This window comes from Diuraphis noxia, unplaced genomic scaffold (genome assembly GCF_037042655.1).
Source record: "Diuraphis noxia isolate RWA-SAM2 unplaced genomic scaffold, SU_Dnox_SAM2 contig0003, whole genome shotgun sequence".
Lineage (NCBI taxonomy): Eukaryota > Metazoa > Arthropoda > Insecta > Hemiptera > Aphididae > Diuraphis > Diuraphis noxia.
Genome location: NW_028301713.1, coordinates 42133049 through 42187200, shown reverse-complemented (window position 1 = coordinate 42187200; position 54152 = coordinate 42133049). Strand labels below are relative to the sequence as shown.

The following is a 54152-nucleotide window of genomic DNA, read 5'->3' as shown; positions in this document are numbered from 1 at the left end:
ATTCTATTAATATAACTTCTAAAATAAATGGTTGATCATATTAGTTTCAAATTACATAAGTACTTTTAGGTTTTTAAAATATAATATGTGAAATATTACTGAACTCCTATAAATCAATATATAAATATTATATTTGCTTATAATTGATTTTTAGGTAATAAATGGCAATTATCATTAAAAAATTATTTTAATTAAATGATAAGTTGGCACATTGTCAAAGCAAAGTGGATAAACATTATTTATGAATTACAGTTTTTATTAACTTAATATAGTACATTTATGTGAAATAGGTTGTGAAAAATCTATTTGAATAATTTTAAAATAATTTATTTTTCATTTATGTTAGGTAGCTAAAGATTCTTGATAACTTAACTCAGTTTGTTTGTAAAATGTCTTTGCTACAACGTTTCACGTTATCTATATTACGTAGACTTTAAAATTAAAAAGTTAAAGGAACTAAAATGTATAAAGTCCTTATAATGTATTATACTATATAATGAAGTACAAATATTAAACAGTGAACAATTGCAGTAGTTCTTAAACTTGAACTTAAAGTGCGTGGACATGGACCTCAGATGATGAAAAATCTTTTCAAACCACAAACCGTCTTCATATTTTTCTTTCAAATAATTTTATTTTTATAATACATTTTACAATAAATCTCATGTTCATAAAGATTAAATTATGTCAGTGTCAGATTTATCAAAGGTGATGAAATGCAATCGACCACTGTCCACTAGAAGGGCCTCAAGACTATGTTTGTTTTAGGGGACTCGGGACGATGTCTTAGATAAATTATTAAAAATATTAAATAATGGTCAAGTAAAAGATTAGTTATTTGAATAAATTTCTCGTAACTGTTGATTTAGGACTGTTATGGATACAGTTTTGGTAGGTGTGACCCTATTCAAAGAAACAGCCATGAGGTCCTACCTACCTGATTAAAATGTTTTCATTTTTCAATCCATCTTCACTTTTATCAGATATCGAAAAATATACAATTAATCATTAATGCGTCATATTTTCATATGTCTTATAAATAACTTTTTTTATATATAGACCTCTAACATGTAGTTGCACCTAGGCCATTTGAGATTTAAATCTGGAACTGGTAGATCAACACGAGAAAAAAAGTTTCAATAACTGTAGACCTTATAAAATAATAATATATACTTTCAAAAGTTACCAACAAATTGTATTATTTAACAGGTTGCTATGTCATAATCCAAATGTCACAAACTGTTCCATTTTGTGCAGCACCAATACCACAACGGAGCCCGGTAAGGGTTATGAACCACAGTTTAAGATTTAAGAACCACTACAAAAATTGTAAACTGTATAGGTACTGTATAAGATGTTATGGTCGGTTCAAAAACTGGCAAATGAGCTAACCAATAAAGCCATAACTCATAATCCACGGGCTATTAGCATAGTCTTTCGTATTTTAGAACATTTGAACTAAATAGGCATATAGCCGTAAGCTATAAGTATATTATACAGGGTGATTCATCAAACATTCTCATTGTTCACTACCTATTTTTCGTTCAATAATAAATTTGTTGAATATTTAAATACAAAATTAAACAATATTTTCAAACTTTAGATTTCTTAAAAAGAATCCTGTGGTAATACAAACTACAGTTTTTTTCAAATGAGAATCCCCCTTCTTTACTGTAAATTATTTAGTGGATAATTTGTTTGAAATTTTTGATTTATCTAGTTCAAAATTCAAAAGAATAGTTTCATAGTTATTAAAATGTAAATTGATAATAGACCTTAAAAATGGTTTTACAAAAATATAAAATAGATGTAATAATATTGGAACAAGTATTTATTGTACCTTGGTCATTTTTACAAATTATTTATGTTGATAGATTAATATTAAATATTAGTGAATACAATTTTTGAATCACCATAACCATATATTTCATGAATCCATTATCATGGGGTTTTTACCCCTAGAACACAAGGTAAAATAACTCAAAAATCACTCGAATGAATTTCAATTCTAATACGTCTGATATCCACTGAATAATTTACAGGTGAAAAGGTGGTCTTAAACTGAAAAAAACAGAAGATCGTGTCTCCGCAGTACACTTCTTAACATTAAGTAGTATAAAAAATATTAAGAATTAAAAAATATGGTCCTTAAGTATATTTCAAAATTCAAAAAATCAGGTTTTTAATAAAATAAGGGGGTAAGCATGCTTGGTGAATCGTACCCTGTATAGTGTATAAGAAAATCACTAAGGGTTATATATTTCTATGAGTCATAAATCATAGTGTATACTCTAATGTGTTGTGCATGTATATAAATCACTTCATAATACCAATGTTTTACTAAACGGTGATAAGCTACTAGCCAACCACAGAAATAAAAATATTAAAAAATAATAAACATGTAGAATGTAGGAGACATATACAACGCTACTTCAGTCTGTAGTTCATACGATAATATGAGATTGACAAGTAAACACCTTAGTGGTGAAGTGCTTGTTTATGTATTTTAAATTGCTTTTGGAGGTATCATTTAATATGTTATAAAGTGACTTAAACAACTCATTGATATTCGTTATATATACAGAGTGTAACGAAAAGACCTGAAAAAAAAAATTATGCCAATTCATCGCATGACAATTTTTTTAAATATTATATGATAAATAAATAATTTAAGAAATATACTCATGTCAGCAAATTCTCAAAAATCATATTTTTAAAAAGTTATTGCGTTTCAAATTAATTTAACCAACAAAATATTGAATTAAAAAAAAAAAATTTAAAATAAACTACTTGACTTATATAAATAATTTTAGTATAAAAATTGTTTTTATAATCAGATTTACAAAAAGGCTATTTTGAATTTATCCAAAATTTTTTTTTCTTTTCAGTACTAAAAATAAAAATAAATAATATTAATGTGAAAAAAGTTAGTCCTAAAGTCATTTCTATCTGTTACACCTATTGTTTATGAAATAAGATTCCTACCTATATTTGTCGACCATATAGGTAGTATATTTATAATATCATATTCTAAATTATCGTAAATTGTTGAAAATCACAAATGGTATTCTTATTCAACTTAAGTCGATCAACGCACATTGTGTGAAATTAAACATATTATCTGAGTTTTTAATTTTCAGTTTCGAAATTGGTCGTCTATAAATTGACAACTTTAATATTAAAACTTAAAGATTCAGCAGATTTAAACTTCTGAGTAAATTGACATATTATATAATCACTTGGGCTATCAAAATCGATATCATTAATTAAAGATATTGTTGACTACATACCTATTTGTTAAAAATACAATTACACTCAAAAAATAAAAATAAATTTTTATTAATTTTTTGGTCTAGTTTTTTACTCTTTAGTTTTAGGATTAGATTTAAGAAATAAAAAAAAAATACAAAAAATTACAATCTATAAACATATTATTTATTTTTATTGTAATTATTCGAATGTTTGATTATTATATTATATAATATTGTTATAGTAATTAACACTTAGATTTAGTAACTACACAAATATGTAATTAATTATTTTCTTTTTAAGTCCAATGACCTATATTGCCGAGAGTATAATAATTAATAGGTATGCCCAAATAAAAAATAAAAAAGATTGAAAGCTAAAAAACAATGTATACAATTAAATAATTTACATTTTTATTTATTACTTACTTAATTTATGTATATCTATGAGTTATTTAAGAATTATACCTAGTTAATAATTATTATAAAATAATCATTTACGTCATTCTCCTTTTATATGGGTTTTGTAGGTATGCCTTTTTTTTCTAAAAGTATTTGAAATTTATTTAAAATACAAAACACTATTAGGATAAATTTAGATTTAAATACTTAAAATAATAAAATGTATGGTTAAATTGTTTTAAAAATAACAGGTGTTAAAAATATATGAATTTTCTCATATTGTCGTCGTAATTGTCTCTGCCAATACTTTTTCTAGTAAAATGTTATCAGATATTTTTTTTAAATTCCAATTAAATAACAAGTTTTGTGAGAAATTATTTTATTTCGTTTAAGAATACCTATAATTAGAGAAAGGAGATCGGTGACAATGCCCTTTTTGGACTACTATTATACAGATCAAAGTGTTAGGCGATGAGAATATCTCCCGCAAAATTTTCAGTACCTATACTCGTATTTCGTACATATGTCTATATAGGACTAGAATAGATCTAAAAATCTTAAAGAAAAATATAATATTGTAGAATTAGAGGTTCCTAAATCCAATCTAGTTGTTTTATTTTTATAGGATGTGTATAAGAAAGGTTATTTCAATATATGGATCAATTTAATACAATTGCAATTTCAATTCATGATTCAATTATACACGTTTCCTTAATTTAATATAGTTTTTTTAAACAATACATACTATAAATTTAATTTTAAGGAAACGGAAAATGATTTCAGATTTGTACACATTTAGTTTTAAATTGAAAAAAGTCAAGGATATTTATAGCATGATATTCAACAAACATATAAATTATATATACTAAATATTTATTTATTTTATTTCGAAGTATTTCTTATTTTTAGAGTATTTATGTTTACTATTCACATAGATTAGATATAAAGGTAGTATATAATAGTGAATTGTCATATATACATATTAATCATTACCCAAAGTCGCTAGGTGTGTCTTCTTTTGAACAATAAAATGTTAACTCCTTTATTTTAATAGCAGTTAAATAAAATTCAAGGAAGTTACTTTTCTGTAGGTATAGAAGGTTTTGAGTGCACCTATAGTCAACTCAATATTAAAACATTTAAATTTAATATAAACAATGATTCTAAGAGGAGACTGTGTGTCTGCTTTGATTTCTAAAATTAGGTTATTATAGTTAAATATATGACTATATATTATATTAGCCATTAGAGAGGAGAGGTAGGTAATATTTTTTTTCTATTATAAGTAATACGGAACTTCAGTGGGTTGAATGAAAGATTTTTAAAAAGTATCGCATATTTTAAACTATAACAGTGATTATAATGTGATATACTATTATATTAATATGCTAACTTTAAATAAACATTAACCTGTACCTGAATACCCGACGATCTAGGTACAAGGTATCTTTACAAATTACAATTTCATAGATTTGACGTTTAAATACTACCAGTGATGGATTTACAGGGACACCGATTTATATATTTAAAAATATTACAGTCAATACTTGTTAAAAATAACAAAATAATAATAACTTTGAAATACATTTTATTTTTTATTTTTAAGGACCTCCCTCCCCCCCCTGAAAAATGTCGAAAATCTACCATTGTATAAACGTCAGACACATTTATTATTTTAGTAGGTAATAAGTCGATGTATAATCAGTTACTGAGAACGAATAAATCATTTTGTTAAATGTACAAATATTAGCACGAAGTAGATACCTACCGACTAATCATAAAAAATACGCGATAATATCGTTTACATCATGTGTTTCGTGTTTTATTATCAATATTACTATTCTTACGAAATCTGCAATAACTTATATCACCCTAACTTGGCTAACTTAGTAATTTCAATGCATTATTTTCAAAAAGTTTTTAAAAGAATGATCAAGTAAATAACTAGGTATATTAAAAATGTAAACAACTTAATTGTAAAAATAATTTTTGAATTTTTGAAACAATAAAATTTAATCTTAATATCTTTTGCTCTTCAATTACAATTTCCATATTTATTAGTTATTACTTATAAGAAAATCACGTTTAAATGTATTGATTTGCCATCAACTTTTGGAATATATACTCTACACAGTAATATTATTATGTACATAGGTACGGTTTGTCTATATCTATATGACTAAATCTAAAACAAGCTGGATAGTGTGTTACCCCATGCTGTTCAATGAAACAATTTGATGAATCTAGATACCGAAGATACCGTGAACGACAAGAACATCATTATGGTACGTTGATAGAGGCAGTTTCGGAGGTGGCAGAGGCGTGACAAAAATAGTGATCGTAGCTCATACGGGAAGGGAAGTCAATTTCCGTCCTTGCCACACTATATATTATGTACTATTTTGGTATTTTTAAAATGCCTTTGGTACATTATACTAAAAACAATTTACAAGTTTTGAGATTCTGAAAAACTTTTCCTATTTGAATTACAACAAAATAACAAGATTGATATTGTCAAAAAATAGTGTTTTTCTACTGTTTTTTTTTTTTTTTTTGAGTGCATTCCGATTTCTGATCATTTTTTAAAAGTGTAGATCAAAATTTTCGATCTTCAATACTCCAAATTACTAACTATATTCAATTCGCTACCAGCTAGAAATCAGCACACTTAAAGTAGAAAATTGAAGTATTTTTTAATTTCTGAAGTTAGTTTTAAGACTGTATTATAGGATTGGTAGATTCTACTAATATTACTAAGTATATTACTACTAATATTAAAATTATTAAAAATTATTTTTATAATTAAGATGAATGAATATAAACTAATATGCTGTATATCATATATTTTTCACACACAGTAAGTTATTAATTATTATCATTGATTTATCTAGATCAACGGTTCCCAAACTTTTTTAGTTCACGTATCTCTAAAAATAAAAATAAATAATTGTACCTTCCACGAATAAATAAATTACAGTATACATAAATTTCATATAATTTAAATATTTAAATATTTTTAATTTTACGACAAAAATATTTAAATATTTTTAATTTTACGACAAAAATACAACAATAAATATTATTTAGTATAAAAAAAATTACTCCCAAATAGCATTTGTGAAAATTGATCACGGTTTTTCAGTAGATGGGTCATTAATCCAATTATATTTTTTGGATTTAGTTGGAAAATATTTCACAAAATGACTTTTAAGAGTTATCAGATGATCTGAATTACAATTATTGTTATTGAATTCATAAAATTTTTAAAAGTTGAAAACAAGTGGTTTTTTCATTTTTTCGGTCAGTTTCTTTTGCCATTAAGTCGATTTTTTTTTAATAAAAGCAATATTTTTATCATTTAATGGCAGAATATGAGTTGGTTTGTGTTGAACAAATAAAATTTTATAAAAATATTACATAAATAATCTAGTTTAATTATCACTATCAACAAGTAGGTTGGAATAATTATGATGTTCTTCACTTAAATAAGAGTTAAGTTCTTGTCTAAATTAAAATACTCGTACTAGCTAGTACGTTATATCTTTTGAATTTTGATAGTCATCTAGAATTAAAATAAAATAGTAATGCAGTATAGGCTCTGCTCTTTTTTTTTCTCAAAACTTTTTAACTCTATACGGCCTATATGTTGAGCTACCACAGAATAAATTATATGTAGCTATACAACTAACTCGTGTATTGAGTTATGTTGAAAAAAGAAAAGTGAACCTACTACAACTTAGCATTAATGACCATAGAATCATAGTGTCGACACTTAATATTTATTTCCAACCCGTAATATAAGTATGATGATTAAATAATATATAAAAACTATCGACAGTTTTTATCAACCTTATAACCAACGAGGTACAGCGGTTATACACCGTATGACAAAAACATATTTTAATATTTAATATTTTCTAATATGGATTTTTTATTTACTTTTTTTATGACATTGAAATTAAAATACTTAGTTGTGTCTGGGTCGGCCCATAATAGTGTCGGACCTGAGGACCCCCCCTCTACCCCTCTTAGTACAGACCTAAGCACCTATACTCGTATTGTCAATAGGACATACGCAATCCGATTATCTACGACTATTTCAGAAAAAAAATCCAGAAACCTCACTTTCGCGGTATATATAGTAGGCAACAGGCATTATGCAATATACACTTCAATTTAAAATACAATTAAAATTTTTTTTAGGTATTTGGGTAATTTAAAATATTATTCCTCCATAATATTGTATACTAATTCGATTTTAATTTGTAAAGAAGTACTGTACTTATAGCTTATAGTTTATTAGTACATAAAGTGGCTTATTTACAAGGAGAGGGTAAAGAGGTACTGGGTCCCCCTCAGAGCCAAAAAATACAAATTATTTAAATGTTCGTTTGGCGAGGTTAGCAATAGTATAGAAATTCTATACATTGGCATATCATTATGACGACGGTAAAGTGAGATAAAGGCAAGATACCTACCCGTATATTTTTGTAAAGATTTTATCGTCTTTATCGTACGGAAAAACCAATTATGGATGGATTATAATGTATAGCAAACTATAGGTTTAGGTATATAAAATCTAATTGTGTTCCAGATAATACATATTTCGTATTCGTTAGTTTCATATTGCTTCAAGAGTAATAGGTACTGCTATTATAGTGCTATGTATATACTACCGTATTTTAAACCACAGAAACCCACTCATACAAGATAATATCTCTTCCTCGACTATCTCTGGAAATCCTCCCAAACGGCTAAAGCGCAAGTGGCGTAGAAATCTACTGACAAACTAATTCAGTTTTAATATTCATGTTTTTTTTTATAGTATCTCCATTGGGAGTCATCTACACTCTGTTATCTTTATCTATTTAAAAAAAAAAAATTATTACCATCAATTATTGTTCTTATATTTTCAAATTGAATAAAACATTGTAAAATAAAAAATAAATATAGGTACCTATACATTTTATACCAGAAAAAGTCAACTACAGTGATCGCGTGTTTTTGTCAATATTAAGTAAGCATACAATAATTTACTTTTACTATATAGCCAAGCATACTTCACAATATCTGAGGTAATATAATATAATAAAATAAAGACATTTAAATTACAAAATTAATGTTAATGGCTCTTTTATTTTAGAAAAGACTAAATGGATTGACGATTTTAAACATTCACAGAGAAGTTGATGAAGTGATTGATGAGTTATAAAAAAATAGCGAGACAACTAGAATTTATTTTATAAAATCGACTTTTGAAATACACCGAAATATAATACACATATAATATAACATAATGTCTTAGCACTCTTAGCTATCATATACATAATATATTATATTTTAATTTATTCTGCAGAAAAATGTCTAGGTAATATGGATTATAAACTAAGGACTCCACTCCCCCCCCCCAAAAAAAAAATAAAAAAAAAAAAAAAAAAAAATTTGAAAATACGCCACTGGTTTATACCAAATATACCAATAGTATACTAACTACAATAGACCATTATAATTTACAGTTCAATAGTAGCATAAATCATAAATGTACAATAGGTACTTAACTTGTACAATATAATCTTCTTATTTTAGGCATTTAGGCAGGTACACTAGGTAGTATCGTCATTCGTCGTAACCTGTGGCCTACCGTGGGTGGAGGCACTTACGAGTTATTACGATTGTACGTAAGAAAGAAAACCCGTCACCCGGTGCGTGGTCACACTGCGGTCGCTGATTTTTCGTCGCTGGTGGTGGGAGCAAAACAGTGGCGCGCGTCCAGCTGTCACGGAGTGGGAGTCGGTTACAGGATGATCGCGGGACGGGCGCAGGGGACGAACGAGAACGTCGAGAACGCATCTGCGGCGCGTCAACAAAACAACACCGTTCGCTTCGATGTATATACGCGTAACCGGCGGTCGTTAGTGCAGTTTTTTTTATAGTTTTAACTTATATATATATATATATATATATATAAAAGTAATAATATACGCACGCTAAAGTATAAATAAATATATATATATATATATATATATATATACAGCCAATGTTTTAACTTTAAAATACCGATCTACCGTCGCTAAGAATCATAAATTTTTTTTTCATTTTAAAATTATTCAGTACATTTTTCTATGGTGCACCGCCTGTCAGTTGTAGTACCATCGAGATAACACTTTGAAAATCGAACTCCTAATTTATTCGTCGACGGTCGTCGCGAAGGAATAAAACTACCGCAGTGCTGTTCCCAAATGATCACCATGAACAGCCATTCGAACGACATCGACTACAGTAACGGGTACATGGAACCGGAAGAAGAATGGGAACGGGAAGGGCTGTTGGACCCAGCGTGGGAAAAACAACAGAAAAAGGTAAACGTTTGTAATTTTCAAGATCATCCGCTGACTTGAGTGCTATAAATTATGAGTAGTGTTAAATCGAAGACAGCGGTTGACTTAACCGCGCTTAGATGATCCACTGTAGTCGCGAAATGCGAATGATCGGTCACATAATTTGTCTTGCAAATCGAAATTTTTTTGAAAAGTAGTTCCTATACAAAACATACAAAAGATAGATAAGCGATAACTACCTTCTTCAAGGTTCGGGTTTTTTTTCCCATCATCAAAACAGACTTGTGATTTAATTTGATTATCTATTAAAGTTTACACAGTGATAACAGTATCTGGTTTCTGTAGCTTAAGAGTTTCAACAGCTCAAGTTACATATTATATTATGACTTCTGTATTAAATGTAATTTTAGTTGTATTAATACATTTTGCTGGTAGATACATACTTGTTGAGTTATTTTTGAAAAAAAAAATTTAAACATATTTTGTTAAAAGAATAGTAGGTTCAGTACACTATAAGAATATTTTTTTGGTTATTTTCTATTTAAGCAGAAATGAAGAGGCTTAGGCTTGTACTAGAGTACTTTAACTTTCAATTGTTATCCAAAATGTTATCACATAAATTTGACAATTATTTTGGATTCTTTTGCCTGCTTGGAGATTTTTATGCTATAATTTAATATTGATTATCATGTATAACTAATCTGTTAAAATAAATGTAACCAAATTAATTCAGAAGTTAATTTTATTTTAAGTATTATATTATTGTATAGGTATCTGGTATGTGTATTACGGTGTATTATAATTGTGATATTTATAACAAATAATCTTAATGTTGTTATAAGAGAAGTACCTATAGAGAAAAAAAATCCAACAGCTAATCTTGGTATCTGTTAAAACTCTTTTTATTAGGCTAGTTATTAGATTAAATGTTGAAAAAAGTTTCATAAGATACTAGATTTTACCAAAATGTTGGCCTATATGTTGGCTTACTTTCAATTTCTGCATTGAGTTAATTATGAATTTATCCAATACTAATTAGTCTGGTATATTTGTTTAATTTCACAAATTAGTTAGGCACCTATTTAATATACCCACTGAAGTTTGTAGATATAACTACCTTTTATAAATTGTAAATTATTTATGAAATAATGCAATGAACATTCATATTGACCTGATATGAATTAAAAATTAAAATAGGTCCATACCTTTTCCATAATAGTATAATAATGTTCTTGTAAACTGAAGTATTTTCAAAATAATTTTTATAGGTAGGCACTTGTCATTTGTTATTGTAGACTTGGCTCACAAAAGTTCTAATCCTACACACTACCTATATTTAGTTTTGAAGTGTTGGCAGCTTTTCCAGGATCAAATAGGATCAACCTAAAGTCTCATTTAAAGTTGACTGTTTTAAATTATTTTAACATTTATTACCCATATTTCTTTACTAACCTATTCATCAATGCTAATTAAATTTATTTTACATACATAATTTAATTAATGTTTACAACTGTTACCTGATAGGTAATTTGTGTTAGTGATAGTACCTATGTCCTTTAATATTATTGAAAGTAGGGAAAGGTAATACCTAATACTTTATTATCATTATTATTTTAAAGGATTCCTACCTATGAAATTTATTAAATTTTTGTTTAACATTTTTTTAGACTGCTGACTGACTGTTGGTATTATTTTTATTTATTTTAGGACAAGCTAGATGATATTATTGTTAGATAACTCATATGAAGTACTAATTAGATATTTATTTTTTTTAATTTTCTAAACTAGGTTTATATTTTTATTAGGTTAAAATATTTAAATATTTTACTGTACCTATAGAATAGTATTTATTGATATTTTAATTAACATTAAGAAAATAAATAACAGAAGAGATTAGTAAAACACTAAATTAATCTTAAATGTGATCATTTTATAGAAAATTAACTATTTATCAAAAATTCTCCAACCTAAGTACTAAAATTAGTTTATATAACAATTTAACTAGGTATTCAATTTTGGAAGATTTCAAATTTAACTAAATTATTGAAAATTGATTCTAAACTGAAATATATTAATTTATATCTTATTTAATTTTCTGTTTAAGATCTTATATTGTTGTTTCTGTACCTACTATATAGTCTAGTTTAACTGATCGAATATAGTGCCAACTGAACTGTGACCATTCTCCTAAGGTTTTTTCATGCGTGAAAATCGAGGCCACTACAATGGTCAGTCCAATCTTCATGGTGCTAACCTCTAATATTTTTTCTCTATTAAGGATTTATTATTATTTATTGTGTTGCTGTGTAATTGTATACATATTCATAAATATATTCATTGTCAAACTGTACATAATAATATATGATGTAGGTATGTGGTAGATCAGAACACTAGGTCAATTCATTCATATTCTATTCATAATAAATAATAATATTATGTAGTTTTAGTTTTTCAGTTGGGTCAACTTATTAATGTAGTATTAAATATTAATAGGTACCTAATGTTGAAGATGTAAATACTTAGTTGTTACTAGAGCAGTAGAGCAATTATACTAATGACTTGAAAGGTTATCAGAGATGTAGGTAGTAAATAAATTAACTGTGTTTAGATTATGCAGTATTTTTTTTAAATTTTTCTCGTATATTAATTATGAACATATAATTTTTTTGACCTTTGACATTTATGTTGATTGAAGATCTAAAAAGTTCATCGTATTTATTCAATCAGGTAGTCGTTAAAAAATATATAGACTAATAAACTGTTGACCTAGTACAACATTTTTTTCTAGTACTTACTATCTTATCAAAAAGATTGATATTTATTAAAATGTTAATAGACTGTTAAGCCGGCAAGGAAATATTAATAGAAGTTTCTATCTTAGTGTACAGATTTATTAGGTATTATTGTATAAATTATTTTTTGTATCTTATATCGGTATTAATTGTTTTATTAGATTTATTGGTGATTGATAATTTATATTGATTTGGTTATATTATGTTATGTAAAATTTGGGTTTTAAAAATGAGGAAGGAAGTAGGTGTATTTTATTTACGTACAAAAAGTTATTTTTAGGTCTGTATAATTACAATTTTTGATTTGAGTAACTGATAAGTTATTGAAACAGTTTTTAGATTTTACAGAATATTCATATTTCATAAGTACTACAAATTACGATACATAATAATGAGGTCGACGACGTCAACTTGACGTTATACTAAACCATTAATCTGATAATCGTCAGTCAAATGGTACTTATTTCAGTAGTTCTCAACCATTTTATATCCCAGTAGATAAATCTTATACGTCCTTCTTAGTTGAAAAAAAATATTTTATACCACTTCAAAGAAAATACCTTTAAAACACAGTTGTTGGAGGGCTCTTATTAAAAACTAAATTAATGTGTAAAATTTAATTAATTACCTACCTATAGTATTATTCTTATTATATCGAACGTCGATTTTTTCGTAATTTCAGAATTCGAACTCAATCCCCTTGAAAAATTACCATTACCATAAAACTCGATATTTCGAACTTTTTCTGTTTCTCGTGAGTCATGAATATAGTTTTTTGTATCAATAATAGTTCTAATTTTTTTACTTAATTATTTTCTTTGCATACCACTTCTGAGATGTAGACTGATTTAGAATCACTGGCTTATATGATTTTTGTAGGAGTATTCTATTTAGTATGTTTTATTATAATTTTATTTTTACATCTAATATGCAGTTCTAAATGAGCCTTTACACTACATCGAGTGATCGAGCTTAAATGAATGCAACTATAGCCTATAGGTAATAGCCAATAATGTTAGCTTTTAGTTGTTGCTACCAAACAATTAAATCAAAGAGACTATTTTTAAGTTTTTAACCTAATTTAAGGCATCTTAATGTTAATTGCTTATTGTTTACTACGTAGTAGTTGTACTGTGATAAGGTTATTAATACTGCTTCTAATATTATGATGTTTAGTATTATATTTGTTAAGTACTTCGTGACCCCGAAAATAAAGAAAGCATAATATTTAAATTAAAAATGCGAGAATCCTGTTTTACATTTTTATTCGGATTTCAGATTCTTCAATAATCTTACATGAGTGGTCCAATCGTTCTGAACTCGTATTTTTAATTTTCGTGTTGGTTTTTATTCGACTCAAAATTTCAATTAGTTAGCTGATTTTTAACCTTTTAATATTAACAAAATTGTATATTTTACTTATTGTTAATAATAATCGGAATAATAATTTATACGTGAATGCACTATATAATATGAATGTATACAATAATAGTCATATCTACAATACTGTGTATGGAATATTGTGAGAAAATGGAGCACTCCATAATTATTCCATAATTTAGTTATACAAAATACGTACCTATACCTACAATTGTGTAGTATTAAAGATAATTTAACTGTTGACCACCCACTGGTAGTATGATAGATCAAACTTCAAATTATAGAAATAAAATCAATCTGGACTTTAAATGGTAGTATAGGAGGAAGTATATACTATGTAGCTAATAGCGATTGACTATTAATACTGATAAAAATTGCATTATAATTTATAATGTAAATTGATATTTAATATGTAGAAATATGAGTAACATAATTCTATTGTATTTTAAATAATTTAATTACCTATTAAGTACCATATTCTTATTAGATTTTAATTTTGTTCGTTCCAAATTACATTTACACCAATATATTTTGAAAAATTTACGGGTTGGAATAAATTTTCTAAAATGATTTACTTAATTAAGTTTAAAAATGTTTAGTAGTGTATACGGATAAAATATTAGTCAATATGTAATATAGACATATTTCTGCATAATTTACGCAACTGTTACCTGTCGTACGCTTATTTGTGTAATTGGTACTTATTCATGTGTATTGTGCTGTCTATACTCTAGTAATCCGGTGTATATGAAAAAAATCAGTGATAGGCAGATTACATTTTGGAAAATTTAACGTTGGTAGTTATCGTGTATTGTGAAGATGAAAACAGAATGATAATTGATGAGTTTAACCAAATGAATATAATTAGGTATATCAAAAACTGCAGGCCTTAATAAAATAATATGGTACTCGCCACAAGGTGTCTCGAAACGTTTTATTTCCGCGATACGCTCACCGCCTCTCGTTTCACTCCATCGGTTATCTGTTGTTACGCCGCGGCAGCAATGCAGCATTGACGGCTATGTACAGCGTACAAGAAACGGTGTTTGTAGTCGGAAGCGGACGGATTCCTTTTGGTGCGCTTCTCCCCTTCCCCTCACCCTAACCATTCGATCCGATGACATTGAATGCGTATTTGATTTTTCCTTTTTTTATTAATTCCAAAAACGCCTCCGCTTGTTACCTGTGCGATCGTTTCCGTTGGGTGTCGAGGGCCTCCGCGATGATCATCTACGCTATTACAACAATATTTTATTATTATTATACATTACATATTGTGTGGGAATCATAATGATTAGGTATTTGCTTATTGTTAGAACTAGATGGTTAAAATTATTTACGATCTTCAAATTATTATTATGTTTAGGCACCTCAAAAATTGATACTCTTTGGTCGTATTATTTGACAAGAACCATAGTATGATGTTATATTATGTAGCCTTACCTCTCACCCCATTACATTTAGGATTTATGCCTAAAAGACTAACCAATGTCTGCTTACTTGGAGTGAACGAATTACAGTTTTTTAAAAAGATTTTATTTTAGTGGGCTTTTTTCTTGCTTTTAGCAGGATTTGATTTTTGACATTAAAATTAAAATGTATACCTCTACCTCCCCTAATCTTATAATCCCACTCTCTCTCTTGCTAACACATTACATCCTAGCCTTACATCCCGACCTTAAGTGCCTCCAATGGGCGACTTCTTATCTCCTGCCACTCAAGCGAGTCAAGCCATGTCACCTCCATCACATACACTTATTGTAAAATAATATTTACAGATTGTGTATATTTAAATAAATGATAAAAAAATTAAAAATTAAAATTTTGTTTATATACTATTTGGATTTCTCTAGTAATACCTAACAGTTATTCAAAAACCGACATTCGAATTAACCTATTATTTAGGAAATAATTTGTATGACATTTTAAAATTTAAACTGCCACTAATTATTAAACGGTTGCCTAAAATCCCCGTTTTGTTGAGATGCTTAACAGTCTTGTTTTTGATTTCTCTTGATCGTAGGAGGTGTGGATACACTTAATATTGTCGGTAATGCTGTCGGACACCCTCTGCAAAGGCATAAACATACACGTATACGGTATACGATGTGTAAGAAACTTTTTTGCTTTGTGTCACCGCCACTGTACCGTTGCCAAGTGGGATTTGCTTTCCCTTCCAATCAAATAAATATAGAAACGACGACAGCGAGTTGTAAGCTAGTGTTGTGGACTGTGGTTGATAGAATGCAACCGTTGACCGTTTTGATAGCGAAATGTCGATGACGTGCCCCACCGCGGCAGCTTCCGTCATCGAGCGTTTACGATTTATCTTCCACCAAATTTCACTTGTTCATATACCATACGGGCGCGGTTGTGCACAAAAAATATTATAGGTACTGTTATATTGAGTTCCGCCCGTCGTGCTGCCGTACCCGATTCGCGAGATAACAATATATTAATATATTAATATTGTTGTTAGCGTTCGTTGTTATCGTATGGTAGTTATGAAGAATAACCACACTCGAGGTTTAACTAGCTATCGTAGTGCCGTCCGTTGCTATTAAAGATAATAATATAATCTTTAAAACATTTAAACAATACTTAATGCATCCAATCGTATGACGTAGATGGTATTATTTCCGACGAAAATTAGCTCATCATGTATCGATTATGTATGGATGAATAGATTGAACGTCATAGACCCATAATACTCGATTAATAGAGTTTCCTACGACGTATAGTCCATTATACGTTAATCTAAATTCAAAAATATTGATTAGGCGGGGGGAAGATACTAGATTCAAGTAGTAACTTTTACTGATTTACTATAGTTCTAATTTTCCAAAGTTCCCCACTTTGAGTTAAAAGTGCAATCCACTCTCACCTAATATTAACTGAGGTTTCTTCAATTTCAACTTTATTTATCTGATGACCTTGTTATATTATTGTTTATAATAAAAGTAAAAATGTATTATAAATTAAATGGTACCTTTAAATTATAATATAAAATATTATAATGTTATTATTTATTAGTATTTATCAAGACGTATATTTATGTTACAAATTTCTGAAGATTTGTTCTATCGTTTAAATTCGAGATCGTGAAAGCTGTTCCCATGCCTATACTTTTGGGTGTTTGTGGTTTCGTTTTCGCACGAATTTTTCTGCTTAGGCACAATTATATAGTGTACAATGTACAACATGTTTTGCCATACGCATCTGGGAAACGAGTGAAAGTAACCCGTATTCTAAATTATAACAGTAATAATAAGTATAATATAAAGTTATTTCCGATACACAAGTCACCTACCCTTCAGTAGTTGGCGATTTTTTTTAACAGATTTCTTGCCATTATTTACACTACTATAAGATAATTTGATGTTTTAAATTTTTTTTTACCGTGAAATTACGGTGGGACTTAGTTTCGTCAAAGGTCTCCTACAAAGCATGTTTTGAAAATTTAATTCATTAAAACGTAGGTATATGGTCATAATTTGGTATATTTAGTAATTGGTTATATTTAACGTAAAACAAAATTAATCTTGTATTATTTATAATTGTTGACGGTAATATTTTTATACGTTTTGTAATTTTAATCCTAAGAAAATCCTAAAAATAATAAATAATGCACTTAATACGTTACACCTCCGTCTATTCAACATTATTTTCATGAAGATATAGTTAGACAAATTAAATTTACCTACGTATTTCTTAATATTGTTATTCATAATAATATATATAGGTACATATAAATATTTAATATAAAATGAATATTATTATGGTAGGTATTTTAATTTTTCAATAATTTATCTAGTATAAGTTGTTTCATTGTTAAATATATAAAGTTACTATTAAAGCTTCAATCATTTGCATGACTCATGTGATGAATAGTTCGTATTATCTATTTATAAATGTTAAGCTAAATATAATACATGTATGAGATATATCAAATTATTTATATCATCTAGTTCTCCGTGGAGCAGATGAAAATATAATTTCATCAAGGTTCTTGTCCGTCCTAACGAGATGTTCGTCATATTGGGAGATTAATTTTAATTTAAGATAGATGATACTTTGGCATATTTTCTATAATTAAAAACTATAAGTATATGTATTAATATATTAGTTTAGCTTTTGATAATTACACATTTTATAAGTAATGTTGAAATTATTAAAACTATATTTGTGGTCATGATGTTAGGTAAGGTGTACACATTACACATATTAATTGGTTTCACTTATTTTTCGATTTTATATTTAATTATAAATATATAACAGTATTACCTAATTGTATAATACGACCCTATCGATTATACAATTTTTTTTCCATATATTTGTATTCTTCTCTCAATTTTAATTAAATAAGTAATTATTAAAATGTAAATAAATGTACAAATGTAATGCTAAGGGCCTTTTAGTAGTCGTAGCAGAAATTTATAATTTCAAGACCAAAAAAAAAAAATAATTGTTTATTAAAAAATAAATATTTTTATTATTCGTATAAATCAATTAATTTGGGAAGTTTTTATTTGTCAAGTTTATTGACGTGTACTTAAAAATGGGATTCTTTTACTTATTCTCATAAGTAGTATTAAAGTTTTTTAGAAATATTTCACACTATTTTCTGGGTACCCCTGTCCAATCCACTCTGCAAAATAAAACTTTTAAGGGCATAACTTTTAACTAAAATTATCTGAAAAATATTCAGCTTCAGAATATGAAATCAAAAATTATATGCTGTTCATAAATGTAATATTTTAAAAATGACGATAAAAAATAGTAAAAATATATATATATTTTGTAATTTAGTACTTTAAAAATATTTTTTTAAATATTTATATTTTTCAAGATGGCAAGTGTTATTGACTGTTAAAAAAACCGCACAGTATAGACATACAACGATAGAACTTACGAATTCTAATTAATTTGTTTTTATAAACACAAAAATTTATTGTAAAAAGTTACAAAAACTAAGTTTTGTTTTCAATCGTATTAGTTATTTTGCACTGGATTGATAATTTATTGGATTTATACTTTGTAGTATTAATTAATAGCTAATAGTATTTAGTATTGAATAATTGAACGAATCAAAAAGAGTGCCCAACTATTCTTTATGCATGGGTACCCGTTCTTATTTTTTGTTATTGTTTGTTTTATATTTAGAAAATAAAAACTCTAATTCAATACGTTCTTTCAAGTTGTAATATATTTCGTTTTTATTTCAATCATATTCAACAAAAGACTACTTAAGAGTTTATGACTATTGGTTTCTAATGTTTCAATTGTAATGTAAAAAAAAATGTCTGTGATTGAAGTTATATTAGACAACCCCCGCATATACTAGCAATAAACAATGTTGATTTGTATATGCGAATTGGGTTTGAGCTCTACCTGATGCGGATGCGGACTTATAAAGTATGTAATCATAAATATTGTTAGTCATTTCGTTCTAATTTCAAAAAAGATTGCTTCCAGACGTCTTGACGGCAATCAAGCAACGGAATAATGATTATTAAATAATTTGGCTTTTGGCATTTTACATTGGCGTGGTAAAAACAAACCTACATATTTCATTTTTGCTTCGGGATTTTGGGGGACAGATGGCATATAGTAGCTCATTCACCACATACACACGCGCATACGTATTTAAGTATACATTATTATATTATATACATAGTATGATTGGGGCGCCTGCAGCCGCCTCTGATATTTATAGCTTTGCCGTGGATCCAGTCGGCCTAGATCCTCGTTTATTTTTGTGTGACTGTAGCCAGCGTAACATTTTAAATAGACGCGCATGCGCCACGCTGACGCTATTATACGAACAGCAGGCCGCGGCTTTGGTAGCAGCAGCGCATTATGTTACCCCTCGGTGGCCGGTGACCAAAAATGGGCCGACACGTCGCCGCCGCTGCCGTCCGACCAGCCGCCCTCTGTTCGGGCCGTCGCACTAGCACGCGATGTCCCGCGTTAATGCTTATTTGCGTGTCATTTTCCTCCACCCCTCTCCCGTGTAATGTACCTACCTGTTGCTCTCGTCATCACTTTCCTCCCCGATCGATCGCTAACGGTCGACTGGTATTATATATTATTGATATAACCAACGTATGTTTACAGAAAGACGGGTGACATAATTTTCGAGTTCCACACATCGTCATAAACAGATTAACATAATTTATCATATTTAAGCGTACCATATGCACATGAAATGATCATTTTATTGTTTTTATAATTCAAACATTTATACATAATAATTTATTGTAAGAAACGTAGTTCACATTTCTTTAATTCAAAAATATAGAAAGTTAATTTTCGAGGTGATCGAAAATAAATCGGTCGTTGATATAGTATGGGTCACGTACTAAAATAAACTCAAGAGGCAAATAAAAACAGTTTTGTCCTACATAATTTTCTATCATTGTGTCGAATCCAGGATCTATTTTCTACAGAACCTCGTAGTCAACTCGGTTATTATTATATAATATGTACGCCGTATATGTATATAGTGTATATATATAGTATATAGTGTATACTATGTAATATAGTTTTTAGTATCGCGGTTCAGTATTATAAATCGTAGTCAATACTGCGATATCGTACGATGCTTGGATATATTGTATTATTTTCAAATTAGTAACTTGTTTACCACTAACCCAATTAGTTTATGCTTATTCGTCAATCGAGTGCGTACATATTATTGTATAGAAATACCAATTATAGTATTCGTAATAGTATTAGTGTGCCTAAATATATTATAGGTTATTATCGAAACGATAAAATATGTCGTCGTATATACTCATACGTTTATAAGTTTTAAATGAAATATGGAAAGTAAATAAATACTTATTAAATAATCATACTTTCTATTTAAAAAAATACATAAAAAAATATGACTTATATTGAAATTTGGATTGGTTGAATATACATTACTCATAGACCATAGTATAATAGGTATCTGATATATACTCTGAATAAAATGTTATACTATGCTCACATGAAGTACACACGCACGTACCCTTCTTGTGGTAGTTGGGCGGGGGTGAACGATATTATTGTTATTATTGTTGATGGATAACCTACGCGCGGGTGGTGGTGTCCGTGTTTGATACAATACGTGCTACGGGAAAAAACCTCCACGATCACGTTTCCCGCGTCGGAATGCCCGTGATCACATTCCTACATAATAATCGTACTACGTTGGATCGGTGTCGGTGGTGGTTCAAAGTTGTGGAAACCGGCACGTTGTCGCCGCCTCCGTCGTCGTAAATCAAAACTCAACAACGCGACTTATTATATGTGTTTGACGTTTGTAGTCGGCCGTCGTTTCGTTATCCCGAACATTTACTCACTATATTTAGTATTTATTGTTTATACTTCTTCGATTGTACACTCTATATTAAATTTCGCTAAGAGTCTCTAAAACTATAATATAATATATATTATAGTCTATAACTCTAATGGCCACGTAATATGTACGTAAAAACCCTAACCACGCCCTTGGAGAACCCCATAAAACATATTATCCCATGCGTTATTTTTTTATTTTGTTCCCTATGAATTTCGTTTTGGAACCATTAATCATATTTTGGATAACAATAATATAATAAGTGTAATATGATATGTTAGATAATAAATACGATCTGTGTAATAAATTGCCGTTACTACTTATCAATGCTGTTGGTCATCGTTGTCGTCGATTTGTCAACTTTAATGTGAAACAAGATCAATATTCGTATGCATAATATAATATGTAGTATAATACCTATACTAAACACTTTTAATTTGGGGGAGGGGAGGGATTCGTCATCCATAGTACCACTGAAAACTTCGATTCACGTTCTGACTGTTCGAAAGTTTCCAATTCGAATCCAAGTTGTTAACATATTTATATTAGCTCATAATATTATTTTTACTATTGAATTAGCGTTAACACTGAACACAACGAAATATCGTTTTCGCTAATAACTAGGTGAGTGTCGGTGCGCGGTGACGAATCCAATTTATTGTTTGTTTATATATTTTTATTATTTTCTCGGTGTCGAATTACACTTTTGAACATATGACGCTTTTGATGTACACTCTCCTCCGACACCCTTTCCCACCATTATTTGTACATCACGTACGCATAAGGAAAGAGTAGTATAACCAGTTGTCATAATTACCACGTCCTTGAACTTAAACAATAGTCGGGTAACAGGACTAGCTGAAAAGAAAAGGATACGATTTCTGACCATAAATTATACATTATTGTATATCTATATAATATTATACATTTTACATTTGAGCATTATAAATATTATACAGGATATGCCGTTTGAAACCATGTGATGATTCCGTACAAAAATTATTTCCCTGTTGCATAAATAGTATATTATATCACTGCTATAATAGTGCTACCGACTATTCTCGACAATTATATTGTCATTAGTCTTTATGACATACCCGTGATAGCCCCGAGCACGTTTTTCTTTTTGTCTTATTTTTATCAGTTAAACTCATTAAAGGCGACAACGTATGGACGTGTTAGACGACCTTCAGGTTACCTCATAGTATATATCACATAGTGTTCACTGCAGTGACACAAATATTTTAAAAATATACCTATATAGTAGATATTTACGTAATAGATCCAGCGCGTGAAAATATTTGTAATTATAATACTAATATAATATCCTAGATGTTATGAAGAATATGATCAGATTGCTATAATTATATTAATCATCAAATAAATGCTGTAAAAAAAATGCCCAACTAAATATAATTGTCATATAGATGTTAAAGACTTATTTTTAAAATCATTTCATGTAAATTAGGCAGTTCAAATTTTAAGTTGTTGACAAAAAAAATTAATATGTGTCGACAAAACTGTTGAAATAGTATTTGCTGCTATTAAAAAATAAATACGGTTTTTGAAGGAACTTTACCCACGTGGTGAAACGTGTTTTAAAATAAAACTATTCACTAAGCTGAGCCAACATCCGAAAATATTTATTGGGACGCTTTCCATGTCAGCGCATCATAGTATTCGTCAATTCGGGTGTTCTATTTAATTCTGTTGATTTTTTGAAAGGAAGTATTGATTCCACTTGTTTTTTACAAATCACCAAACATATGTTTATAATAATATATAGGTACCTTTAGTTCAAAACAAACACGTGTTGTGCGCTGATACAATTTTGATTATAATTACTCAATAGTTCAAAATATGTTTAGTTTTTACTATTCAAATCATTTTAAAATACATTTTGGTGATTTAACTTCACAGTTCACTGTAAATTCTTTTCAAAAAGACGATGCAATGAATTGTTATGCATTTTATATCACCTTTGAGAATTATGAATTGTGTTTGTTCAGCTTATTATATTTTTTATCTCAATTAATGTTAGTAATTTCAAATCGTATTTAAGTTTCTTCAATATAATAATTATTACCAACGAATACTAAAAACGTGGTATCGTAGTAGTTAATTATGTTTTGAATGTTATGATATTACGTGATTAGAAGTATCTACTATCTACCTATTCTACTTTTTGTTTAAACAAATGCGTGGACATCGATTTGTTTAACATTTAAATCTGGATAGGTAATAGTTTTTTATACGCTTTTAAATCTAGGTCATAATTTGCTTTATAATGGACAGCTGTAATTTATATATATTATTAGCTATTATTATTTAGATTATAATACATAATATGATATTATTATGGTAAATGATTATTGTTATTATTATTATAACATTTTTAAATTGTATTTAGATTTATGATAATAAAATAAATATTTACTGATTATAATTTATTATTAATTTTAAAATATGGTAATTCTGACGGTGTTTTATTTCTGCTCAGTGCAGACTTTACTAACCTAGTTGATATTTAATTAATATTTAATGGTTTGTTGACATTTTACGCAAAGGTATTATGAATAAAATGGCAAAAACATTAACTTTTCTTCTCTATGCATAATATATACCTATACTATTTAATATAATACCACGTTAATTAACCGGTGTTAGTTAAAGTTCATTTGAAATAACAATACATAGATTTTGCTGATTATTATTCAACATTTGAATATTTCCATCGTATTATTGCACTTAGGCAGTTACGACTGGAGAACACTATACAATTGACGAGCTGGATTTAATATACCTTTCAGGGATTTTTATAATTTTCCATTAAATCAATCCGCTAAAATCATTTATAATCATTTTTACACCATTTATTAGTTATTACAAATTCATCATCTTATTTAATACCTCGGTAAAATGTCCTCAAATATATTTATGAAATATGTTTAAAATAATCCTATAAACCACTGGTGGTATGTGAACTAAGATGAGTTTAATTCTTTTTTTAGATTTACTTTTAATTCGACCCCGATTAATAATGGCTTGGGCAACAACAATTTTTATCCATTATAAAATATCTATTAATTAACCAATTAAATTTTCTGGGCTTGTTCCCAAAATTTAGAATTTATTTCTGCCTATACTTCACAAAAGACTGAAATGCATTTATATCATAATATTATCTAGACCATAGACATATAAAACAACTATAGATAGATAGATATAGATAGATATAGATATATAGATATAAAGATAGCCGACTGTGAATTACATTACCATAAGAACGTTGAAGTCGCGCCGTCGTATGCCAACAGGGCAATGTTTACATAAAAACTCAATAGATAAGATACCTATATTGATAAGTGATAATAAATAATAATTCAAATAATGAAAAAACGAATTTCTTTTCATATTCTATAGCCAAAATGTCAACTACAAATTAAATTACATAAAGTAGTAATAAGTACATAATATACTACAGTACAAATATTTATATTAATTTTGTTATCATTAATAAATATTCTTATCAACCATGCGATTTTGTAAACATTGCCCTGTTGGCATATGGCGGCTGACTTCAATATTATCCCGTAGTCCTATCTAGTTGTTTTATATGTCTTGATCTAGACTAGACAACAGGATTCAACATAATTTTTGTTTTTAGATATGATATTAAACATATTTACATAAATTACTTATAAAAATGCCACGATTTGAAGTTTTTTCATCCATTTTTAATAATTCACTCGGGATAATCAGTAATATAATAAATAATAAGTAATGAGTGCAAATACATAAAAAATGAACACTTCTCAATAACATACATTACTATGAAAGCTTTATAATGCTATTCTTGAAGTTGTTTATAACGACCCCCATTGGCCTGCCATTTTGAATCGATGAATCTTCGAGGAACTAGCGACTAGAAAACGGAAAACTAAAGGGCTGTTAAAGCATCGGTAAAAAACGATCAAAACTAAATTGTTACATTGACTCAACTATTCTACAGTGGTGAATTCCGGGGACTTGTTTGTTATTATAAAAAATACGTTGCGACATAATATGGCTGCTTTAGATTATAAAATGAATTAAATTGCATATTATATTCTTCGCATTGTCATCTACACTTACTGAGAATACAGTTTTTACATTTAGCTGGTATATTTATATATTTTAATTTATCATTAACATAGGTACAGCTTTTAATATGTTTATAAAACCATTAAAACTTTCTTATACCTATATGAGTTTATTTATATAATTATTTTTTACTTTAAATGAGGTCGTTGGTATTTTTTACGTGCATACCTCATTAGTTACAACAAAAAAATGCCAATTCAGTATATTATTATAATAAGTTTAAAAAATCCGCAATCATATTGTATGTATACTGTATAGTTATGTCTAATTGTGCGACTGTCGGTCGCTTTTAGAAGTATCTATACGCTCATACATACTACCGAGCATACTACATATTATACACGACAGTTACAATCGTTGTCTGTTGATATTTTTATGTCGTTCCGTGACATTTGGCTGTAATATAATATAATAATTCTCGACTTGTAAAAGACCGGTAGATGACTATATTATATACAACCGTACACGGTTTTTAGTTGAAAGACCGCTTTTGCGTGGCGTTAAGTGTTCTCGGATATTTCTCTGGACGTTTTATTTATTTATTTTTTAAATTAGACACAGTTCTTAGAGTAGGTCATAAATGGGTCATGCGCGCATTTATCGGGCCAATGGCAAGAAGGAGGAGGAGAGAAGTATTAACTATTCCGTCCGCGAGAGAAACTGGTGTGTTGTTTTGTGTCAGGTGGCGGACTAGCTGTAGCGCGCGTCTGACAGTCGTGCGGTGGTATAATGACCTCTGCTCAGAAATTCTTATGCATATATATATATATTCCATTAGATATTGTATTATCTTTATAATAATATATAACATATTATGTTATACCACGAATGACGATGATTATGGTTACCTTTTGTAAAATGAAAGATATTTGTAAAATTGAAATGCATTTATTTTATGTAGCAGTAGGTATAAGCGCGTGTATGTAATCTGCACCAAACGTACTAATTGATGTCCGAGCCAAATGTGATATTTTTGGACGATTATAGGTCCTCGACGACATTCCAAGGTCCGGGACTAATCACGTTATTGTTCCTAAGTGCTTTTCAGTAGGATTAAAAAAATATATATATATTTTTACCTATAAATTCTTTTGTTTTGATTACCAGCTTTACTTTTTACTCAACTGCTCGTTTCATTTTTTTTTTTTATTATTTAAATCTATCCAACTGTAAATATTTAAATCGTCAGCGATAGGAATCACCATTCGACCGTGATACGATCAACTCAACGTTTCGTTACACGAAATGTGCTTCGTTTGAAGTAATATTCTATGAAAATAAGTTGACTACACTAAAATCCATGGTTTATTTTGATGGAAAAATATTTTTTTTATTAGTTCTTTAACCTCATTTGGGATTTTATTGGCTATGAATGCGAGTACTATGGCAATGTTTAGGATATCAGTCTCCTGTATAGAATATTCACTTGCGGGAAAATAACTTGATATAGTAGAAGTAAGCGGGAGATTTTAAACATAAAAAACTTGATCATTTTCTCATAGAATACTGTTTATCACTCTTCTTGAAAATGTAGACAAGATAATAAAAGTTATTTTAAGTTTTAGTTTAGAATTTTATTTAAAAACTCAAATCTATCTTAACTTCATTATCATATATTTATTCAAATCGGATTGCGTAATGTGACTAATAAATAGTATTATACTAACAGTACTTATGTACTAATTAGAGTTGTTGCTTTCATTTGTGTAAACATCTGCCAACATGTTTTGATCATAACAATACATACATAATTTAATACCTAAGTCGATGCACAAGTTGTTGTTAGTAAAATATTATATATAATATATATATTATATAGGTACTCCTAACTATAATTTTTTTATTGGTAGAACAAACCTTACTATAACCTTAAAATTGTTTATTTCAAAAATAAGCCACTCGAAATATATAAAAGTTTTTCTCTTTAATCTTTATACTTACACATAACATGTTCTACCAATAAGACTAAAATGTTTAACTTAAATGTTTGTCTATCGTTTCGTTTAAATTTTTAATAGTTCCTATGTGCAAAGCGTATAAAGTGTATTTTAAACACATTAATTAATTAAATTAATTATTTGAGTATTCCGAAATAATTTTTAACGCACTGGTTGGTAGGCTGGTAGCCAACTCGCAACTACTTTTATAGCTCCTAAATTTACTTAATAAATAACGCTTAACGTATGAACGATTCATTATATTACACTGGCCGCCATATCTAATGTAACGTTTTTCACTAATTATTTCAATACAATTTAAATAGACAACTTAATTGTTTAACTCAGTTTTTAGTTAAGCTTAATTTAATCAATTTTTACTTATTTTAATATGTATAAATATCACAGACAAATAATACTTTAATTTAGTTCATATTTAATTGTAGCTTAGATGATATATACAGGTTAAACACCACTAATATATTTTATTTAAAAAAATGATGAAAAAAAGGCAACTCATTGCATAAAAATTATATTAAACTACCACTATTGTATGTAAAAAATTTTTGTAGTTGCAATTAAACAGTTGGAAAATGGTTATAAACTGTTACTAACATTATACTATAAGAGTACTTTTAGGTATAAGATGTCTAGAATAAATTAATTTAATATACTTGTTTGGGCAATGTCAATTGTATATCAACTTTGTATTATACAAATAAAAGGTAATTTATGTAAATTCCTTAGACATTATTTAGTTGTTTACGTTTTAGTTTAATAACTTGATGTTGCTCTCATTGTTGTCTACGTAAAAAAATGTCACGAACACTGAAAATGTACAAAACCTTATCTGAATTAATTCTAATTGGTTCTTATAAACGTACACATCAAATTCATAATATCCTGGAATTTTTCTTTCATCATAATAGTTTACCAACATTAAAGTTATGATATTACATAGTATTATTAAGTATGTAGTTGGGAGGTGGTTATTTAAAAACTGGGTACTGTGTAGATTTTTTTCGATTGCATAAAAAAAAACTTGTGTAATAGTAATATACTATTTTATAATAGTTTTTCCCCGGTTCATTTAATAACGAGTTAGTTTTCAAAACATTGTCAATTCGTTCATGGAAAGTTTTGCAACATAAGTAGTACAACTTAAAGTTATAAACAGTTGTAAAGGGGGAAAATTCGGTCGATATAAACGGGAAGAAATATTTCCGTTTAATTCAAGGCCATCTTAGAGATATATAATTTTTCATTGTTTGTTGATCGTGAACCATACGCATAGAGGTATAGATCGTGATGTTATATTAATTTAATAATTATAATACACCTGTGACATTATTTTAGACAAGACAATAAGACCTCCCGTCGACGCCCTTGCTTAATAAAAAACTAGTGTTATTTTTACGCAAGTGACCGAGGAAAAGAGTTTATGCTGTGCAGTAATGTTGTTGTACAATGAAATATTTATCTTGTAATTTGATTATTGTGACTTTTTTCATCCTTCACCGTAGCTGTAAACAAAAGCACGGAATTAGACTTCTTAATATTTCGAGTAGGTACCTAAATATTTTGGGTTTATTGTGTGAAAGTGTGCGAATAAGCAATGTACTATAAAAAAATAGCAAATGAACTTAAAATAAATACAGTCACTATGATTGTATATAGAAATTTTTTCCATTATACTTTAATTTTAAGTAATAATTTTATCATTATTTATATTCAGAATGATATTATATACGTATATGTACAATATGACGAACGGTTAGTTTTGCTAAACCACACCTGATAGACATTTCAGTTTTTCACTGATATAGACAAAATATACACTACATTGTCTATAGACATATTTAATAGGCAATTGCTATGAGTTATGAATTCTTAGAATGTGCTCACGTCACTATTAGATATTTCAGCTATTTTATTTTTTGTAATATTTCTTTAACTATTGTTTCTATTATAGATCATTGGTGGTTTGATTTCGCGATTCGTAGGAAGGAATACCATATATATTATATATTATATATGCATTATATATGTACGATAATATGAAAAGAATTGTAAATCGTAATTCGTAGGCATCAAGGAGATGAAATTGTATCAATATTAGTTATTAGCAATTATTACTTGCTACATAATTATTATTCACGTTTAAGTCTTGCTACTATTTATTTTAATTATTTAATTAATCATATACTATGGGAATTTACATTTTATAGTGGGAATTGTAGCCATTAAGAGTAATTTCTTTTATTATACTTACTTACTTACTTATAAATAATACATGCTGTCCATGTATTAATGCATAATATTATTATATTTAGTGTTTTATTATTTTATTCCTGTATGAATATGTAAATCGTAAATTATTTTTGGTTATTAAACAAACATAAGTAATTAGAAAATAATATATTGAAATTTAACTATGTTGTAGTATCTAAATGTATAGTACTATGGTTGTATATTCTAAATTGTGTATCTATGACCATATAATATTGATTTAAAAAAGCTAAATACATATTTTTTAATTTAATTTATTTTTCTTTAGGTACAAACAAATCCAATTAAATTATTACCTAATCTTTAGGTTTATTTCTTGTTTATGTAACATAACTTTTATGAAATTCAAATGCTGTACTTAGTAGTGATTGGTAATAAAACTTAATAAAATATAACTTGTACATGGGTAATTATAAAAAAAAAAATTAATATTAATAAATATCTACGGTTGTATAACTATTATGTTTGACTACATTGATGAGGCTATAAAATAAATAATAATATTACTATAGCAGGTATTAATTCATAAAATTATTGGTATATAATAAATTGTAATAGTTCAATATTGATAAATAATTTATATAAGCTAATAATTATTTTAATATTGAGATTATGTTGACCAATTCTGGAATTGTTTTATTTTGTTTTTGGAAACTTGCAGTCTATCACAGACGTAATATTAGGTTTACATTCATTTCCTCGGCACGTTTTGATTGAAACTTATAACCAGAATCGTGTTTAAGAAAATAGTAATCAAATTTTGTGTAATAGAATTACGCAATAGAAATTAATTTGTAACATAAACATGTAGACACATTATTGATGACTTAAATTACGTTCGTGTCTCCTCTAGTTAATTATCATGACTTTGTGTTGAACTATCGATTTTGGAAAAAAAAATTGTGTAATGACTGGAGTTTATCATATTAATGCACAATAGCATCAATGTTTTAAATTTACTTTGACCTAGGTGTGGAGGTAAACATACCTTACCAATTGGCATAAATCGCTAAGCATTTTACCGTTGTTTTGCATCAATATTCAATGTAAGTTCATTCTGATAAGTGTCGATAATCAGTATATATTAACGGAAGTGGAATAATCGAATTTCAATTAATTTGAGTAATATACAAATATTTATATACATATGTATGTATTATTATATGCATTACATATTTTTATTGCAATATTTTTGCTAGATTATGAAAACAATTACTATACCTATGAACTAATCCTAAACGATTTATTTAAACTTTATTTTCAAATGCATCATTTAAAATATTTTCTAAAAAATTCAAAATATGTACAATGGTGTATTATACTTTAAATAGTTAGATGATTGTATAGTAAAATGAATATAATCTTTATTATAACTGTATAGTTAGTAAGTTTTATGCTAAAGGTTAATTATATTGTAAATTTGGAGAATGATTACTACGTTTGAGCTAGATAGAAAGGATATTGCTTGTACAACTATTGACTAATTTATGCATACAGAAAATTACATATTTAATTATGAACTTTAAGTGTGATTTTAAATATTTGAATATTATTTATAATAAGCTTATATTGTGATTCCCCCACCTCGCACTTTTTAAAGCACTTCGATTATTGTGCATTCCTGTATTATACCTTAATCTAAAGTACTTTAAACAGGTACTTAATATTTAATTAATATAATAAAATTTAATCTACTTTATTGTGAAAATAAAATTATATTTAGAGTAGGTTTATGCGATGAATATTATTATTTATGTATTGCTGCCTCAACTACGATCGCTTTAATTGCGGTAACCGGAATCCTTGTGTTTTTTCTTGATTATTTTTACCGGAAATTTTCGTTAACGGATATTCATGATTTACTGCTGCAAAATATGTACTTTAAGGTGTTTGCGAATCATAGCACTTTCGCGCTGTGTTTCTAAATTAATACATAATTTACAAGCAAATACGAGACACTATTTACAATTTCTGAGAGTATTTTTACATACACGAAAACAACTTTATTAGGACGTATAAAATAAGCATATTCAAATGAAAATTAACTGTAAATAAAAAAATATCATAAAAATAAGACACCAAATATAATTAAATATATTTATATATATATGTCAACATTTTCTTAGTTAAGTTAAGTTAAGAGGAGCAATACTTATGTTTGTTGTCTTACAAACTTACAATTTAGCAAAAACTGTTTGTGTGGGAAGGAAACGAGAAGATTTCATTCATAACTAAAAAAACAAATGTTTATACTATAAAGAGAACATTTACTGTGCAACATCATTTTTATTTTTACAATATCGCAAATATTAAAAAAGATTTTTGTTGTTTAAAAATTCAATATTTCAAACTTGGACTAATTTTTTTTTATTTGTAATATCGAAAAAATAAAAATGATGTTGCACAGTAAATGATCTCTTTATAGTGGGAAAATTTGGTTTCTTAATGTAATGACTTTATAGGCTTCTCGGTTCTTTCCCCGCGTAAAACAGTTTTTGCTATGTTGTACATTTGTAAGACTGAGACAACATAATATGCGGGTGTGGCCGTGTTGGTGTCCTCTTAAGTCAAGTTATATTGTCAATACTACTCAATAGTGAATATATTTATCCATATATAACACATTCTTGTTATATATAGGATGTCAAAGAGAGAGCTGAAAACCTAAGTAATAACTAATAGATAAAATTAAATATTTATCCTATGAAATTTATTATTTAACTGTATTGCAATTATATTATACTTATTAGAGTATGATTTATTATAATAAAGTATGCTAACTAAACTAATGAAAATTTATAATATAATTCTTAATATTCAGTCAAATTTCGTTGGTCAATTGGCAACGGAGGACGTACACTCTATATATATGAAAAGTTAATGCTGGTGCCGATCCTCTCTGTAGATATACTTACCGCGTGACCGCAATGTATTGTAACAATAATCGTTTATACAATAATTGCTGATCTATCGTACTTACATAAAATATATACACATGTATACTCCAATCTATCCTATAACCTAAACCCTCCTATATATAGACTCGTATACTACTATAAATAATAAATATTGACGAACGTGAAGTTGTATAGAAACAGAAAGTAAGATTTGTATTTTGATTGTTGAAGGTATACTAACTACTATAATACAACTGCCTAAGCAACTAGATCGAAATCGTTTAGTCATATTTTCTCCAATTCAAATATTCCCGTTATCGTTTTTATTATATTGCGTACGGTATCTTAAACAAATACATACTCGGGCCCTCGGCTCGTGTTGATTTTAATGGAGTCGCATGTCAACCTAAACCATAATTAGAATATGTTATCTGTTTATAATATATTATTAGGCACTCTAATAACGACTGAAAGCAATTTCATTGTACTAAATTTAATTAAGGATTTAAGTTTATTTTTTAAATTTTAACTATAATTTTATACCACGGATAATATAAAACCTATTGGCCTAATACTAATATGACAATTACAAGTAGGTCACAATAAGGTACAGCTGTTAATTATATCTACATTAAAATAGTGTAAATCAATGATTTAAATGCTAAACAAACACAATTTTTTAAACATACGAGTTATATACACACTTCCTAATAATATACAACGTTAATGATATTATTTTATTAATTTAATATACTACTATAATAGGGAAAGTTATTGGTTTAAAAACATATGTTAATATTATACAGCTTATAAATTATATAATTTATTTTGCTTTATAATATTTAATTATGGGTGTTCTATTTGTTTTAAAATTCTTTACCATTTTTTATAAAAAGTTTCTGAAATGCGATGTGTATTATAAATTTGTATCTTAAAATATTTAAATTTGGAATATATTACCATGTATCATATTATTATGATTATACATGATGATTTTATGGCATATTTGGCCCAATTTCCCTTTAATTGTTCATTCATTTAGGTGCATCAAATTTAAAAAAAAATTACTCGCAAAATAATTAAATGTGAAAAAAGAGGGTTGCTATTTGAAAAACAGAAGTTTATATTGTCACAAGATCATTCTAAAATAGTTGGTACTAAAAATCTCAAGTATTCGAAAATTTGGTATGCTTTGTTGAACTTCAAAATATCTATCTATATATACATAATATATAATATTTTATTTTATTTATAAAATCGTGGTGAATAATAATAACTCGAAATTTCATTGCTTTTAGACCTTTACGGCATGGTGCAATTCGCACCTGCGCAAAGCGGGTACAGCCATCGAGAACATTGAAGAGGACTTCCGCAACGGGCTCAAACTCATGTTGCTCCTTGAAGTGATTTCCGGTGAGACGTTACCAAAACCCGACAGAGGTAAAATGCGCTTCCACAAGATCGCCAATGTCAACAAAGCACTTGACTTCATAGCTAGCAAGGGTGTGAAATTGGTATCGATCGGTGCCGAAGGTATGACAAGTATATTATATACCTATTACCTACTGTTAAGTTTATGTCGATCAAGACTAGAGAAATGAAATTGAAAAACTTTATTTGTTAGTAATAATATGGTTTGAAGGAGTAAATAAATCAAACTACATTTTAGTTTGTTTAGAAAATAAGTCATTGCTTATCAACTTCTGTTTGGGTTTATAATTGTCAATCAAATAAATAGTTAAATAATTGCAGATCAGCGTTTAGTGTATATATTATTGTGGTGTATGTTAATTATAATGTGTACCCTTTTGTAGAAATTGTCGATGGAAATTTAAAAATGACTCTGGGTATGATATGGACGATCATTTTGAGGTTCGCCATCCAAGACATATCCGTGGAGGAGATGACTGCCAAGGAGGGTCTGTTGCTGTGGTGTCAACGCAAGACAGCCCCGTACAAGAATGTCAACGTTCAAAACTTCCATCTCAGGTGCGTAAGTGCGTTGTGTGCAATTCTATTGCACGAGCACCAGCTACCTATATTTTTTTCTTCATATTATAAGAGCCCAAAAGTGGAATAGTTTAAGAATTTATCTCCGCATAACTGCATCATATTTTAATCTTATTTTCAACATACTAGTCCTTTAAACCATAGATAATTCAATTGTTATTATTATTCTCACTCCGGCCATATTCTCACTCTAGTTTCAAGGATGGTTTGGCTTTCTGCGCCCTCATTCACCGTCACCGGCCAGATCTCATCGATTACCATAAACTGTCTAAGGACAATCCCCTGCAGAATTTGAACACTGCGTTTGATGTCGCTGAAAAGTACTTGGACATACCTCGCATGTTGGACCCCGAAGGTACGTACTGCTAGTTAATTATCGTATGTTGCGTAGGTAACGAAACATTATATAATTAATACATAATATAATATTACTATTGTGATTTATTACATTTATTATTTAATCGTGTCCCACGCGTGTCATCTAGTTAAGAAAATCCAATAATATTATTATTATCATCATTATCGGCGCCATTTTCGTCTTATCATTAGTAGTGTAAATTATTATAACACCCGTGAATTTATTACGATTGTATTTTAATATGTTTAAAATGAAAACTTTTCACGGTCATGTTTTGTATAGATTTGATAAACACTCCGAAACCGGACGAACGCGCGATCATGACCTATGTGTCGTGTTATTATCACGCATTCCAAGGGGCGCAACAGGTAAAAACGCGTCTACATCCCGCTTTTGTCCCAATCAAATAAGCTAACCCACTCTGAATAATAATAAACGTCTGCGTTTTGTGTGATAGTTAAATCATTTTAACCTACATTTAATCTTCGCTGTGTATTTTTATATACACATAATATTGTCTATACTAGTTACTATTTTGTTTATTACTATATTTACTAATTAATATCTATCCTCATATGATATATAGTGGTGAATCGAGCATAACACGATTCTTTATTAATATATAATTATATTATGATAATGTATATACATTTTACAATTATCATCATCAATAAAAATAAAATTTATTTTTATAATTTTTACTATTAATAATTTGTATAAACTAAATGGCATCGTTTCAATTTTATTTTTTTAAATTAATATTTTCACGCAGGTCTACAATTTGAAGATTTTAGTATGCCACATACTTATTACGTACCTATAACAAGTAATTCACAATAATAAGAATACCAAAATTATAATTAATTTTAAATTACAGTTGATAATATTATAATGATACGATTTAATATGCTATTTATACAAATAATTGATACATTTTTACAATTGTTATAAATTATACTATTATAGTATAACATTATTATTTTAAAATACAGGTTAACCTCTAACGTATTTTGTTGAAACTTGTCATTAGAAATTTTAGGAAAACAAGATAAGGTATTAGTGATTGATAATAAAAATCCAGTGTATAAAATAATTTATTATAGGTAATACAAAATTAATTTAAGAACTGCAGAAAAATTAATGATCTAGCTTAAAGATGCAAAAACGAAAAAGCGTGAGCCCAATAAAATCAAATATTCTTCTGAAATATACTTTGCGTGCGAACAATATTATTGTTTATAGTTTCTAATATACTTACTTAACAATAAGTTAAATTTTGTTTGATTTTGAGTTTTGAGTGAATCTAACATGCGCATGTTTGTTATAACATTGATAGATATGACCAATACGGCAATGCCAGACGAAAGAGCCATAATGACTTATGTTTCATCGTATTACCATTGCTTTTCTGGAGCCCAGAAGGTAATTTTGCCTTTTACCTTTATAGCTTTTTGTGACTAACATCAAGAGGATGTCGGTGCACCATTTGTTTTCTCTCGTACAACATACCAAATTTATGTTTAACAGAACCAATCTTTGTTATTACTCTTAATATTATAGAGTGAATTCACTAGTATCAAACTTTAAGCCAAGAACATTACTTGTGTTCCTATGTTGGCTTTTTTATAATATTTTAGTTTTTATACAATTTATAAGCATTTTTAAATTGTGATGATTTACAAGCTCATAACTTCTTACATACAAATTTAAATGTCATAAAATAGCTAACGTAGGATGCAGGTAATATTCTTAACTTATAATTAGATGATAGGCGAATTCATTCTAATATTAAAAGTAAAATCTTAGAGTTGGTTCTGCTAAACTTAAATTTGCTGTCACTGCGCGTGGATCAAAGAGAGAAAACAATTTGAGCGCTTACATTTTCTTAACGGAATTGCGAATTATGATTGTGTGATTTTGGACATTTTATAGGCCGAGACCGCAGCAAACAGAATTTGCAAGGTACTTAAAGTGAACCAAGAGAATGAGCGTTTGATGGAAGAATACGAACGTTTGGCTAGTGATGTGAGTATATTATTTACGAGTTAAGACTATCGTTTATGATCAATGTTCAATTTTTATTCATCTATTATTTATAGCTTTTGGAATGGATCAGGCGTACATTGCCGTGGCTGCAGAGTCGACAGGCCGATAATTCATTGTCCGGTGTGCAGAAAAGGCTGGAAGAATACCGTACTTACAGACGTAAACATAAGCCTCCACGTGTAGAACAGAAAGCCAAGCTTGAGACAAACTTTAACACTCTGCAAACAAAATTGCGTTTATCCAACCGCCCTGCATACATGCCAACTGAGGGAAAAATGGTTTCTGTGAGTAAAAGTCCATTTAGTAATAATTGTTTTCTTTCTCCTCTTTTTCACAAAAATCATTGATTGACTGAAATTGTTATGGATTCACTAGGACATTGCCAATGCATGGAAAGGTCTTGAACAGTCAGAAAAGTCATTTGAAGATTGGCTGTTATCCGAAATGATGAGATTAGAGCGTTTGGAGCATTTGGCACAAAAGTTCAAGGCAAAAGCTGACACTCATGAAGATTGGACACGTGGAAAAGAAGAGATGTTGCAGAGCTCTGACTTTAGGCAATGCAAGCTAAACGATCTGAAGGCTTTGAAAAAGAAACACGAAGCTTTTGAGAGTGACTTAGCTGCACATCAAGACAGAGTCGAGCAGATAGCAGCTATTGCACATGAATTAAAGTAAATTTATGATTCTTTTTTATAAGGCATTATCGTTGTTTATTATAAATGTGTAATGTTTTTTGTATTTAATTTGTTCTCAGTACTTTGGAATATCATGATAGTACAAGCGTAAATATACGCTGTCAACGTATTTGTGATCAATGGGACCGATTAGGTAGCTTGACACAAAAACGCAGAACTGATTTGGATGATGCAGAAAAAATATTAGAGAAAATTGATATATTGCATTTGGAATTTGCTAAGAGAGCAGCTGTAAGTACAACCAAATAAATTGTCCTTAAAAAAATGTGATAGTCGCATGTGTTGTCTCCGTCTTACACTGCGTAACATAGCAAATTTCACTTTTAGCAGAACACTTGTAGCTCTGTTAGTTTAAAATTTAGAGTGAATTGACCTCTAATAAAATTTAAAGGTAAGTTTATTATCTAAACAACTTTATAGGTTTTTTATCATATTTTAATTTTAAAGTTAGTTATGAGTATTTTAAGATGTAACAACTATTTACTATCTTAAAATTCGTAACTTGCTTTAAAATTAAAATATGATGAAAAGCCTATGAAGTTGTCTGGATAATAATCTTACCTTTAAATTTTATCAGAGGCCAATTCATTCTAAATTTTATACTAACAGAGCTACACATTTGCTGCTGAACATACAATTTGCTATGTTACGCACTTGTAAGACAGAGACAACACATGTAGGTATCACGTCCTCTTAATGAGCCATAATTCAGTGGCGCACAGAGGTATTTTAACTGCACGCAGTTAGCTAACTTGCTAACCTGCCTGAGCGCCACTGCTGCCATACCATCGAAATTTGTCAATTTGTTAAACAAATTTTGGTTTTGCGTCTTAAAATATTTAGTAATTATAATTAATTATAAATTTACTTAAAATTAGCCTTTCAACAACTGGTTGGATGGTACACGTGAAGATTTAGTAGATATGTTCATTGTGCACACTGTTGAAGAAATTCAAGGATTGATTGATGCACATGGACAATTTAAGGCTACTTTGTCTGATGCTGACAAAGAGTACAATTCTATCATTGGACTGGTCAAAGATGTTGAGTCAACTGTACAAAAATACCAAATACCCGGTGGTCTTCAGAACCCGTACACTACTTTGACTTCTAGTGTATGTATACATTTTGCAATGCCCATTATTTTTTTAACATTAGCTTTACGTATATCTGTATATAGGATTTAAGTAAAAAATGGTCTGAAGTGAAACATCTAGTGCCCCAAAGAGACACGACCCTCCAAGCGGAACTCAGAAAACAACAAAGTAATTATTAACATGTCTTGCTGTAAATGATGCATGTGCAACATTGCATTATTACTGGTTTTGTTTTTCAGATAATGAGATGCTACGTCGTCAATTTGCGGAGAAGTCAAATCAAGTGGGTCCTTGGATTGAGAGGCAAATGGATGCTGTAACAGCTATCGGTATGGGATTGCAAGGTTCTCTGGAAGATCAATTGCACCAACTGAAACAATACGAACAGAATGTGTTTGCATACAAGCCACATATTGAGGAATTAGAGAAAATCCACCAAGCTGTACAAGAGGGTATGATCTTCGAAAACAGGTACAGTTAATCACTTATTTTACAAAAAAAGTTTGAGACAGTTTATTAAAATAATGCATTGATTGTAGGTATACTCAATACACAATGGAGACACTACGTGTTGGATGGGAACAACTATTAACGTCCATAAATCGCAATGTGAATGAAGTAGAAAACCAGATATTGACTAGAGACTCCAAGGGTATTACTCAGGAACAACTTAATGAATTTAGGGCTAGCTTCAATCATTTTGACAAGAACCGTACTGGCCGATTGGCTCCTGAAGAATTTAAATCGTGCTTGGTGTCCATTGGCTATAGTATTGGAAAGGATAGACAGGTAGATCATATTTTGTCATTGAAAGTATGTTTTTTATTTTTCATACAAACCTTAACACTGAGCTTATGCTCCATAGGGTGAAATTGATTTCCAACGCATATTAGCTGTGGTTGACCCCAATAGTACTGGTTATGTGCACTTTGATGCTTTCTTGGACTTTATGACTCGGGAATCTACAGACACAGATACTGCTGAGCAAGTGATTGATTCGTTCCGCATTTTGGCAGGCGACAAGGTAAAATTAAATTATTTTGTATAAAATATGTAGAATCTGTTCTTTAATTTCATGTCAATTTCAATTATAGCCATACATTTTATCTGATGAACTAAGACGAGAACTTCCTCCAGATCAGGCGGAATACTGTATACAGCGTATGGCTCCATATAAGGGTGTCAATGCTGTACCAGGAGCCCTAGATTACATGTCATTTTCAACTGCCTTATATGGCGAGTCGGATCTGTAAATCATCAATATTTATAAACAAACAAAATAATAATAATAATATTTAAACGAGTAAAAAAAAAATTACCAAGGATTATTAACAACTAGATTATATCAAATGAAGAATAAAATTCATTCTGAAATTCTTTAATTGGATCATCTACTAGTCACATCTACTATTTACACGTCCATCCGCGGGTCTCAATAATAAAAAATTAATTAAATTGCAATAAAATTTAAAAAATACTCTTCCCCACATATTACTTTTCAAAGAAGAACTTTTATTTATCAGATATAGAAGATATTTAGTATAGGCTTATGAAAGAATACATAATTTTTGGCCTTGATGTTTTTTTTTCTAATTTAGTGAAAAATATATCGGTTTTTTATGTTTTATTTGTTTATTTATTGCCCTTAGAACAATTTAACATTTTGACTAATCTTAAAATCTTTACACATATCTTCAGGACCAACTATCGCCAAAACTATATATTGTATTATATTCAAATTAATCTGTTGTTCAACTCATTGTGTTGTGTTTTCGAAGTTATAAAAAGTATTTAATTGTTTTATCATAAAAGAGTTCCAAAATATTCTTGCTCAACGCACATTTATTTTTGTACGATTAAATAGTTAATTAAAATTGAATATTATATTATATTATTCTCAGTAGATACTTTGATACTTTTGTTATGTTTTAGACGTATCTACACAAAACAATAATCATATTATATAATTTTTTTTCGTACAGAATTATTCCGTTGAAATATCAGTCAATTGTTTTTTTTCATTTTTTTTCTCTCTCTCGTGAACACTATTTACCATCATTTTACTGTGAATGATAACTCTCATCTTATTTATTCTTATTGTATAGTGTGTATTTTATTTTTAGTTATTATTATTATTATTTTATTTTATGTATGATTATTATTATTGTGCGCGGAAAAAACATGATTTTATTTTTATTAATTTATTAATTTATTTTTTTTTTTTTTGCAAAATTGTATGTATTTTCCGTAGCGCATTCGCTGCTGCGTGTTTTACGCAACTTTGAGATGCCATAAGAAGAGTAATATTTTCTCCCCCCCTCGACCGAATAATATATCTATATGTATCGTAAGTTTTAAGTTGCATGGGCGCAATGCCACACAAGTAATGTGTCTATCCCTCCCTCTCTCAGTCTTGAGAAATATTATCTCTTGAATATGATTTAATCCGATTAAATTCCTATGTAAAATCTACGACAGAAGCGTGTATTTACAGTTAATCAAATAGTTGATATGTTAACAATGATGTTTATCAAACACATTGTAAAAAAAAAAAAACAACAGAAATGTATTTACTTAAATATATACCCGTTGTGTTGTGAGAACTATTTAATTTTTGTTTTTATTTACTATGATATTTTTCTTGTTTGTTAAAATATCTTTATACCTGTTTTTACCTGTTATTGAATGGAGGAATTAATACGCTCAAATTCCCAAAATATGTGATTTTTATTTTTACAGAAAGTATGACCATCAAGAATCTGTATGTAATTTGTTGTGATACACACACAATTAAATTTAACAAGGAATCCTTTTCATGATGATGCATAAAAAACAAAAAAATAGGAATAAGATTTTAATAAATAATTATTGAATTTAATTTTAAAAATCTAGATACATTCTTGATTTACAAGAACTATAAAAATCTTATTGTCACAGCGGCAGCGTAGAATTCTGTGTTACAGTATTCAGTAGTCTGAGTAGTCAGTTCTTAGTACCTACTCATTTGTTACAACAAGCATTACAGATGATTCATAATGCAATCTAAGGGACTACTAATTAGTTTTGTAATTTGCTATAAATTTATAATCAATCATAACATTGGATGGATCACAATTCACAACACAAGTTTCACATCGTATAACAATAAATCGTGGAATTTAAAATGGTGGTAAGTTACTTTCAAATTGTTAAACGATCATATACATTCATACAGCGTCGGCTATCTATAGGTATATGTTTAATCTAAGTGTCTATTTAGAAGTAAAAAAAAATTACTTACTAAAAAATAATCAAATTTAAATTCCATCGTTACAAACACAATTACGTAATGCACCGTATCGAGGGAGATTTTTGACATTTCGGTCGACAGGACCAGTATTTTAATTCGTTATTAATTATTCGATTCATTACCATCATCCAAAGTAATTTTATGACTAATAATAATTTTACGGTAACAGTTTTAAGTTTAGTTTTCAAAATTCCGATTCCTAGTTTACTCTCAATGGTGAAACTGAAAATAATATATAAGTACAATAGTGATATCGTTGTCGGCCAAGTATACTGGAATTCTGTGCCTTTTTTTGTTCTACAGTTTTCTAATTTCGACAAAATTCATCAAAACCACGGATATTCACAAATTATTTTGTACCTAGTTAAAAATGTATTAGGTACCTATAATGTTCATTTTTATTCCTCTAAAGTTTGAAAATGAATGATAAAGTTACTCGTAAGTAGTTAATATTGTTGGAACTATAAAATCTAAACAATATATAATTACAATTTATTTTTATAGACATTTTAAGTTCAACTTTGAAAAAAATTGGTAGGTATGTATTGGTATATTAACAAAGGATTACGATTTTAGCTATTTTGTCATAATTTAAAAGTATTATTCGTGGGTAGGTACTTGAAACTTTAAATTGTATTATTATATATTTTAAACACTCAATGCCTTTTTTAAATGCAACGTTTTCAGCAAAAATCAATTCTTTTTAGTAGTACTTTTTTATAATACTGCGTATTACTAAATGAGTAAAAAGGTACAGACTCTGCTCAAAATCAATTTTCCTTTGAAATTGGATTCTAATTCAACACATCCATTACGCAGTGACCCATTCAACATCTACTGTGCACTGTGCAGCATGGCAAAAAAAAAATTTTGTCATGGTCCAACATTCTTTTAAATATATCTAGCATATACCTAGATACTGAACACTTGTCATTACTTAACCTCTATAATGTTTTTACTTTTAAAAACTTCCAGCCTGTCAAAGACAACCTTTTAAAGAGAAGCTTATGAATTAAATATTGTTGTATTTGATGGTTACCGATTGAATGAATTACATAATAATAATTACCTAGTAATAAATATTTAAGGAATACCAATTTCGCGCACTGTATTCTTATATTAAAGGTTTTTGCACGGCACTCGTTCACTAACCAAAAAATTTTCATAAAAAAGAAATAATACAATGACGTTGAAAAATCAATTTACCTATAATTCTCGTTTCAGACAGAATCTAAAATAACTGTCAACCTTTAAATCATAAAAAATTATATTTTAAATGTTATCATGTTTGAATTATTCCATTCACATTTACTAAATTGTCTTGAGACTATTGCCTAAAAAAGAGTTTTATCTACACGTCACTTGTCGGGACTTTTGCATTTGCAAATTATTCGGATTTAATGAAATATTGTTGATCGAGTTATGTATATAAATACAGTTCCTTGTACAAAGATGAAATACTTCAAACGTGAATTATTTTTATTCATTCACAATTTCAAAAACTAATTGGAATCGCGTTTACAATTATTTCATTACATTTTCTCGTATTGTAAATTGAAACTTGATCTAAAATTGTAATGTTTTAATTGTAAAAAAAAAAACAAATAGGTAGTGCTTTAACTGAATGGCTTCTTTCGTCACGTGGTTTCGTGTTATAAATTTTCACTTATCATATTCATTATTAGTCTTATTGTGCTCAGGGGCAGAGATTGTACACATTTCTCTGTAAATAAAAAAAATAAAAAAATGTCATAATTATTGTAAATCATTCACTCATGTATAGTTAATTCATATATCGTTCTCATATAACGTGTTACCTATGTTTAATTTGTTTTTACCATCGTAAAGTAAGACCAAAATCTGATTTGTTAGGTTAAGTTTAATATTAATTATACATTATTTTTTATAGTTACCTATCTTAAAAATATTATAGCCTAAGGGTAGGCACCCAGGTATAATACTTTCGTCGGTACAATATATATTATTATGTATAATAAAACATAAGTAGTATGATTTGGTAGGTTCTATATCACCGTAAATCCCGTATATACCGCATATCCCATTACACCGCCTATAGTTCTATGCTATCATGAACGTGTCCGGCCTTGACCCTCCCCTCCTATCCATGCCTAGTCCATGTCAGGTCTTTTAATTATCCTTTAATGACTGTTAAAGCGCTAACAGTCTCTGCTAAGTTCGCCCCTGTTGATCGGTGAAAAAAAAAAAGTTTCTGCTATGATAATTATTAAAATAAGACAATATATACCCAAGTGAAAAATTTATTTAATTATTAAACATATATTATTATACATCGAAATATTGTATACTGGTGGTTAGGTATGTTTGATATACGTATATAATATATAATATAATATACGTATGCGTGATTTATAAGAGTTAAATTTAGCGGAAGGTCGTTATTTTTATCAGTTCTATATATCGTAGTACAATACGACATGATAAACACCCTGTATAATATTTTAAGTTTGCTAGATAGGTGATCAGATTTTCAATCGTATAGAATACAGTTATTATTCAGTGAACAAATTATTATTTTCTGTCAATTTTAACGATTGGTAAAACAAAATAATTATTATCTGACTTTATTCATTGACACTCGAAATTTGATCTTAATTTTTGTTATAGTACTATTACCAGTTGAACAAAAGTTTTATTTTTTGTAATGTCGTGTGCCACATTTGAGACTTTGAGACTATGTGTCGTTGGGCATCACACTATCACAGCATATAATATTAAAATTATTAGCATTGCTACTGCAGCAATCACGTCAATGATATCGTTAGATTTTATTGTCCGGATGTATAAATTCCAACACATTTCTGACTAACATCTTTAAGACTCCAAAGTAATCCATAATGTAAATTTAAAATCAAGAATAAAAATTCTATGATAGTTTATTAAATAAAATAAAATAAAAATAATACGTACATTTATTTCGCTTATGAAACTAAATTATTTTTTATTTTAGTGTATTATGTTTATATATGCGTCTATTATACTAGTTATATCGGTTATTTAGATTAAATTCGTGTCAGTTTGTGCATACTTTTATTCTTGGGTTCTCAACCTTTTGAGGTCCACGCTCCCTTTCAAACTATTTTATGAGTTCAAGCCTCCCCCCTCACTACTATAAGATTGATGTATGCATAATATTTATATGTAAACTATACTTTAATGTTGGTTATTGAATTAATATAAATACAACTTCAATAACGTTTTTTTAATATTAAATGAATTTATTTGCACAAAAAAAAATATTATTATAATTTAAAATTATTATTAACTATTATTAAATATACAATTAATGAAATCGTAATAATCGCTCAGTATATATCTATTGATCGACCCCGGCGGCGATCAACACACCGGCAATGCACGGCGCGCGCGCAGCGTAGAAAACAACAACGTTTTTATTTTTCGTGATTTTTTTTCAACATTTTCCCCTGAAACTTTGTCGTGCCCTCCAGGTTGAGAACCCATGCAAATGAAAACCCAAAAAGTTTTATTCATTTATCATACGCCATTATACATTAATATGATAACACGGCGTCTTGTGGTCACAGTGTCACATATACATATAGACCAGTTGCAGCAAATATATTATACAATACACAATGCTCATTGAAACCAACAACACATAAATGCAGTCCACCAAAGGACTAAGGAGTACTCATGCATGCTTAGAAAGCTGTACAAAAATGTATTTCAACAGACCCCGGTACCCCAGATATAAAAATTAACATAACAAATTCACAATACACAACATATTGTTGGATAATACGTAATATTTTTTTTTTTTGTTATTTTTGTCAAGGTGGATTGATAAGGTGTAAAGTGGCTTATTAGCTTATTGGCTTATTAACTTGGCTTATTACTAATAATAAGTTATTAGTTGATTGAAAACTTTACTCCAGTTACACCCTATCGGAAATTAGATATAATTAATAATAGATTTATGATGGACATTTGAGAAACGATTAACTAATGATGTGTTATATTATAAGTGAAGTATGGTATGGTATGAATAGAATACCGTTACCGTATACTGTATAGTAAATTAGTAAAAATAGTAAATTGTAGTAAATTGTAAATACTGAATAATTGAACAGTACACAAGTCACAAATTTACAACTTTAAATTACAAGAATAGGTTTGCTAGACTCACCTTAGGATATCAAATAAATCACTTTTTTAATTTATTATTCTATACACGGGCATCTTAGTGACTTAGTCTATGATTCTAATCATAATGGTTTAAACTAGAATCAATGGTGTAGAAAAATTGTGGCAAAGGGGGCTATTGTTCCCTCAGATATAATCCAAGGGAGGTAAAAATATAATTTATCCCCTAAGGCCCTACTACATTTAAATTAAAGGGTTTACAATCGTAAATTACGTTTAGTTTAGACGTTTACATATTCAAAATTGGTCTCATTTTCATAAATGTATATGAATGTGCGTAATAATAGATAGGTATTACGTTTTGCACGCCCCTCTCCGCCACTCTTGAAAAATAGTTCCTGCGAAACTGACTAGGATAATATTTTTTTAAGAATATTATATAACATTATGTACTTTTATGAGTTCTTAAAATCAGGACCATCTAATACTAATGGAGGGAGGGGTCTGCGAGTCACGTCCACATAAAGCACACACTGTATGGGGCTCCCGACAAAAAATTCAAATTCTAAATTTTGTCTATAGCCTTAACAGAAATGGCGGGTAAGTGAGTAACGCTCTTATTTACATGCTGTACAGTAGGTTACAAGTGGGTCACTATAATCATGGTTGGTGTTAAATTTGAATGCATGCCTATGTCCAATAGGGATATAAATGATATAATAGCATAATAGGTACCTATCATTATACACGAGAAACAATTTTTAGAAATACGATTTATCGACCTAGGATATTTTATATAATATTTATATAATTATATTGTATTATTATTACCACTGTCGCGAATAGGTGCCTATTTTTTTTTTTTTTTTTTTTTTTTTTTTTATTAATTTTAAGTGTTTCTGACATACAAGGTCATCGAACTTATTGATATAATAAAGAATTTTTAACGTCATTAAGTTGTTAAGCGTAAATTAATTACAATATATACAGTAAATTATAGTAAATTACAAAGATGAATAAATAAATAATAAAATATGACATCATAATATTAGTTAATCTAAATGTATTTTTTTTTTTGTAAATCTTATTGGTGTTGAGACAGGGCATCATGAGGACGTCCGCGCTTGAAACGCCGGAGGGTAGGCTTATCGCTGAGTTTGAAATATTTTGCAATTTTGGCGTTGTTTAGTTGGCTAAAAAAATTTATTGAGAGATACTGTATGTAGGATTTAACCATCGGGAGTCTGAAGTCTGTATGAAGTGCTTCGTTTCTGACGAACCACGGCGCGTTGGATATTATGCGTAGAATCTTGGACTGGAAGACTTGAATTTTATTTATGTGCATTTTGGCACAGTTACCCCAGATGGGAGCAGCATAGAGTATTAATGGTCGTAGAATTTGCTTATAAAGAAGCATGGAGCACTTCCAGCTTTAGGTGGTTTGACGGTTGATTAAGGGGTAAAGAATTTTGAGTCGTTGGTAGCCTTGTTGGAGTTTCGAAGAAATGTGAGGGTTCCAAGTTAATTTTTTATCTAAGATAACACCTAGATATTTTATAGTTGGAGACCAGGATATGTAGTCACCACTAAGTACTAGAGAGGGAAGGGTATTGGGGCGACGAAGTGTAAATAATACTGCTGTACTTTTTGAAGGGTTTAAGATAATTTTCCATTTTTTCGCCCAGCACTTTATTTTGTTTAAGTGGCAATGTGTACGTCACTGGAGCTTGAATAGACAACACTGTCGTCAGCGTAAAGAGAAACTTCTGTGTTAGGTGTAGTGGGAAAGTCCGCGATATATTAATTAAAAAGCAGGGGAGACATTTTTGATCTTTGGGGAACACCGGCTGTTATTTTTGTTATTGATGAACTGGTGTCATTTATGCGAACTGTAAAACAACGGTCAGAGAGGAGGGATTTAATTATATTAAAGATTGCAGGATGGGTATTTAAAGTTTTTGATTTGAACAGTAGGCCGTCATGCCAGACACGATCAAAAGCTTGCGCAATATCTAAAAAAAATGCACCAGTGTGAAGTTTCTCTTCAAAACCATTATTTATGTGTTCAGTTAGGCGGAGGAGTTGTTGCGTAGTCAAGTGTTTCGGTATAAAACCAAATTGATGATGTGGAATGGCTTCAGTTGCATCTAGATGTTTTGTTAACCTGGTGTATATGATTTTTTCAAATATTTTGGAGACTGAAGATAGTAGACTTATGGGCCGGTAACTATTAGGGTTTGTGTTATCTTTTCCCGGGTTTTTTATCATTATAATTGAGGCTTTCTTCCAGTCATTTGGAAAGTGGCCGATTCTTATTAATGAATTAAATAAAATAGACAGATATGTGATTTTTTTTTGGGGATTTTTTTAATAAAGCATTTGTGATGAGATCGTGTCCTGGAGATTTTTTGTTTGGTAATCTTTTTATTATTTCATTAACTTCGGTAGGAGTGGTGTAGGGAAGTATGTTTTGTGGAAGAATATCTGGTTCAGCTAGTTTGTTTTACACCGTGGTTTCTGTTTCGGTATCTACCACATTGTTCGGTGAGAAAGCATTTTCTAAGGTTTTGGCGAAGAGTTCGCTTTTTTCAACATTTGAATTTTGGTAGACGTTATCCGATTTTAATGGAGGTATAGCACCAGTGTTTGGTTTGATTAAACGTTTGGTAGCGAACCATAAGTTTGAGTCCGAAGGATGAATTGTAGATAAGGTACCTATTACAATTATTTGTATAGTATTACATATATTTGTTAATTGTTTATAATGATTAAGTTTAAAAGTCTAAAGTACCCATGAATAATATTTTTAAATTTAGAAATTTTCCAAGTTTGAAAATAAAAAAAACTATAAAAAAAACTGTGTTTATAGATTTTACACATTTTTACTTTTTTTAATACTTAAACAATAAAGTATGTTAATTGAATTTTGAAAACTTCAAGAATTTCTGTTGAATTTTGAATAGGAAAATATTAAAAATGTAACCCACTAATTATGAGTATAGGTGGGTAATTAGGCTACCTTTAGTATTATAAAATAATATGAAAGAGAGATCTGATATCGCAGTATCATACCCATATAAATTGTTTTTGAAATAAAAAATATTTTTTGATAAAAGAATCATTTCATATAAATATTATTTTATATAATTTTTCTGAACATTTGTTTCTGTACCATATTTTTAATTTGTACTTCATACTGTTAGGAAAAATGTTACATACTTTTTATTGAATAATTTACCTTATTTTTTTATTGCAAGTTGAAGTTACACATCATTGGTAAAAATTACCTTATAATTTTTAAGTTATTTACAATATACTAAATGTAATTCCAGTATTTGTCTCGTATGCTTATTTTTTCTTGATATTTGTGATTAACTTTAAATATAATCAATAGTATATTAATTAATTTACACTTCAATGTGTACATATATTATATGTATAATCATTTTTATCTACAGGATTCTTCATTTTATGAATTTTCACTAGTCTTGATGCAAGAAACTCCAATTTTAATTGCTCATGGTTTCGCAGAAATAATTTCATCTGGTCAACCTATAAAACTACGAAAAGTCATTCAAGCGTTTCAAAAATATATTGGATCTCATATGTACTCTACAAATGTTACAGAAGTCTTTAAAAGATTTCTCGAATTACATTTTTCTCGTTCATATGGACATGACAAAATACCAGATCTCAACAAAAAATATGTCTGTGATGCGATCAAGGTAAAAAAATTATTTCTTCTTGTCTATTATAATATTAATATAGTATTTGTTATTTTATTTTATTTAGGCAATACTCAGCAGATCTCACAAAACCAATTTCAGAAAATAGTACCCTATTCATACCGCTCTTGATAAGAGGTGGATTAATATCTATCGCGAAGAAATTAATAAATAAATAAATTTAAAGCTGAACCCTACCTCTTCGATATTAACAGATGATCAATTTATTCACGATAGTTGGAGATTACTAGATGTTCAACTGGCTGTTACGTTAGCCAATGCACTTGTATATTCAAATAAGCGGTGGGGTTATTTATGTAATAAATGCTCTTTCATCCATCCACGCTATCCATTCGAATATATAAATTTTTTAGAAATATACTCATTAATTAACTACCTACGTGACATACAAGTTTATGATAAATAATTGCTTCAAAATATAATCTATTATTAATTAATTCATAAGTATTTAACATAATTTAGTATATAGTTGAAATTTATGCATATATATATATATATATATATATATATATATATATAATTTCTATTAACCCACATTATCTTAATAATCACCCCATTCTATATGTTTACTGTTTAGTACCTTTGACATTGTAAAAAAAAAAATATTTTTATGTTTAGTTTATGTACGATCCATGTCATGTATTGTATAATTGATTAAATTGTTTTAATTATATTTATATATTATGTTCCATGTATATAGTAAAAAATATTTTATTTGAAATACTCCTTAGTATTTATATTATATTATACGATATATCAGTAATAAAGGTATAATATACGTATACATTTTTTTCGGGATCGGTAATTAAATATACATATATAAATCGATATTAATTCAAACATCAGGGTATTTATCCGCATTAGGTAAAATTAGAAATACCAATTGTAAAAAATATAAAAATATAATAAGTAAATTATTCCCCACTAGTGGTGGTGGTGGTGAACTGTCTATGAAAATACAGAAAAATAACTTAGTATACTGAGACGATCCAAACAAGCTGGTTGATAGACTTCGATTACTTATAGCACCAAAATCAGCTGGAAATACGGGTGTCTCCAATGAGATAATATCCATTTTCGAGGAATTACGTGAGGCAGGGTTAATCAAACGAATTCCAAATGTCTAAACGTGAAATTGCTATTGAACTCCACAAACCATCACGGAGGAATTTCACGAGGCGTAGAGTTAACATATATGGAAAAAATGATCTGTAGCAAGTTGACTTGGTTGAAATGATTCCATATTCGGGGAAAAACAAAGGTTACAAGTATATTTTATGCGTGATTGATTGTTTTACCAAATTCGCATGGGCCCTACCTTTGAGGACGAAAACGGGTAAAGAAGTTACTAGACCTAAGTGTTATGTTTAAAATATTACTCGATCGCTATCCGAAACTTTTACAATTGGATAACGGGAAAGAATTTTATAACAAGATGTTCGACGAGTTGATGAATAAATATGGTACCTATACATAAATATTCTACATACAGCGTTATGAAAGCGTGTATTGTTGAACGCTTCAATCGTACGTCGAAAGAGAAAATGTTTAGAGAGTTTACCGCGCAGGGCTCTCACGAATGGATTTATATTCTACCGAGATTGCTTCGAGAATAAAATAATTCGAATCACAGAACTATCGGCATGACACCGGTACAGGCAGATGACAACCCACTTACGGTGGAAATAAAGCAGCGTGGAATTAATAATGTAAAAATTAAATTCAAAGTAGGCGATACCGTGCGGATAAGTACCCATAAAGGGGTGTTTACAAATGGTTATTTACCCAATTGGTCTACGGACATTTTTGAAATCATTAAAATAAATAAGACATTACTCCCCACTTATCAGTTGCAAGATTATACGGGTAAACCGATTGCCGGGTGTTTTTATTCCAAGGAAATACACAAGACTAACCACTGAAATGAATATTTAATCAAGAAAATTATACGTAGAAAGGGTAATCCAGGGATCTTCTTACGCGTACCGACGTAGCACGGGTGTTTGACGGGGAGATTCGAGATGTCCATCCGTTCGAGGAGCGTGGGGTTGTCCATCAGGTCCTTGTAAAAATCTTTAGTGTGCACTCGATACACCAGGGAATCTATAAAGGTATTACTCACATTATATATATGAGTGTAAATAATATTTATTGTATCGTAAATACCTGTATCCAAATACATCAGTCTAATCGAATCGCATCACATTGTAATGATAGTCATACATTAACTTCTTGCTTATTTCCAGGATGGCGAACCCTACGTAAATAGGCTTGGAAAAATGTATGTCAGTCATTTGTATGGATACGGCGGCCAGATTATCGGTGTACGCGGTGACGTGTTTGAACGTGGGTTTATTCATAAGTTTACGCATTCATCGAGGGCAGGATACCAATTCCATGGAAATACGATTTCTAACGCATTCCATAGTTTTCCCTGGAAATTCAAATAATAATGTAGTACAATGACTGTGTAATAATTATTATATTATATCGTTGAGATATTTACCAAACACAGCGTTGTTCAGCAGTTTGAAGAAATCGAGTTCAAATTCATTGCTGACCTTCCTCCTAATTTCCGTATTCAAATCTATGTATTTAGCAAGCCATTCCGACTGATGGAATTTTAAAATTCTATGAACCTGTAATTTATCGAGGTTAATAAAGGTTTTTTTTTAGGTTAAAAACATGTATTATCTATTACTTTTTCCACTATCAAGCCATTAGCAATGGCCTGCTTTAAATTATGATAGTGAATAACGTATCTCTCTTTCCACTCCAACGTACCCATTAATTTGTTCAGTTTTGAGTCAGGGAGTACAGCATTCCGTGGTAAGAAGGGGAGATCGTTGTGCGTGTCATGTAGGTTGTCGGGATAAGCGATATCAACCTCGCAGATACGTCCAACGTAGGATTTGTCGGTCATACCGTCCAACAGCTCTAGAGAGCGATCCAAATCACCCTCGTACCACTTGAACCCTCCGTAGGGCATATATTCCCCCATGGCGTTCCCGTACAAGTTGTTACCTATAAGAAGGTTTTATAGTTATATAATTAATAGTATAAGCGTTATATATTTACAATCCTAGTAGACGAGGCACGACGGTGGCTTCTCAGCATCGTATCCCGTTTCCTCCCATTACCACCCTTCCCCTTCTTACCCACCTTCCCTACCTTACCTGGTTTCAATCCGTACACGTTTACCGACACCCCCTTATTACGTCGTTCGAATATATGGATTTCCGAAACAGGTGTCGGGGAGAATAACTCGCAAAAATCATACCGACGCTCCTCTTTATAATAATTTTTCCCTACACGATTATGGTTACCTACTGGAATATGTTTGGCAAGAATAGCCCACTTGATACTTGAAACAATCATTGACATTATTCTTAGGATTAATAACGGCCTTTTTCCGCATAATGTTCTCTGGGAGTGGAATATACGAAGACCCTCCAAGAGGGGTATGTTCATAGATACCTAACAGCAAGCCATCGATACTGGATAGGGTGAAGCCCGACCCCTTTTTAATGTACCTGTCCTCATTCGACATGAGTGTTCCGATGTCCTCATTAATCATAGCACTCACATCGCTATGGATATATACCTCCCTCGACACGGTTTTAAATGCCCTATCCTCGGCTGGTAATTCCCTATGCACATATATACTCTCCAACTTCAAATTATATTTTATAGGGTTAATACGCACGCGATCGTTGATTTTATTAACCAACTCGAGTTTTATCGAGTCTTAAAACGCTGGATAGCTCAACCATGCAGTTGTCAGTATTCCCCCTATAATACTATACTACGGCCCAATCCAGTGAAGAGTCGAGCTCGATGAAACCCAGCGTATTAACCATTCCTATGCGGGCATTTTTAAATTTTACTATATTACGTGTCGAGTTGGTGTTAGCGCGTTGAACTGACGGGGTGTGAGCGGTGGGGGCTTGCTGTGGAATGGTATCATTCACATTTGATGTGGACGCTACACAAT

At 29.2% G+C, this 54152-nt stretch overlaps 2 protein-coding genes and 1 pseudogene across 5 annotated transcripts; 2 read left to right on the top strand and 1 right to left on the bottom strand.

Moving 5' to 3' along the window:
* The first annotated feature begins 9510 nt into the window (after nucleotides 1-9510).
* On the top strand, nucleotides 9511-41586 carry Actn (alpha actinin). 3 transcript variants are annotated; one of them, XM_015520910.2, is made up of 16 exons: nucleotides 9511-10009; nucleotides 34070-34304; nucleotides 34586-34760; nucleotides 34976-35136; nucleotides 35422-35517; nucleotides 36476-36561; nucleotides 37072-37164; nucleotides 37239-37469; nucleotides 37561-37859; nucleotides 37943-38114; nucleotides 38762-38998; nucleotides 39064-39148; nucleotides 39220-39451; nucleotides 39520-39769; nucleotides 39846-40004; nucleotides 40075-41586. In XM_015520910.2, the coding sequence occupies exons 1-16, from the start codon at nucleotides 9890-9892 to the stop codon at nucleotides 40231-40233; spliced, it is 2790 nt and encodes a 929-aa protein (XP_015376396.1). In that variant the 5' UTR covers nucleotides 9511-9889; the 3' UTR covers nucleotides 40234-41586. The 3 variants fall into 3 exon arrangements, with proteins under 3 accessions (XP_015376396.1, XP_015376390.1, XP_015376383.1); XM_015520904.2 differs by lacking the exon at nucleotides 35422-35517; XM_015520897.2 differs by lacking the exon at nucleotides 36476-36561 and having other exon boundaries at nucleotides 9512-10009; nucleotides 35422-35507.
* A 136-nt stretch (nucleotides 41587-41722) lies between these two features.
* Nucleotides 41723-50550, top strand: LOC149057387 (uncharacterized). 2 transcript variants are annotated; one of them, XM_089222631.1, is made up of 3 exons: nucleotides 41723-42149; nucleotides 49871-50137; nucleotides 50205-50550. In XM_089222631.1, exons 1-3 carry the CDS (start codon nucleotides 42144-42146, stop codon nucleotides 50244-50246), a joined length of 315 nt encoding a protein of 104 aa, XP_089078757.1. In that variant the 5' UTR covers nucleotides 41723-42143; the 3' UTR covers nucleotides 50247-50550. The 2 variants fall into 2 exon arrangements, with proteins under 2 accessions (XP_089078757.1, XP_089078756.1); XM_089222630.1 differs by lacking the exon at nucleotides 41723-42149 and having other exon boundaries at nucleotides 49795-50137.
* A 1440-nt stretch (nucleotides 50551-51990) lies between these two features.
* LOC149057386 (uncharacterized) lies at nucleotides 51991-53159 on the bottom strand (annotated as a pseudogene).
* Nucleotides 53160-54152: the final 993 nt, after the last annotated feature.

Coding starts and splice junctions, on each gene's coding strand:
- Actn (XM_015520910.2), top strand. CDS start 9,890: ATGATCACCATGAACAGCCATTCGAACGACATCGACTACAGTAACGGG. Junction 39,452..39,519: donor GGTATGATCTTCGAAAACAG/GTACAGTTAATC, acceptor CATTGATTGTAG/GTATACTCAATACACAATGG. Junction 39,770..39,845: donor GTATTGGAAAGGATAGACAG/GTAGATCATATT, acceptor TATGCTCCATAG/GGTGAAATTGATTTCCAACG.
- LOC149057387 (XM_089222630.1), top strand. CDS start 49,847: ATGTATAATCATTTTTATCTACAGGATTCTTCATTTTATGAATTTTCA. Junction 50,138..50,204: donor ATGTCTGTGATGCGATCAAG/GTAAAAAAATTA, acceptor TATTTTATTTAG/GCAATACTCAGCAGATCTCA.